This window comes from Leptodactylus fuscus, chromosome 10, assembly GCF_031893055.1.
Source record: "Leptodactylus fuscus isolate aLepFus1 chromosome 10, aLepFus1.hap2, whole genome shotgun sequence".
Lineage (NCBI taxonomy): Eukaryota > Metazoa > Chordata > Amphibia > Anura > Leptodactylidae > Leptodactylus > Leptodactylus fuscus.
The window spans coordinates 15,002,944-15,075,032 of record NC_134274.1 but is presented as its reverse complement, the minus strand read 5'-3'; positions in this window follow the sequence as shown (position 1 = coordinate 15,075,032).

Below are 72,089 nucleotides of genomic sequence, written 5' to 3'. Positions count from 1 at the left end.
ATATATGAAAGCTTTGGCGCTTTTATTCTGTGACATCAAACAATTCCCAAGCTATTTGCCACAAAAAGGATTTTATGAACTTAAAACGGCTTTTGTGCCATCAACTAAAGGTGAAAGCTCAATAAGAGGAAAAATGTATCAAGCAGATGGCTGTAACAATGTGTAGCTGTTAATTATGGAAAATTGGTTCTTTAGTAACGGTGTCAAGTTTAATAAATGTATACTTCAAGCTCAAAATATTCAGACGAACTTTTCTGATCCCATCCAAGCTAAATATAGCTCCAGTGAAGAGACAAGTAACTAAAACCTCATTACTCTCAATCACCGCCATCACGTTACACTGCAGCCATGTTTGTCTAATGATTTGTATGGAAATGCTTGCTTTTTAAGGAGGGTAGAGATGAAGGAAGGAGGAGAGGAAGGAAGGAAAGAAGAAAGGAAAAGAGGGAGGAAGGGATGAAGGAAGAAAGGAAGGGAGAGATGAAGGAAGAGAGAGAAGGAGGAAGAAAGGAAGAGAGGAAGGAAGGAGGAGAGGAAGGAAGGAGGAGAGGAAGGAAGGAGGAGAGGAAGGAAGGAAAGAAGAAAGGAAAAGGGGATGGAAGGGATGAAGGAAGAAAGGAAGGAAGGGAAAGATGAAGGAAGGGAGAGATGGAGGAAAGATGGAAGAGAGGAAGGAAGGGAGGGAGGAAGGAAGGAAAGGAAGAAGGAAAAGAGGGAGGAAGGCGTGAAGGAAGAAAGGAAGGAAGGGAGAGAAGAAGAGAAGAAGGAAGGAAGGAAGAGAGGGAGGAAGGAAGGAAAAGAGGAAGGGAGGAAGGAAGGAAGGAAGGAAGAGAGGGAGGAAGGAAGGAAGGAAGGGAGGAAGGAAGAGAGGGAGGAAGGAAAGAAGGGAGGAAGGAAGAGAGGGAGGAAGGAAAGAAGAAAGGAAAAGATGGAGGAAGGAAGGAAGAGAGGAAGGAAGAAATGGAAGGAAGGGAGAGATGAAGAGAGAGAGGAAGGAAGGAAGGAAGGAAGAGGAAGGAAGGAAGAGAGGAAGGAGGGAAGGAAGGAAGAGAGGGAGGAAGGGAAAGATGAAGGAAGGGAGAGAGCAAGGAAGGAAGGAAGAGAGGAAGGGAGAGAGGAAGGAAGGAAGGAAATAAAGATAAGAAAGGGAACAAGAAAGGGAGAGGGGAAGGAAGAAAATATGGAAACAATAGGAGAGATGAGGGAAGGAAGACAAAGAAAGGAAGTTTGATATGTAACATTTCATACTGTACCAAGAGGCAGCAAACTCATAGATAGGTAGATAGATAGATAGATAGATAGATAGATAGATAATAGATAGATAGGAGATAGATAGGCGATAGATAGATAGATAGGCGATAGATAGATAGATAGATAGATAGATAGATAGATAGATAGATAGATAGATAAAACAAAAAGCATGTGTGGTAAAGACTGAAAAAGAATAAGGGAAGAGATGGAAGGAAGAAGGAACATAGAGATAAAGAGAATGAGGTAGGCGGAAGGAAGGCAGAAAGCAAATAAGGGAAACAGTGAGGAAAGATAAAAGGGACAAAGAATGGTGGAATTAGGAGAAAAAACAAAAGGAAGAATCACGTGTGTCCATATCACCTTACATTCACTAATCCTGTATAGATGGAGGGTGGACCTCAGGATCACATCCTGTGCTGGGCCAAGGTACCACAATCTGACCCTTCACACTGACTATTGGCAAATGGAATGGGGCAAACGTTAGCTTTTCCTACTGTCCTGAAGGTTATGGAGAACATGATACATAATGCAGAAGGAAGATGGAGCAAAGTTTAAATTGGCAATTAAAAAGATAGAATGTAGCATTTTGTGCCAAGTTAAACCTTGTTATATCTATACATAATATATATGACAGTATATAATATAGAAACAGTCCCTGTGATATGTAACACATGATATGTTTGACCATTTTTATTTCTTTTTTAGATTTTTTTAATGTAACAATACTTATTAACCAAAGTGCAGAACCTCTTTTAACACTGCACCACTTGTATGGCCCCTTTAACCATAACAATACCGTGTACGGAGCTGTGGCCCCCTCTTTATAGGATCACCCGCGCCTTTTAGCTTTCGTACTACTTGCATTTAGATTTGGAATTTCAATTGTTCTCCCTAAACCATTCATCGTTCCTATTTTATTATGCCCTATAAAAGAAGTGCCGATAAATCACAAAGCTCAAATGCCAAGCCATTATTCAGTCAGCCCTCTCTGCTAATTCATGACAGTAATATTTTCATATGCAAAATCGTCGAAATTTGCATAACTTGCCCTCATTCCTATAATAAAATCTTCCCAGCCAAGCCCCCGTCCTAAATAAAAGAGGGTGATAAAGTGTCATTGTGATCTGAAATGGTTGAGCTAGAAGTTGTGGTATGTGCCTATTGTAGAGGACGATGTGATATACAGGGGTGAACGAACCATATGTGTGACTATACAAGGGCTCAGTGGGTAAGGGATCTCAGTGTCTATTAGATTGTATGTAGAGATCTGATCTACTGGTGTAGCCATGGGAGGGAAGGGTGGTATTTATTTTGCTTGTATAGCGCCATCATATACTTCATTGCTTTATATACTGCATATTGCCAACGCTGTCCCATATAGGGCTTACAATCTAAATTCCCTATCAGTATGTCTTGGAGTGCGGAAGGAAACCCATGCAAACACAAGAATAACAGGGGGCCCTAGAAGACGAGACCCACTTCCTGCTACACTGCACCAAATACTCAGCTGTGAGGGCCGTCTACTACCAAAGACTCTCTGCCCACATCCCAGACTTCATATCTGTAGATGAGAAGAGGAAACTCTACATCCTACTGGGAGAAGAAGAGGCCACTGTGAAGATCGCTGCCCAATACGTGTCCAGCTGTCACCAAACAAGAGGAAGATGAGACTCCATGGACTGTTATATTTATCCCAATACACCCACCCCACCCCCACCTCCCCATATAGCGGTCACCAACTAAGAGGAAGACGAGACTCCACGGACTGTTATATTTATCCCAATACACCCACCCCACCCCCACCTCCCCATATAGCGGTCACCAACTAAGAGGAAGACGAGACTCCACGGACTGTTATACCCCAAACAACCCCCCCCCAAAAAAACCCAACTCCCCCTCCCCCCCACTTTACTAGCTTTGGCAATGCCAAATATCTATTCGGACGTGCCAATAAAGCTTGTTTGATTTGATTTGACATACAAGCTCCTTGCAGATGATTTCCGAGTTGTGACACCACATATAACCTGTGGATAGGTGTGATGCTGTTTTTGGAAGAAATCCACCATGTTTTTCTAATCCTTGACAATGAGCAGGTCATACTTGATGGTTTGAGAGCAGTAGTTGTCTCAATGTGATATAAGCAAAAGGACAAATCCAACAGCTTGGTGGGAGTCCAGCTTTAGCTTGGGAGTCCGGCTCTCGGCACCTCACCGATCAGCTATTGGATGAGACCATTAAATCGGTCTATGTCCACATTAAAAAAAAAAAATCAAAATCAAAAATCCTTATACTTAACTAGAGATGAGTCTCATTGGACTCATCACTGGTGAGGTTGGATAAGTTTAGTGTCCCAGGTCATCTTGACTTTTTCTGTATAACGAGATGCCAACCAATTTAGTTGAATAACCCCTTTAACATAAATCATGAAAAAGTCTATTAAAAAAATCACGGATACAAGGTAACCAACGTACCTAGAAATTCGTAGGTGGAAACTTTAGAATAGCGGCATTCTTGGTTCACTAGGTGTGGGTCACCAGTCCACCATGTTGATGACGGTTGTCTACTTGTCTATGACTTTTCTTAACTTGTGACCATCACAAAACATACTTGTTAAATCTAGAATTATAATATGGGGGTAGAAATCTGACAAAAAGTTGGTCGTGTCAGTTTAATATCTCTGTATTATGTGACAGAACTTTTTTGACATATTGTAAGTTTGTGTTTCATGTAAGAGACAACTTCTCGAGTTTATGAAAATACGAACGATCAAGAACCAGTTCTGTCCTCAAGCCATTACATATGAAAGGACGCGTCCATCTTGTCAGGGGCACGGATCCTTTTGCGAGTTTGTTAATTTACCCACCTGCAGAACATGAAGCATTGATGTTAGTATCTGTGCGATGGTAAACACAAAGAATGGGGAATTGTCCATCCTCGCAACAGCATGAGCCAGATCAAATAGAGAATGAGCGTTCTGTATCAACTGCTTACAGCAGCATTATAATACACCGTATAGCAGGGCGCCAGCATGGGGCATACACAGGATCTGAAGCATTCTTGGCAAGCGTAAGCAACCATTAATGTAAAATGAAAAAAAGGTAAATATTGAGGGTAAAGGAAGACGTAGGGAAATGCGCTCTAAGATTTGGCAGATCGAAATAAAAATATGGAATGTGGAATTTGTATATATGTTAAAGGGAGTCTGTCACCTGAATCCAATAAATCAACCCAGCCCTGCAGATAGATAGTTTAGTGTCACCAGAACCAGTATATCACCCCAGCCCTGCAGATAGATAGGTTACAGTCACCAGAACCAGCATATCACCCCAGCCCTGCAGATAGATAGGTTAGTGTCACCAAAACCAGCATATCACCCCAGCCCTGCAGATAGATAGGTTAGTGTCACCAGACCCAGCATATCACCCCAGCCCTGCAGATAGATAGGTTAGTGTCACCAGACCCAGCATATCACCCCAGCCCTGCAGATAGATAGGTTAGTGTCACCAGACCCAGCATATCCCCCCAGCCCTGCAGATAGATAGGTTAGTGTCACCAGAACCAGCATATCACTCCAACCCTACAGATAGGTTAGTGTCACCTAAATCAAACAGTGCTTTTCTCTGTTCCTGAGATATTGCCTTTTAAGTCAATATGGACTATGAGATCTTTGGAGCATTGAGGGTATTTCTGTTGCTCTAAAGAAGTAAGTGGCCACAGCCTTGGTGCTTCTAAGAACTTATCTGCATATTAATAAAACAGCAATATCTTGGGAATGATTTGCAAGGGGAAAAACCATTTACTTCAAGTAACCCTAACCTATCTATCTGCAGGGCTGGGGTGATATGCTGGTTCTGGTGACACTAACCTATCTATCTGCAGGGCTGGGGTGATATGCTGGTTCTGGTGACACTAACCTATCTATCTGCAAGGCTGGGGTGATATGCTGGGTCTGGTGACACTAAGCTATCTATGTGCAGGGCTGGGGTGATATACTGGTTCTGGTGACAGTAACCTATCTATCTGCAGGGCTGGGGTGATATGCTGGGTCTGGTGACACTAACCTATCTACCTGCAGTGCTGGGGTGATATGCTGGTTCTGGTGACACTAACCTATCTATCTGCAGGGCTGGGGTGATATGCTGGTTCTGGTGACAGTAACCTATCTATCTGCAGGGCTGGGGTGATATGCTGGTTCTGGTGACAGTAACCTATCTATCTGCAGGGCTGGGGTGATATGCTGGTTCTGGTGACACTAACCTATCTATCTGCAGGGCTGGGGTGATATGCTGGTTCTGGTGACAGTAACCTATCTATCTGCCAGGCTGGGGTGATATGCTGGTTCTGGTGACCATAACCTATCTATCTGCGGGACTGAGTTGATATGCCAGGTTCTGGTGATAGACTCCCTTAACTCAGAAGGGAGACGTATAAGAGCTTCCTATATACAGGTATACCTTATTCCTTTTGAAGCTACTCTTGGAAGTGCTGGACCTCAGGATGAATGCATGGGTAATGAAGCTAAGGTTTGCTCATTGGACTCACCTCTAGGAAAGTATAAAGGTTAATTGATGTTTATTGCCAACTTCTGGGCCTTCTGTTAAAATACTTAGTAGTCCATGGATATGGGACTCAGCCGATCCCAAGAGTTTTGGAAACTTCACAATGAACCTGGGTTCTTACAAAATGGCGCCCATCTTTGCTACAAACCACATGGAATCCTCAATCCTGACTTTTGCTAAGTTCTTACAATGCCCCTGACCATAACCCATAGCTTACTGGCATCTCCATTACTTCTTAATCTACCAAAAAGTAGAGCATACTTTGCAAAAACTGGAATTATTAGGGTGGAGATCTGGCAAGTCTAAACCGATAACGCTTCTAGCACTTCTCATAGCCATGTCCATCTGGTTCTCCGTCCATGTGCTTGGAAACCACACAACACTCCCTTGGCCATTGAAGATGCAAAAGAACTGAGCTCCTGTAATTTTGCTAAACAACTACCATACATTAGAGTCGCGTTCACTGGAGTTTTCGCCTTTACAGTTTTATTGTTTATGAAATGTGTAACTCAGGAAATTACGGCAGAAAGCAATTATAACAATGAGACATCTATATCGTAAGTGGTTCTGACATTCAATTTCCAAACTGTGCTATGTCTTGAGCTTTCTCGCTGTCATCCTGAGCTGTGGTTTTCAGGAACTCTTACAGGTGAAGATGAATCATCTCCGAGTGATGAGAAATGAAGCAGGTACATCGTATCGCTGGTGCTTGTATTATGGCGTGATTTACGGGCTGACTTATTTCCCGGGTTTAGTCTTCTATGGCGGTATTATTACTGGATTTGCTTGTGATGTTTAATTCTATGATGGCGGAGTAAATATAGCATAGGGTAGATGAGACGTGTTAACACACAAACTTATCAGACATTTCCCCCTTCTTACTTTTACAAGTCTGGATCTTGCTGTCAGGCAGCCAACTGCAGAAGGAGCCTCTCCCCACTGTCTGTAGTCTTGGGCTAGGAACATTTAGAGCTACCCACAAAATTAATGGACATGTTCCAAGTTATTCTTGGTGCTCCGTTCTACAATCCTGGTCCCCATTATTTCTGGTGTTGACCATCTCTAAGTGGAAAGGCCACATAACCCCTGAGGCGTCAGAGGTTGTTGGACTGGTGACATCACTGTTAACAGTCTCTCACCAGTAGATGCCGAGGCCATTGATAGGCCTCAGTGGTCATGTGAGCTTCTCCATTTACATTTTGGTTTGGAATGAAAAACAGAGGACAAGGATCGGGACTGTACAATGGCATGCCAAGGATAGGCGAGTATCACTTTTTTGTGTTAGATCATCCCTGTCCGCTCCTGAATTTGGAATGTTTGCTCGAGAACCCCTTTAATTACAGTTTCCAATTATAACAGCAGAATTATGAGTTCTGCTCTAGACTATATGGCAGGATAGAAACTGAAGTCTATACAAAATGAATTCAAATATGTAGTGTAATGTTTCATGCGGTATAAACTATATACAGGCTATATCTATGTGTCAATGATAATATTATGGACATACCCATTAAAGGATTATCCACAACCATTGATTTTGGATTGGTATGGGTTGATCTCTAAAAATCTAAAAATGAGCTGTTTTTAATGTACTGCACCCTGTTAAATATTTACTTGGTGCCAGCAGGTGAATACAAGTGATTTTGTAATATATCTTATTTAAGACATATATTTCTCAATTTTGTAGGCAGTGTTTCTCTTTATGTAGAAGTCTATGGAGAAGGGAGGAGGAGCAAAATGGAAAAGGCACACAGATGACAGCAGCAGATAAACTGCTACAGTGTGAGTGAGAGAACGCTTCTGACTCTGCTGTATTTTTCAAGATAAGACGAATACTGTATAGAATGAGGTAATGCATCAATTTTTAGCCGCCTCCTCCCCCTTCCCTTTCCATAGACTTCTGTGTGTATGTAGATGAATTCTATGCAGATAAGATTAAAGATCAAAAGGAAAGGAGCTCCCTACCGTAATGAGTGGAAAGGGAAACAGATATCTTTAATAAGATATATTACAAAGTTTCTTATATTCACCTGTACTATTCGTTTACATACAGTTGTTTTATAACTAGATGAGCACTTTAATACATTACATGGCATTGAACTGAACAGTATATAAATACATTTAATGTTATCATCTAGTTTATAGCTTGGTAGCATGCACAAACCCAACTTGCGGTCATTGATTTGATGCAGATTTAGGTTTGGAGTCAGCCCCGAAATCCATGTTAAATGGTGGAAAAGACCCTTTAAGAGAAATCCTGATCACTGCGGGTGAGTAATAGACCTAATAGTATCACTTATTACCCACTTCCACTTTGACTGGTTTCTGGAAATCTATGTATTTATTCCAGCATAGCCCCGGGGTCATGCATATACATTTTACTTGTCAATTATGGCAGTATTCATCCGCAGATTTGCAGGGTAATGTGTGCTGAGAATTTCTTCTGTATGAAGATCTCTCCTTTGTACCTTCTCCGTTCGCCGCAGACACATTTGTCACCGTTATGTCATATTGGTAATCAAGCCATTGCCTAAGAGCACAAACTGCAATCAATGTAATTACATTCCAGGGATGTTCACAAGACGTCTTACATTGCTGGAGCTTTACTTGAAAGTGTTGAAGTGTTTTATTTCCCACAGTAGTTAGTTCCAGGTGCCTGGATTCAGAGAGCTCAAATGCTACAAGCGTTGTGTGTACTGGCGCTGATGAGTCTCCGATACTTGGCGCACACTTTGCTTCTTTATTCCTCTTCGGAGCATTATTATGTTATCTCCACAATCCCAAGGACACTACTGTTTAACACTTTCAGGGTCGGTTATTTTGTGATATCCACTTTAAGACGACGAGGGAGTCCTCATTGGAATGGATCCCTACCCTCCAGGACAAGGCAATGTCAACCTTTAAGTGGTGTCTATCATACACCACTCCCATAGGCATATCATTATGATAGAAACCAAGATAATTAAGGGTTAACAATGGTATATCGGCCCTTTGTTTTCCCGTCGCATTGATGATAGTGAGGCGCTAGTCCATCACCCCATTGTCTTACCCTATAGTTACACGACCATGGTACAAAACCAAAGGGTGCCCAATTTCATGGATCCAGATTTTGCTCCAAAGTAAGGTAGAAGTATAAGAACTTCCTATACATACATTTTCTATTCTTTTTGTAGCCATTTTTGGCTTTGGCTCAAACAATTGCATAAATAAAGGTGCGTTTCCGCAACGTGGGGCATTAGCCTAAACTTGACTGTCAAAAAATTGGTCAAGGAATAGCCCCCATTCACATACAATGTATTTAATGCAGTTTAAGAATGAATATAGGATTAAGCCCTATTCACATAACCTTGATTGTGTTTTTTTCAGATAAAACAACCTTGGTTAACAAAGGGTGTACACAAAGGTGCTCACAAATCACAACTGAACAGAAACATAGCCCCGTAATAGTAAAAATACAGGTAATGGGGTACTGGCTATTAATCCCCACTAAAGGTGTTAGCCAAGCCGATAACCTCAGCAACCCATGTCAGGAGTGTATGAGCCACCGCCCCTCATTCACAATACACCAGAGCACAGGTTATGTTAAACAGCCATCAATATGGCTCCCTATAAGGCCCTCAATATGTCCCCCCCCCCCCCCCGATACGAAGGTTCATCAGGAGAGCATACTTAGTAAAATGGTAAGCCGATCTATAGGATAATGTAGATAAAACTGCAAATCCTGGTGCCCTGAAGGTGGACACCAGTACTAGTGAGACTGGTCACTGAAGAAAGCCTGCCTTATGTAGCTTCTAAACCCCGCCCCATGACCCACCCACTCGATGACATCATCGGATGCAGTCAATCAATGCACCACCCCTCCCAGTCCTGGAGTCTTGTCTGACACCAGGCCTAGTTTACCATAGCAGCAGTGACGCTACCCCCCGTTATATGGCTTGGTACCGGTTAATAGAATAGAGAGAATCAAGATGACACTCAGCCGTATTACAAAATCCAAATGTCGTATGCCGATACAGCAAGGAGTTATAGTAAATATAAGATAATGATACGCAGATGATAACATGCAATAGTGTGAGAATCACAAAGCTATAAACATGATATCGCCCCCCCCCCCAATACAGCATAGTGAATAAATATTATGCTTATTAATAATGACAAATCAGATTGTCAATAATATATCAATCACGCTATATCATTATATACCCATGGTCATAGATGTAGCATCACAGAATAACCTCCCACAAAACACCCCCCCCCAAAAAAAAAAAAAATGATCAGACGGGGACCAAATGATATTGGATGGCCCCTAGCACAAGGGCTACAGTGGATATAGAGTAATATAAAAGAGCAATATTATACAATAGTGTATGTACCAAATAGTATAAACGTGACAAAGTATCACACATGCTATAGAGAATAATGACGAGATGCTATGCTTCTTAATAATACCTTGTCAAACCATCTCACAGCATACATATATATGATAGATGATAGATGTATTATTATAAACTAGCTCCCCACTGTAAATGGCGTATATAAAGAAAGAACAGAATACCGGGACCTAAAGATATATAACGGTCCTTATCACAAAGAGTACTTAAAGAGATCTAAATAAACAGAGTCAACGAGACAGAGTCATTCAATGCACGCGGCTTTAAGCACCGAGACTGGAATATCCATCTTGTCTCATGTTGCAACATAATCGATTGGTTCACCGGTTCCAGACCCTGGAATTTGAGACATTTAGGGTTACCCCCATGATACCCCCAGACGTGATTGCAAAGTGTTTTGTCCTCTTGATGTGTAACATACTCCACTGATCCAAAATTCTGTGTCTAAACTCCCTTTTATTCTTGCCGATATGGTTAAGGGGACAGATACAACCAACAGCACACACTACGCCAGTGGTACGTCATTTAAAGGTTCCTGTAAGGACTCTCTTCTCAAACCATGTACGCCCCCTTTGAATGGATGCAAGATGGCTGTGGGTTAAAATGTCCCTCAGATTTTTACCCCTGTGATAAGTCACAGACGGGTAGTGACATACCAAATCCTTCACATCTGGGTCCATGGTTAAAATATTCCAATAGGGTCTTAGGATATCCATAACCCCCTTGGTCCCCCTGGTCAAAGTTAGCTGCCATACGTTTAATTTCCCTCAAAAGATGAACCAGGTATACCCGTGTGCAGAACCTCCCTTCAAGATCTTTAGCTTTGTTATGGAAATCCCCAAGGTCCGAGCAATTTCTATGTACCCTCATAAACTGTCCATTGGGGAATCCCAATGGGTGGTAACTGTCCCATTTCAGTAGGCCATTTGTGGCCGTCTCCTTCCAATATCACAAAGTTTCCAAATCACCATGAACATTTATGGTGATATGGAGATCCAAAAATGTAATTGAGTGTGGAGCAATCGATGCCGTAAACTGCATGTTAATGTCATTCTGATTACGAGCCCCCACAAAGTCCCAGTGTTCATCACTAGGGCCGGTCCATGGAATCATGACATCATCTATGTACCTTACCCATTATGAGATGCATCCGGTCCACCTATCAAACTCTTCCAAGAAGACCAGGCACTCCTCCCACCAGCCTAAAAAAAAGTGCCCGTCAAAAAAGAAAAATACCTTGTTAGAATAGTAGAATTGTAATAGTTCCATCACAAACTCATTGTGGGAAGCCAGTTAGACTGTCCTAGATTGTAAAAATTTTTTGTAAACGCCTTTAACCCTACTTAACTGCACCATCTGAATTCACCTTTAGACTTTGTTTAGGGGGTTACAGAAGAATCTGCACATTGACAAACACCAGGACAAGTTAGGCCATTGTCTAATAACAGATTCTAGGACATTCCTTAGCATAGCAATCGTCTAGTAACAGATTGTAGGATGGACAAAGCATAGCAACAGATTCAAGGCCACGGTCTAGTAACAGATATGAACACTATATGGAATGTCCTTTGTTTCTCTCTGAAGAGACCGCAGACTATAATACCACAGCCATTTTTGTGTGTCCAAACTAATTCGCCATTTGTTCCTAACAATTTGGAATTTTCAGGTCGAATCCGGTTTATTACAAACGATTCTCCCATCTCTAGTGATGGCATTGAATTTGTTAAGCAGTGTCTTAGAATCTGTTATTTGACAATGGCCTGGAATCTGTTACTAGCAGAGGGATGACGCTTCATTCTTTCCCCGATCCACAGAGTGCCCCATAAATGTCGGAGCAGCCATCTTTCCTGGGCAGCATTCCAAGACATTGGACATCTTCGGTATTCAGCAGATATAAGCCTTGTTACATAGGGAAGTGTTCATTTCTATCGGATTATTTTTCCAGCTAGAAGCTCCCATCGTCTCCTACAACTCTTTGATATCCCCTTATGGGAAATAGCCGCCCTTTAGAAATCAGCTGAGGTATATCGTGTCCTGACACAAGTCTGATATTTAGACAAATCTCTTTAATCTGTACTTGTGCAAGAAAGTTGGAAACAAGCACGAAGTCGGCGATCATAAATATTCTGCGGCGTTCCCGCCTGTATCGGGCGCCGCAGAGTGGATTTCGTTTTATCTCTCCTCTATTATGGGACTATTTTTTTTCCTCCGACAATTGTCTGCATCCAATAATGTTTGCTCTTGGCTCGCAGCATTGTTGTGTGTTTAATACTCCGCTCCTCCATCTTGAGGTGAAACTGATTAATGGAAAGGGACTGAGAAAGAGATCTGTTGAGAAGGGATGGCAGATTCTTCAGCTCGTGAAATAAGAGCCTTCCCATTCTTTACTGTAAAAGTCGGCGAAAGTGAGAAGAAGAGTAGCTTTGTTACTTAGTTATAAGTGACACCATATAATAGCTTTCCTTCCCTATCACAAATTGCATCTTTGGAGTTACAGAGCCATGTTTTATCCTTCAGAATGGGAAGTAATAGCAGAAGGTAATACGTTCTCCTTAAAGGTCGGAACTTTTGCGGATGGCGATGCATCTGATTTGTTATTTTCTATACGTTTAGGGCTCAGAATATACGGTACTGTCCAAAAGCTTAAGGCAGGTATGGAAAAAGTGCCGTAAAGGGGCACCTGTTTTCACAGATCTGCCATACATTACATGTATAATGGTCATGTGAATAATACCCATTCACTGACAAAGAATTTAAAATCCGTGACGTACGTCCAAAAAGTGGATGTCATACGGCCATCAATCCCTATCGTGTGAATGTAGCCTTAGAGGGGTTGTCCGGGATAAAATGATAATGTAACTCTAAACTAAACACCCTCCCCCCACCTAAATTCTAACTTACTTAAAAAAAATGCATATTTGCCCAGATTGCCCCAGGCACATTTTATAATTTCCAGTGAAGTTGCCTTTCCCTGTTTCTTGAAATGAAACTGTCACGGAGCAAAGGTATACGTCTTCCTCCGGATGGTCTTTTGAATCAACACGGACGCAAGAGGTCGGGAGACAACAGCAATTTATTGTAATCCACAAAGTTAGTAGCCGGCGGCGGTCACATCAACCGTAATAACAATAAGTCCACAGAAGTCACAATCCAATGATAGCTTTGGCTCCTTGGTCCTGTAACTAAATCCTGGCTCTCTACAGAGCTGTGCACAGGCCGGCTAACACATACTAACTGCTAACTACAACTATATACTAAGACTGTTACACCTATATCTGTGGGTGGGAAGGGCTGAGTCACAGATCCAAGGAGAGCAGACTCCCTGTCTACTATGGACAATGCACCGTCCAACATCTTCATGGGGACACAATCAGATTATCTCCACTCATTGTCCTCACTGGTCCTCACTAGTTAGATGTATCTGCATACAATGTGCTAACACACTAGACCCTAATCAGCCAACTACACATTGATGTATATAACAGGTTAGAGAATACATTCCACATGAAATATATATTACACATTGCCTATAGTATAGACTCTAACCATCCCGTGACAACCCCTCCCCCTCTCAAAACATGTGCATGACACAATTGGCCTACACAGGTAAATTGGGGAATGCACATCAGTCTCTATAGCTCATATGTCCTCCTGCCGGGATAACCCATCTGCGTTCTGGTGTTGGTTCCCTCGGCGGTACTGAATGGTAAAGTTGTAGGGTTGAAGGGCTGGCATCTGGCAGAAAATCCGGTCGATCCATGTTGGCGTCTCTCTGAGCTTGGCTTCGGGTCACTGCTCCCACAAAGTGGCACTGTAGATTTCCAACATCGTTGCCTAACAGAACATCGGCCGGCAGCCCGCTCATCACACCAATTGTGCATCGTTTTGGTCCATAACCATAGTCGAGTTCCACGGTAGCTTTAGGAATACGTTTCCGAGTACCCCCTGCCAACTCGATAGAAAGGCCAGGGCCCTCCTCTAGGGCCTCGGGTCGCACAACTCGGGGGTCCGCTACCGTTAGGAAAGCTCCCGAGTCCCGGAATCCAACAACTGTTCGGCCATCCAGTAGGACCTCCTGCAAGTGCTTCCGCTGAAGGTTTGCGGGATGTGTGGCGGAAGGCTGAATCCCATAGACCCCTGGAGGTGGAACAGATGGGTCATTCATGGGGTCATCTGGAAATGGGGCCACACTTTCTGTCCTAGGGGTGGTTCCCAGGTAGTGAATAGGCCGGGATGCCACGGTGGCCCGTGCCCCGATGTTAACAGGGCAGCTAGCTTGCAAATGTCCAGGCCGCCCGCACCCAAAACATCTGCGCTCTAGCGTTCTTCCAGTAGGTCGTTTTCTAGGGACAGGGTTGTTCATAGCTGGAGGCCGATGGGCTGGGGCAGGGTTAGAGGGGGAATTGTAATCCTGAGGCCGGGCACGAAAGGTGGGTGGCTGGATGAAGGGTGTCTGGCGGACTGTGGTAGTTTTCCGCTCCTCTGCAAACAACCTCTTCCACTGCGGCTTGATGGTCAGGCCCTCATCTGCAAGAGAAGCAGCTTGCTCCACTGTGGCTGGGTTCCGTTCCAGCACCCACTCACGGATCTCAGCGGGGCACTGGGAAAAGAACTGTTCCTTAAGTATGACTTGGAGGATCTTATCGACTGTGACAGCCTCCTCTCCTTCTAGCCAGCACTTGCATGCTTGCTTCAACTTGTGGGCGAACATGTGGAAGGAGCTTCCCCCATTGTAAGACAAAGAGCGGAACTGAACTCGGTAGGTCTCTGGAGTGACTGCATAATACTTCTGCACCGCTCTTTTAATGGCCTCATAGTCCCGCTGATCACTAGGGTCCATGGCTCTGAGAGCTTCTGCAGCCCCATCTCGTAGGTGCCCCACCAGATACCGGACCCAATCCTTCTCTGGGACTTCCATCAGGTGGCACTGGTGTTCGAAGTCCTGAAAATATCCATCAACATCCCCAGCCGCTTCATCAAAGGTCTTGAAGTGTTTATGGGAGACATATGGTGGTTCTCTCACTGTTGGGCTGGGGGTCGACGTTTGATTATAATTCCGCGTAGTTATTTCAGCCATTCGCATTTCATGCGCCATTCTTTCCTTTTCATGCACCATTCTCTGTTCCTCCTTCTCCGTTTCCTGAGCCCTCTGTAATGCTCTACTCCTTTGCTCTGCAGTTGCTCCTAGCCCCAGCACTGCCAATTCCTCCTCATACAAAACAACCCATCTGCTCTTTTGGGTCTGTACCTGCCGCTCCCATATCTCTACAGTCTCCTGGGGGCAGCCCTCCTCATGGTCGCTTTGCAGGGTCATCTCCTCCAGTGCCTCGATCAGTTGCTCTTTCGTTCTTCCCTGGTAACTCAGGTTTAGTTCCCGGGCCCTTACTTGTAGACTTGCCATAGTCCAGTTCCTGTATTCTGAGGTTGTGGCTCCATTAATCGCTGGGCTGCTGTAGTCCATCTCGCTGTCCTCTGTTGATCCCACCGCTGCCAACCAGTTGTCACGGAGCAAAGGTATACGTCTTCCTCCGGATGGTCTTTTGAATCAACACGGACGCAAGAGGTCGGGAGACAACAGCAATTTATTGTAATCCACAAAGTTAGTAGCCGGCGGCGGTCACATCAACCGTAATAACAATAAGTCCACAGAAGTCACAATCCAATGATAGCTTTGGCTCCTTGGTCCTGTAACTAAATCCTGGCTCTCTACAGAGCTGTGCACAGGCCGGCTAACACATACTAACTGCTAACTACAACTATATACTAAGACTGTTACACCTATATCTGTGGGTGGGAAGGGCTGAGTCACAGATCCTTCCCCCCTCACCTATACCAAGGAGAGCAGACTCCCTGTCTACTATGGACAATGCACCGTCCAACATCTTCATGGGGACACAATCAGATTATCTCCACTCATTGTCCTCACTGGTCCTCACTAGTTAGATGTATCTGCATACAATGTGCTAACACACTAGACCCGAATCAGCCAACTACACATTGATGTATATAACAGGTTAGAGAATACATTCCACATGAAATATATATTACACATTGCCTATAGTATAGACTCTAACCATCCCGTGACAGAAACGTTACCAATACTACGCACCCCCTCACGCCATTATACATATCTGTCTTCAAGTCCTTTTATTCTTGGCATAAAACATCACTTCCATCATTTCTACTGGCACCTGCACAATAGAGCTAGAGTACACTTGCAGACGTGAAGAGGAGAAGGATTGGTCTCTCACGCATGCGCAATAGAGCAGGAGTGCACTTGTAGATGTGAAGAGAAGGATTGGTCTCTCACGCATACGTAAAAGAGCGGGAGTGCACTTGTAGATGTGAAGAGAAGGATTGGTCTCTCACGCATGCGCAATAGAGCAGGAGTGCACTTGTAGATGTGAAGAGAAGGATTGGTCTCCCACGCATGCGCAATAGAGAAGGAGTGCACCTGTAAATATGAAGAGAAGGCTTGGTCTCCCACGCATGCGCGGGATTGCCGGCAGTGGTGCTCTATTGTGCAGGCGCCAGCTGAACATGAGAGAAGAAGGAGCTGGCGGCACAGAAAAAAAGTGATCTCCAGGACAGGAAGATGGGTAAGTATGATGGAGTGGGGGGCAGGCTGAGTTAGGTAGGAAGGGCTAGTAGTCCATGGGCTAGCTAGGGAAACAGGGATGCAGTGTCAGAGAGGGAGGGAGAGGGGGATGTGAGTGAAGAGCCACGCATAATAGGATAAGAGAGCAGGAAACTACACCTTGTAAACAAATGCAGAGGATACCAGGAGCTCCCGGAGAAACCAAGAAATCACTCAAAACACAGCTAAAGATATTTGGGTGCACTTACTAACCCATTAATATCACTAACATACCTTAAAAAAGGTTTTTTTCCCAGAAAACCCCTTTAACGTATCAGGTGAGTGTATTTTTGAAGTCCGTGTTTTATTTATCCCAATGGAATTAGAAAAGTAAAGCTAAACGCCCATGACGGTCTTAGTCCACAAGGTCCAACTGATTTTTTTTTCCAAACCCGCACAAAAGAAATTTCCATGTGCGATTTGCCTCAAATTACTAGCGTTTAATATATAATAAATGTGCAAATACAAATGACAATTCAAGGCTGAGTTGCTGTACAAACACGAAAAGCGGAAAATAATATTACTAAACAAATTTGTTTCAATGCACGGCATGTCGAATAATAATTGGAGTTTAGCTCATCCTTCTGGAACTACCGGAGCACTTTGTAATTCAAAGCATAAACAAACAAACAAACATACATACATACGTCTCGAGGAAGAAGGAAGGAGAAAAGATCCCACCTGTTTGGTATTTGTAGAGTTTACGACTCTAAACAGATATAATTCTTGAAGACGGCAGCTCCGGGAGTCTCTTTTTGCTCTCGTTTCAGTCGTCGCCATAAATCACCCCCCACCCCATGTCTCCCAATAAATATTTACATGTATATCTGCAAGTCAAAAAAATATTGTAGGTGCAATCGAATCTGATGGAAGCAGCCATGCTGAATCAAAGAGAACGAAATTGCTTGAAAAATGTTACACTTGTGGAGCCCAGGGTAGAAATTTGGTTATTTGTCTTAAAAGAGAAAGCATTACTTTTGGGAAAGGAACAAATGCATTATAAATCAGATAACGGAAGGAAGGAAATTATTTCTGAAGCAGAGGCTATGATAAGCACAAGCTTCAGATTTCTGTCTTGTTATGATTTAGAGGAAAAATGATATTCTACAATAAAGTTAGCTTTCGGAGACCTTCAGGGCTTAAAAACGCGGAGAACAAATCAGCCGAAATACGTATCGTTGGGTTGTATCTCGCTGGTGTCCTAGAGGAATTCCACCCGAAATGTTAAATGGGGTTGTTCAGGGTTAGGAAGAACATAAACAGCGCCAGATTTCATGGGTTTTATCAAGTCTATGCACTTTAGTGGAGGTGGGTGAGTTGCAATACCGCACGTGACCTGTGTAAAGGGGTGGCGCTGTGGTTGGAATTTATCCAGTGAACTATTTAAAGAGCTCATAGGTAATGCACGTTAATGAATCAAATTTAGTGTTGAACGAACAATTAAAATTTAGAGGTATTCACATCATATAAACACTGTTGCCTTTCAGTGCTGGGGCCCTGGATTCGAATCCGACCAAGGACAACATCTGCATTAAGTTTGTATGTCTCCTTCTTGTGTGGGTTTCCAGTTTCCTCCTGTATGCCAAAAATATATTAATAGGTAAATTGGCTGCCTGTAATACAATTGACCCATGTGGGTGTTGGTGGATGGTTGTCTGTATTGCAGTGACTAAGTCCCCTAATCCACAACACTCCCAGTTCTTTGAGTCCCCATGTTTCCTTCCCACATGCCAACAATATACTGATACGAAAATTGCCTTCCTGTAAAACAATCGACCCTTGTGGGTGTTGGGGATGGTTGCTTCTATGGCAGCCACTAACTCCCATACACCACAATCCTGTTTATACTCAATAATAAAACTGTATACATCAAGCTCCTTTGCTCCCCCTAGTGGCAGCTACAGGCTGTTAGAATTGTATAATAGAGATGAGCGAACAGTGTTCTATCGAACACATGTTCGATCGGATATCAGGGTGTTCGCCATGTTCGAATCGAATCGAACACCACGTGGTAAAGTGCGCCAAAATTCGATTCCCCTCCCACCTTCCCTGGCGCCTTTTTTGCACCAATAACAGCGCAGGGGAGGTGGGACAGGAACTACGACACTGGGGGCATTGAAAAAAATTGGAAAAAGTCATTGGCTGCCGAAATCAGGTGACCTCCATTTTAGACGAATAGTGGATTTCAAATCCGGGTCATATGAGAATGTGAACTTTGTGACTATGAGACAGGGATAGCTGTACAGGCAGGGATAGCTAGGGATAACCTTTATTTAGGGGGGAATGTTATTAAAAATAACTTTTTGGGGCTCTATCGGGTGTGTAATTGTGATTTTTGTGAGATAAACTTTTTCCCATAGGGATGCATTGGCCAGCGCTGATTGGCCGAATTCCGTACTCTGGCCAATCAGTGCTGGCCAATGCATTCTATTAGCTTGATGAAGCAGAGTGTGCACAAGGGTTCAAGCGCACCCTCGGCTCTGATGTAGGAGAGCCGAGGGTGCACTTGAACCCTTGTGCACCCTCAGCTCTGCTACATCAGAGCCGAGGGTGCGCTTGAACCCTTGTGCACACTCTGCTTCATCAAGCTAATAGAATGCATTGGCCAGCGCTGATTGGCCAATGTATTCTATTAGCCTGATGAAGTAGAGCTGAATGTGTGTGCTAAGCACACACATTCAGCTCTACTTCATCGGGCTAATAGAATGCATTGGCCAGCGCTGATTGGCCAGAGTACGGAACTCGACCAATCAGCGCTGGCTCTGCTGGAGGAGGCGGAGTCTAAGATCGCTCCACACCAGTCTCCATTCAGGTCCGACCTTAGACTCCGCCTCCTCCGGCAGAGCCAGCGCTGATTGGCCGAAGGCTGGCCAATGCATTCCTATGCGAATGCAGAGACTTAGCAGTGCTGAGTCAGTTTTGCTCAACTACACATCTGATGCACACTCGGCACTGCTACATCAGATGTAGCAATCTGATGTAGCAGAGCCGAGGGTGCACTAGAACCCCTGTGCAAACTCAGTTCACGCTAATAGAATGCATTGGCCAGCGCTGATTGGCCAATGCATTCTATTAGCCCGATGAAGTAGAGCTGAATGTGTGTGCTAAGCACACACATTCAGCACTGCTTCATCACGCCAATACAATGCATTAGCCAGTGCTGATTGGCCAGAGTACGGAATTCGGCCAATCAGCGCTGGCTCTGCTGGAGGAGGCGGAGTCTAAGATCGCTCCACACCAGTCTCCATTCAGGTCCGACCTTAGACTCCGCCTCCTCCAGCAGAGCCAGCGCTGATTGGCCGAATTCCGTACTCTGGCCAATCAGCACTGGCTAATGCATTGTATTGGCGTGATGAAGCAGTGCTGAATGTGTGTGCTTAGCACACACATTCAGCTCTACTTCATCGGGCTAATAGAATGCATTGGCCAATCAGCACTGGCCAATGCATTTCTATGGGGAAAAGTTAGCTTGCGAAAATCGCAAACTGACAGGGATTTCCATGAAATAAAGTGACTTTTATGCCCCCAGACATGCTTCCCCTGCTGTCCCAGTGTCATTCCAGGGTGTTGGTATCATTTCCTGGGGTGTCATAGTGGACTTGGTGACCCTCCAGACACGAATTTGGGTTTCCCCCTTAACGAGTTTATGTTCCCCATAGACTATAATGGGGTTCGAAACCCATTCGAACACTCGAACAGTGAGCGGCTGTTCGAATCGAATTTCGAACCTCGAACATTTTAGTGTTCGCTCATCTCTATTGTATAATTTACCTTCTTGTCTATGTACAGGATGATACAAATGATGAAAATTGATATCAGAAATATTTAATATTTATGCAATTTTGTTTCTAATTCTATCTGTATGTATCCACTACAAGAGGCATGACTATATTTAATATAAATTGTTATAATTAGTGATAATATCATTATGTAGCATTATTGTTAGAGTTAATTACTCATAAATTATATCGACAAGAGGCTAACAACTCATGGCTGGAGTTGTCTAATACTACATGTAGCTTCTATAGAATAACTATTCATCTCGCTTTTTACTTTTATCTTACGATTCTCTGGAGCTCCCTGAAGACTCCTCTGTTTGTACAGTTGCAGCCAAGGTGCTCACATCAGAAAACTTATTAATTAATGAAATTACATGAAAGCTTTTTGGCAATCTTCTGTGTCTCCTCGACCCTGTGATGTGCCAAGAGCTTCTGTTTACCAGAGGAAAATTGGCTCTTTGTAATATGTGCTTGTATAATATGTGCTTGTGTAATATGTGCTTATATTATACTCAGCTGCCTGATCATATAGGACTAGAAACACAGTAAAGAAGCCATCCAGTAAAAAATAAGTCCCCTCCATTATAAATGGTCATGTGTGTAGTGTTACTGAATAATATTCTAATAAAAGTAATATGATGTTACTGAGATCATAATTGTGAAGTTATGTGCTCCCCTACTGAGTACTCTGCTCCTGTTTCCTGTATGAACAATAAGTCACTCTCACAATACTCTTCTGTAGGAGTCATATAGAGTCTCTATTAGACTTGCATCAGGAGTTTGATTCCCTATTCATACAGGAAGCACTGTGTGCAACAAAATGGCAGAGAGCAGGCTAGTACTCGGGAAGGGAGCACTTAACCTGACAATGAAACTGTCTGTAACACTTTATATAGATGCCATTTTCAAACAAGGGGGTGCTTTTTTTTAATGGAGGGCTTTTTCAACATTTGTTTTTATGTATGAAGTATAGTACAAACAACAGAGAAAATGCTTTAAAAATAACCCCATGGTTCGAAAAGTGTTTTTTTTTGGAGTTTTTTTTTAAATCAAATGTAAATTGTATCCCCAGGACAGGTAAGAAGTGTCTGAGCTGTGTAGGTTTGACTGCTGACACAAATGGGGATCCCTCATCTCCCTGTTTGAATGGAGTGGTGGCCGAGCATGCTTGTTGCTCCTCTACACCCCAGCTGGGCGACTTGGGACCCAGATTCTGATCATCAGCCAAATGTGTCCATTGGCTACACAGCAGGCAGTGTCCTTTGTATGATGCTTAGGCCTGCACATGCTCTGGCCTGGTGCCATGTGGGCATGCTGGATGGGAATATCTCCTATATAATGAAGTTTTCCCAAGTCTTTTAGGACTTCTTCCCTTCTTCTTTGCGCAGCTCCACTGTGAATCTGCTGCAAGGAGGATTACACCAGTTGACTTAACTGGGCAAGTGTCTTTGTGCAGCCTTAATGTGAACAGGCGGCAACAATGGTTCACCAGTAACTTGCTGGGGGACTGCACCTGAGTATAGGCTACAATCTAAGCTGCCAGGGGTTAAATGTCACCCTTGGTCAGAAACACAAAGGGCTCTGCAACAGCTTTGGAGCTACAATATTATTGGACAGAACTAACAGGCTATTCAGTTCCCTACATGCAGTACCCAGGAATCCTAACTAGAATACCTGAACTGGCAACCTGGCATTAACAGGAACCTAGCCCTGACCTCCTGTCTCAAAAGTAATAGTCAAAATGTGAGCACCCGGCGGGCGTCGGCTCACACCATATAAAGGCAAGTCCCCGCCCACAGGGCAGTGGCCATAACTTCACTGGGCATGCTCAGTAGGGAGAGAATGGGACTTAGTCTCAGAGCGTCTCCAAAAAGTCCGAGCATGCTCAGTAGGCCAAATGCTGGACTTAGACTCCACAAACCTCACCGTCCGACGCCAAGCGCCAGAAGGAAAACCTGCAGGACCCCATCCCATACCTCCCAACCGTCCCGATTTCCGTGGGACATTCACAATTTGGGTGACATGTCGCGCGGTCCCGGTTGGAGGGAGGTATGTCCCGATTTAATTTCAGATCTGCGTCCAGAGGACGCAGATCTGAGTTGAACACATACGCGGCTGAAGGAAGGAGGAAGGAGCTGACACAGGTCAGCTCCTTCCTTCGCCGCTGCCGCCAGCTACTGGCTTGTAGACGCGATGTGATGACGTCACATCGCATCTACAACTGTGTCAGCGAGAGAAAGAGAGGCGCACAGAGAGCGGCAAGGAGGAGAAGGTAAGTGTAATGTGGAACGTGAAACTGGGGGCAGATGGAGAGGACGGCATGACACTGGGGGCAGAGATGTGGGGACATGAATCTGGGGGCAGAGATGTGGAGACATGAATCTGGGGGCAGAGATGTGGAGACATGAATCTGGGGGCAGAGATGTGGAGACATGAATCTGGGGGCAGAGATGTGGAGACATGAATCTGGGGGCAGAGATGTGGAGACATGAATCTGGGGGCAGAGATGGGGGACATGAATCTGGGGGCAGAGATGGAGGGACATGAATCTGGGGGCAGAGATGGGGGACATGAATCTGGGGGCAGAGATGGGGGACATGAATCTGGGGGCAGAGATGGGGGACATGAATCTGGGGGCAGAGATGGGGGACATGAATCTGGGGGCAGAGATGGAGGGGACATGAATCTGGGTGCAGAGATGGAGGGGACATGAATCTGGGGGAAGAGATGGAGGGGACATGAATCTGGGGGCAGAGATGGAGGACAGGAATCTGGGGGTAGAGATGGAGGGACATGAATCTGGGGGCAGAGATGGATGGGGGACATGAATCTGGGGGAAGAGATGGGGGGACATGAATCTGGGGGCAGAGATGGAAAGGACAAATCTGGGGGCAGAGATGGAGGGGACATGAATCTGGGGGCAGAGATGGGGGGACATGAATCTGGGGGCAGATGAAGGGTGTATATGAAACTGGGGGAGAGATAGAGGGGGGACATATAATTTACGCAGGGCCGCCGATAGGGCAGTACTACTGGTACTGGCGTCAGGGGCCCGGCCAAATTGAAAAATGGGGGGGCCCGGTTTTGGCCCGCCACCTGGCACCCGTAGCAGTCATTGTGTATGTCCTATTTCAACTCAGATCTGCATCCAGAGGACGCAGATCTGAGTTGAAGACATACGCGGCTGAAGCAAGGTGCTGACACAGGTCAGCTTCTCGCTTTGCCGCTGCGCACCTCTCTCCATGACACATATGCAGCTGAAGCGAGGAGCTGACATGTGTCAGCTCCTCGCTTCGCCGCCGCCGCTGCTACTGGCTTGTAGACGCGATGTGATCACATCGCGTCTAAAAGCCAGTAGCCGGCGGCAGCGGCGAAGCGAGGAGCTGACACAGGTCAGCTCCTCGCTTCAGCCATCGCGTCTACAAGCCAGTAGCCGGCGGCGAAGAGAGGAGCTGACACAGGTCAGCTCCTTGCTTCGCCGCTGCGCGACTCTCTCGCTGTCACATATGCGGCTGAAGCGAGGAGCTGACCTGTGTCAGCTCCTCGCTTCGCCGCCTCCACTACTGGCTTGTAGACGCGATGTGATGACGTCACATCGCGTCTATAACTGTGCCCCAGTGAGAGAGAGGCGCGCAGAGAGCTGCGAGGGAACGAAGGAGAAGGTAAGTCAGTCAGTGTAATGTGGAACGTGAAACTGGGGGCAGAGAGAGGACGGCATGACACTGGGGGAAGAGATGGAGAGGACGGCATGACAATGGGGGCAGAGATGGAGGGGACATGAATATGGGGGCAGAGATGGAGAGGACGACATGACAATGGGGGCAGAGATGGAGGGACATGAATATGGGGGCAGAGATGGAGGGGACATGAATATGGGGGCAGAGATGGAGGGGACATGAATATGGGGGCAGAGATGGAGGGCATGAATATTGGGGTAGAGATGGAGGGGACATGAAACTGGGGGCAGAGATGGAGGGGGGGAACATGAAACTGGGGGCAGAAATGGATGGGCGGACATGAATCTGGGGGCAGAGATTGGGTGGGAGACATGAAACTGGGTGCAGATGAAGGGTGTATATGAAGCTGGGGGAGAGATAGAGGGGGGACATATAATGTACGGGTGACTGTAGGAGGATTATACTGTGTGCGGGCACATGAAAAATTAATGAGAATGGGTGGAGTCAACATAACGGTGGGTGGGGCTAAATTTTGTCCCTCTTTTGGTTCTTCAACAGTTGGGAGGTATGGGTACAGGGGGCCCCAAAATTCCTGATGGCGGCCCTGAATTTACGGGTGACTGTAGGAGGATTATACTGTGTGCGGGCACATGAAAAATTAACGTGGGCGGAGTCAACACAAAAGTGGGCAGGGCTAAATTTACATTTTGTCCCTCTTTCAGTTCTTCAAAAGTTGGGAGGTATGCCATCCTAACACTAGGCTACATATTAGATCATGTTTTTTGTATCTTTTTTAGTAGATTAGTAGATTAGTGTTTAAAGGATGCAAAAAGTGGATGCAATCACCACCCATTCACAAAGATCAATGCAAAATAAGGCAGAGCTGTTACTTTTCATTTATTTTCTATATAGTATACCATACTTTTACGTCCATCAGAAACACAGACATAAATGGTGCATCCATTTCTATGTAAACAAATGGTCATCCATTTGCGTCTGTGGTTTACATCTGTAATGCAACGAGTCTGCTAAACAGATGTAAAAAATGCGATGAGCACAGGCCCTTCAATGGCTGCTGAGCATTGAGAACCTGCTCTTGACTTCTGCTATTGCCGGCTGTACTCAAGCATGTTAACTTCATCCATCCCGAAAAGACCTCAGTAAAGTAGTGGGGACAATGAAACCTGCAGGCGTGTGCGTACTTCACCAGAATAATTGTGACCCAGCTGCCCTGACAATCCCAGGTGGTGCCAAGAGGGCAGTCGCCATACACATATACCTAATACACAATGCTGGGTAGAGACGTCAGACAGTCTTATGCACACGACGAATCTAATGGCCGCTAACAACTGACGTACATATCCGCTTGTCATCTATAAAGTAATATTCTCATGACGTTTTTCTAACAGACTATCCAAATATAGGTCATGTTTAGAGATGAGCGAACACTAAAATGTTCGAGGTTCGAAATTCGATTCGAACAGCCGCTCACTGTTCGAGTGTTCGAATGGGTTTCGAACCCCATTATAGTCTATGGGGAACATAAACTCGTTAAGGGGGAAAACCAAATTCGTGTCTGGAGGGTCACCAAGTCCACTATGACACCCCAGGAAATGATACCAACACCCTGGAATGACACTGGGACAGCAGGGGAAGCATGTCTGGGGGCATAAAAGTCACTTTATTTCATGGAAATCCCTGTCAGTTTGCGATTTTCGCAAGCTAACTTTTCCCCATAGAAATGCATTGGCCAGTGCTGATTGGCCAGAGTACGGAACTCGACCAATCAGCGCTGGCTCTGCTGGAGGAGGCGGAGTCTAAGATAGCTCCACACCAGTCTCCATTCAGGTCCGACCTTAGACTCCGCCTCCTCCGGCAGAGCCAGCGCTGATTGGCCGAAGGCTGGCCAATGCATTCCTATGCGAATGCAGACTTAGCAGTGCTGAGTCAGTTTTGCTCAACTACACATCTGATGCACACTCGGCACTGCTACATCAGATGTAGCAATCTGATGTAGCAGAGCCGAGGGTGCACTAGAACCCCTGTGCAAACTCAGTTCACGCTAATAGAATGCATTGGCCAGCGCTGATTGGCCAATGCATTCTATTAGCCCGATGAAGTAGAGCTGAATGTGTGTGCTTAGCACACACATTCAGCTCTACTTCATCAGGCTAATAGAATACATTGGCCAATCAGCGCTGGCCAATGCATTCTATTAGCTTGATGAAGCAGAGTGTGCACAAGGGTTCAAGTGCACCCTCGGCTCTCCTACATCAGAGCCGAGGGTGCGCTTGAACCCTTGTGCAGCCTCGGCTCTGCTACATCAGAGCCGAGGGTGCGCTTGAACCCTTGTGCACACTCTGCTTCATCAAGCTAATAGAATGCATTGGCCAGCACTGATTGGCCAGAGTACGGAATTCGGCCAATCAGCGCTGGCCAATGCATCCCTATGGGAAAAAGTTTATCTCACAAAAATCACAATTACACACCCGATAGAGCCCCAAAAAGTTATTTTTAATAACATTTCCCCCTAAATAAAGGTTATCCCTAGCTATCCCTGCCTGTACAGCTATCCCTGTCTCATAGTCACAAAGTTCACATTCTCATATGACCCGGATTTGAAATCCACTATTCGTCTAAAATGGAGGTCACCTGATTTCGGCAGCCAATGACTTTTTCCAATTTTTTTCAATGCCCCCGGTGTCGTAGTTCCTGTCCCACCTCCCCTGCGCTGTTATTGGTGCAAAAAAGGCGCCAGGGAAGGTGGGAGGGGAATCGAATTTTGGCGCACTTTACCACGTGGTGTTCGATTCGATTCGAACATGGCGAACACCCTGATATCCGATCGAACATGTGTTCGATAGAACACTGTTCGCTCATCTCTAGTCATGTTCTATTATTGTCCGTTTTCATGGATCCCTCCATAAACTGTAACGTCCATCGTTTGACATCTGGTAAAAATGGCTATCAAAAACAGACATGTGAATAGCCACATTGAAATCAATGTGTTGCAAAATCAACAATTTTTCACTGTCACGTGGATAAGCCTTTAAGGACTTTGAGTTATTTTTGTTGATATTTTTACTTTTGCTCTTCAGGATATTTTCCCGTCACCTTAAAGTTCCGAAACTTCAGCATTTGCATCCAGCCGATCCCCGTGACACGGCAATATTTAGATGGAACACTAGTGTTTAGCTGAGAACCTTTTGCAATGAAAACTCCAGTCGAGATAACCACAGTGTTCCTAAGAAGTCAAATTAAATCAATGGCTGGAGGCGAGTCTGGAGATATATCTGCTGTCAGCTCCTCCATTCCACTATTATATGGGAGTCTTTCGGCTTTTGCTCTAAGGGACAAACTTCTTTTATATGAGTCACAAAGGTGTTATCATTGCTAAATATATTAACAGGAGAGGAAAATAATGATGCTTCTTAGGAAATAGACAAATATGGCTTTTCTTACCGAGCACGATATATATATATCTATGTAGAGAGCAGCAGTTTTAGTTTGGATATTTCAGGGGCATTGACTAACTTTTTGCATTTAATATGTACTCAAAAATTTTGTCGGAGGATTTTTGTGGATTTGTTTAGATAGAAATATATAAGTAATATGAAAGGCCGGCCAAAGAAGATGGGTAACAGGACAATGGAAGAATTGTCGAAGATCAGTAAGAGGACAATGGAAGACGGGGGGGATTTTCTGGCGTAGATGGGTGTCTAGCTGGTGCTCAGTTAGTGCAAGGCTCTTTCTTCCACCATAGATGCCCCATATTCCCCGTTCTGCAAAAGCAGGAGAACGTCGAGGCGAGTTGGCTCGACCTAACATATTTATTATAAGTAATTGGCATGAGTTATACACCAGTTCATGACTGGCCAAGATGTCCGTTTTGGAGTGCACTTGAATTATTAAGAGGTCAAAATCACTTGATAATTCAGGTGCAGATAGCCCCAGATGGGGCCTTTGGTAAGACACCGGTGTGCCCGAATTCTGGCACAAAAAAATTGTACATTGAGCTACATTTATCAAGTATTTTAGCCAGTTGCATGAAAAATGGTGCTGCTTATCAGAAAGTGGTGGTGCTTTAAATGGCATACCGTGCACCAAAAAGAGCCAAGACAGATTACAGTCTAATACATTTATCAAACAGCATTAAATACTCGGTGGAGTTTGCACCGAAACAGCAATATTAGTTTTGATGTGTTCTTAGAGGACATTTTCGTGTGGATGAGGCAGGTTAATTGATTGTCCTAGGTAGTTCATTCCAGAGAACTGGTGCAGCTCAAGAAAAGTCTTGGCAATGGGAGCCAGAGTTATGGGTTACAGACAATGTTAATCTTAGATCATTGGCAGATTGGAGAACATGAGCGGAGTGATATACAAGGATGAGGAAATCGGTGTAGGGATGTGTAGTACTGCGGAGAACTTCATGGATGAGCTGGTGGTTGGGAAACCACAAACTGGAGGTATATGTATGGTGTTTGGATGGGAAGTTGAGCCTGGATGCTACATTTGGACTAGATTGGGGAACGGAATGGAGAACACACTAGTTGGGACTTACAGAAATCAATATGGGATAGGAATCAGGATGACAGTGAGGGCTTTAGATTCCCTGGTATGCAGAACCAAGAAAGGACACAAAATGGTCACCACAATGTAGTAAACAAACAATTGTCTAAAACCTCTCTGTATGCTGAAGAATTATCATTGCCCTTTAGTAGAATACAACCTTATATTGTTATGGGTGACACTACTCATGGTGATCTTGGACTCATGTGCAGCTGCTCACCTAATAGAAGAAAGTAACCAATGTACAGATCTTGTACTAAGACGCATCCCAGTGTGTTGTAAGTGATACAACTGAGGATAGGAGATTTTTATGTACCATGAGCTGCCACTTGTTAAGAGAGACAGCCGAGCAGAGCACTTAATAGGAAATCCCCTTTAAATGTCTGCTGTGTTTACGTCTATTGATCTTCTGTAATGCTGTGACAGGTTGACCAGATAGTGATGGGGAGCACGACCACAGAATACAATATGTGTCGCCCTGCTGGATCTGGATGTCATTTATACCTGCTCCGATTAAAAGAGCTGGACATGTATCGCACATCGGCTGCAAAATAACCAATAACTAAAGCAAATATACCACTTTCATCAATATCATCCTCTTGGCTCCAGTATAAAGAGTGTGGTGCTAGTCTGTGAGCACATCGAGGGAATTTATTAAAGGGAGTTATTCGGGATTAAAAAACATGGCTGAATTCTTCTGCTTAGGAAGTGACATCACATCTGGTGATCTCGTATTAATGCTACAGCACAGTCCCATTCCGCCTTGGTCTCTACCCCACTGATCTGCAGATTACCACCTATTTTATGGATAGGGGTTAGATGCACTGGAAGAAAAACCCCTTTAACAGCACTAGAGGGGGATTGAACACATGCCAGGTTCACCTGCAGTCTAGAACCGACCACTGAAGCTCTCAGGAGCAGGACGGTGTGTGATGAGCTTTTCAATCCCTCTCCTAACAGAGGATTCGGCCGTGGGACTGTCCACTGATTTTGGCACACCATCATAGAGGACAATGGCTTCACCTCATATAATAGCTGTGAGCTTTGACATTTGGTTTGATAAAAAGTCGATCTCCTGAATTCCTGAAGCTCCTTCATTGACACGTGGTGGGTCTAGGTAAGGTTTACAAATTCTGCCCCATTTTGCGCCATGTCTAGGTAATATCTGTGTCCGACCTCATTCTTCTTAAGGTGGCCATACCAGCCAACCAACCATCTAATGTATATGGGGTCCCAACTCTGCCCCATAATCTAATAATATCCTATAACATTTTATGATTGAACTATCCCTTTAACAAGATATAAGCATATCTTACCATATATATAGTCAGGTCAATGTATCCAAATATCTACAAATTGGCTCTGTCTATTTTTTTGTATTTGAGGGTCTGGTAGTATACAGATGGCATCATCCATTTGCTACATTACCATAGACCAACAATGTCCTTGTATATGTAAAGCCATTACAAGCCTTCTACCCCGCAGAGCCCTTGCTTCGGTCTGAAAGTCTGTATTTGTCAACACTTTTCCTAAAAACGTCTTTTTCTTGCTTCTCTCTTGCCTTGGTTTCCTCCACTCATGAATACAGATTGTTTATGCCCCAAAGGCAACAGAAACAAATTACTTTAGCATCATCTGAAAGGCAAAATACAAGGGTGGCAGATTTGATTAAATGGAAATAAAAAATTTTAACTCCTTCACTGTTAAAATTTTTTAAAAAAATATTGTTTCAATTATTCGTTCTGATATTATTTGACGGATGAATGTCACAAAAATCAAGGCACTCCATATATTGTGGAGAGCTACCTAGTCAAGCTACTTGTAGTTTAAGGGGATTTTTCATCTCCCTCTCTCATCAGTTTGTCTAATCTTTTCTATTCACTTTTAACTTCCTGTATTCTTCAACAAGCTGCTGGGCACAGGAGACTGTGATGTACCTCAGTAGATATAGACATTGCCTTTACCATGAGAGATTATCTATTATAATCAAATAATATGCACAGTAAATGTATATTACATTGCACAGGTTTGGAGAGAAAATTCTTATGCATGCTGCGAGGACCGACAATGGACTTGCAGTAAACTTAATGACATCCCTGTGTTCAGGGTTGAACCTGGGCTTTCTGCCGCCTGAAGCGGCGTCAGAAAGCCGCCCCCCCCCGAGGAGGGGCGGAGCTGAGGGGGGTGGGGGTCGCAAGAAAGGGGCGTGGCCGAGCGGAAGGGGTCGGTCGGGTGGAAAGGGGGCGTGGCAAGCGGAGCAAGCGGCGTTCGCAAGCAGAGAACAGGCAGGGAGAGGACCTGCTCTCTGCCTGCGTGTGAGGGGCGGCCACTGGAGCAGCGCTGCGTCCAGCAGGGCCACCCCAATACACCCCGTGTTGGGCTGCAGACACGGTGACGCTAAGCCAGTCCAGGACAGCTTGTCCTGGACTGGCTTAGGTCAGCAAAGATGCCGCCCTCCCGAGGCCCTGGCATAGCGTTGCCTGAAGCGGTCGCTTCAGGTCGCCTCATGGGAGGTGCGGCGCTGCCTGTGTTTACATAAAGCGATAACAGTGTTACGACTCTGTGTACTGATTTAAAAAAAATAGTTTTTTAACCATGGAACCGCTATACTGCATATCACTGCAGTGAGGTCAAGCTGCAGTACTGCACTAGTGTGCACAGGGGCAACACACATACAGCAGTTGACTTCACTGGCGAGTGTGCTTGTGCAGCATTCAATGTGGACTGGCTGCAAGGGGAAATTCACTCCAGTTAACTTCCCTGTGTGTGTACAGGTTGAATGTAGATTAGGTGCAATAGCCGTGCACCAGTAAGGCTACTGGGAAGACTGCACCACAGTTTAGGCCGCAGCCAGGGATTAACGACACCCTTGGTCAGAAACACAAACAAGGACTCCTACACCAACTGGGAGTGACTATGGAGGTAGACAGAACAGAAAGGCTAACTGCAAACCTTACCTGCCGCCAGGTGCCACAGGCTGGAACAACGTCCGCTGCTCCCAAGCCCTAGTGTGGATCTGGTGGTTCAGGATTTACAGGTACTAGCTAAACGGTCCCCAGATAGGCAGAGGTAACCCCACACAGAGGCCTAACACTGACCACCTGCCTAAAACTGGAACCTAGCCCTGCGCTGTCATTCCCCAGTTTGGGTTTTAAGTGTGAGCGCCGGGTGGCGGAAACTCAAACTATTTAAAGGGAAGTCCCCGCCCAGCAGGGCGGTGCCCATGAGCTCCCCGGGCTTGCTCCATGTGGTCAAAACAGGACTTAGCTTCTGAGCAGCTCCACAAAGTCTGAGCATGCTCAGTAGGGTGAAAACTGGGCATATCCTCCAGTCATTTCACTGTCCGACGACGAGGGCGAGGGCTGGACCGGCCTGCAGGTGGCGCTGTGCGCCTGAAGCCAAACCTGCGGGACCCCATCCTAACAAACAGATAGATAAAGTATCTCAGGACCCAAGAGCAGTAGATAATATCTCTGAAAGCAAACAAAATCCCAAGAACTCAGCCCCAGTCCCTCCAGAGAGCAATGAGTCACATTATCTGACCTGAGATCAGATAACAGGCCCAGTACCTTGAAAACATTGTGTAAACAGTGGGAGGAATAACTTCACATAACGGTTAAATAAAACAGCATTTCTAAAGTATTTTTTTAAAGAAACCTAGCAGTTTAGATTGGATCCTTGAGATGGAAATACTCCTTTAAGCAGAGCTATCTAAGTGTTTGCAGAGTAGCATGGTATTTCTGGTCCACCTTGTGGAATATCGCCATCGCCTCAACTGTATGATGCAGTTTATTTAGATACAGGATTTCATAGATTAACAAGAAATAGAGAAGTGTAGCTATAGGATCAGACTATTCTGAGAATATTCAAATGAACCCGTGTCCTATTTTTACATCTGTGAGCACTTTGGTAAACGTACATAACAATGAGCTTAGGAGGGAGCAGAAAATCAACCGGCACCAAAAATAGTTTCCTTCAGATGAATAAGAAGACACTTGTCAGCAGAAGAGCGAAACATCTGTGGGGTGATTGGGCCTCGTCTTTAGCACTTGGGTAACAATAAGTCAGCGTTGCTTCCATTTAACTGAGTGCAGACGAGATTACCAGCCATTGTCTGACGGATCTCTAATTAATTGCAGATTCCCTTTACAGTCTTTGCATTATCAAGCAGAATGTCGCGTACAGAAAGACTCGCACCCATTCACTGCCAAGCCGTTCTTGTAGTTACGTGTCCAATGGTCCAGCGACTGCTTATAGCTTGTCAGGTCTCTTCAAGAAAACGCATCAATTTTACAAGCTGTATATGGAAAATTGAATTTCTGTTTTGTATTCCGCACTTTCCAAAAATTGTAAATTTTTTGAGTCGTATGATTTTTTTTTTTTTTTTGTGGTGCAAAATTCTAAAGGTACCATTTAGTGTTCTGTACAATACACAAAAAAAAAAAAAATCAGAATGGGGTGGGATAAGAGAAAAATGCAATTGTGTAATTTTTTTACATATTTTTTTTTATAGGTTTTAAGCTAAGGCTCCACATAGTGGGCCACACCAAAAAAGCGCTGTGGGAAAACCGCAGTGTCAACATGGATATAATATTATACTTATAGGAAAACCGCCGGAATTTCTCTAAGTATAATTGACATGCGATGATTTCCAAAACCGAAATGTGAATCCCATCCACTTTGACATGTTTGTAAAATGCTGCTGTTTTTTTTTCCCAAGTCAATGGGAGGCTTTTTTTTTCGAAATTCCACACCAAATTCCTCAGGGTGAATGGACCCTAACGGGTGGAGGTCCAGGGGTGGTGTGGGAAAAAAATAAACACTTATTGTCACCTTTCCTTATGTCTTGGGAACTCCATTGTAGTATCTGGTCTTCCAGACTCCTCTAGGACATCAGTGGCTCCTGGGGACCACTGAAGCCTGTGACTAGACTGTCTGATGTCACATGGGACTCGCTGATGTCATGATGCTTTGATACAAGTCTCAAACAGCCTCAGAGTATAATAGCACTTTGGTCTGGACAAAACATGTTAGGTCCCAAACAAAATTTATGAGTGACCTGGAGAAAGTGTGCGGAGACCAGTTGTGTGGCATCATCACGCACATGTACAATATGAGTCTAAAGCTGGGAGTTGTCACCTCAACTGTGGAAAACATCTTTTGTGGTACCAGTACCAAAGAAACCCAACCCCATGGGTTACAATGGCTACAATGACTACCGACCTGTAGCACTGACATCCCACCTGATGAAAGTCCTACAGAGACTGGTCCTGACACACCTACGCCCCCTAGTGAGCTCCGCTCTGGACCCCCTCCAGTTTGCCTATCGGCCGGGCATTGGGGTAGATGACGCCATCATCCACCTTCTTCACAGAGCTCTCTCTCACCTGGAGAAACCCGGGAACACTGTGAGAATAATATTCTTTGATTTCTCCAGTGCGTTCAACACCATTCAGCCAGGGCTACTGAAGGAGAAGCTGAACCTTGGTGGAGTGGACCATCACCTGTCCAACTGGATACTAGACTACCTGACAAACCGCCCTCAGTATTTGAGAGCCCAGGACTGTGTGTCTGACACTGTGATCTGTAGTACGGGGGCACCGCAAGGTACAGTTCTTGCCCCATTTCTCTTCACACTGTACACTGCTGACTTTAGGCACAACTCATCCAGCTGTTACTTACAGAAGTACTCAGATGACTCTGCTATAGTAGGCCTTATCACTGATGGCGACAATAGGGAATACAGAGACTTAAACCAGGATTTTGTAGGATGGTGCCAGCGGAATCACCTCAGGATTAATGCTGGGAAGACCAAAGAGATGGTGGTGGACTTTAGCAAACGGAGAAGTGCTCCGACCCCGGGGGAGATCCAAGGGACATGTATTGAGATAGTCAGAACCTATAAGTACCTGGGTGCGCTCCTCAATAATAAACTAGACTGGGCTGATCACCTGGAGGCGCTGCACAGAAAGGGCCATGGCAGACTCTACCTGCTCAGGAGGCTGAGGGGCTTCGGAGTCCAGGGGACACTTCTTAGGGCCTTCTTCAACTCTGTGGTTGCCTCAGCAATCTTTTTCGGTGTGGCCTGCTGGGGGAGCAGTATACCAACCAGGGACAGAAATAGACTTGACAGGCTGATCAGAAGGGCCAGCTCTGTCCTGGGGAGCCCCCTGGACCCAGTACATGTGGTGGGTGACAGAAGGATACTATCTGTGGTGACCTCCATGCGGATGAACAACTCCCACCCCATGTATGAGACCTTGATGGCACTTGGCAGCACTGTAAGTGACCGTCTGCTTCACCCCAAGTGTGAGAAGGAGCTATCGCAGGTCCTTCCTTCCAACCGCAACCAGGCTGTATAATCTACATCAGACCAAGCGAAGATCACTCCACACAGAGAACTAATGATTATGACTATGAAGTCTTCCTTCTTTCTTCTTCTGTTCCTTAGCTGCTATGGACTACTAGTATATCTTCTCTTCTCAGCATATGTGTGTCTACTTCCATAATATATTACTGTGTATTATCCTGTATCTGTATTACTATGCTGCTGTAACATGCTGAAATTTCCCCAATGTGGGATATATTAAAGGATTATCTTATCTTATCTTATCTTATGAAACGAATCTCAGGACTTTCATCCATCATTATAAAAGGGCATTTGGACTCCTTTGTACAGTAGGGCCACGACTGCAATCGGCACCCTAAATTCAGATAGTAGAGGATAGCCATCTTGTGGTTATCACATCCCAAAGTCTATCTACTGAGGTTGTATCAAATTAAAGGAGAACGTGTTAAAGTCAAATAAAATTGTACAATGAATGTGAATGGCCGGCCAGGCGGGATCAATAGTATACAGTCTGTTTAACCATACCCTTTAATGTGATAACTCACTGACGTTTTATTGACTTGGTTGTTTAAGGAATAATTGAACAAGATTGGCCGGATTTCAGGTCTCTGGTGATTCACGTTGTTTTAACTTAACGATTTTGAGTCTTCCAGACCTAACCTGCGTAATACATTGTCCCCAAGAACAAGATCTGGACTGGTCAATGCTGACCTCACAAACACAAACTGAGCCTCCGGTATACGACAGGGAATTGCTGATGCCTTTTATTTATTCTAAATCTGTACTGTAGTGATGCCGCCTGTTCGAGGTCTTGCAATATAGGCTTTAATGCATTTATTTAACCAAGGGGTCCTAATGGGAGGAGAGGTAAGAGGTATCGAGTTGTACTTTATGTTTTTCATGTTGTTCTGGTGCATTAAAAACTGCACCATGGGAATAAAGCCTTAAAGATGATCTATTAGCTAACTATGTGTTTATAATAGTGATGAGGAACTGGTTTGTTACAAATTTTCCAAAAATTTTGGTTTGGCTAAACATGAGATTTTTGAGGTTAACCACCAACAAAACATTATTGTACTCTGGGGTTTCCTCAGACCCTAGAGTATAATAGTGGGACCATATGGGAGGTACAGAATAAACACTTATGCTCACCTTCCCTTACCTCTTCTGGACTACCCCGTAGGGTCCAGTGTATTCTCTTGGGCATCTTCCAACCTCCTTGGTGATATCAGTGGCCCCAGGGGACCCCTGAAGCCTATGATTGGAGCATCAACCTCATGGGTCATTTGCATCGAAACGTCATGATATCGACTTGCCAACATCACCCAGGAGGTGCATGGCAGAGAACACTGGACAAGCAAGGGAGCACAAGAGAGGCGATATTCACATCAATACTGTTCAGCACCTCTCTATAATGACCTATATGGTTCTGCTTCTAAATAAGTCAGGGACAGTCTTTATGTGCTGTCTTTGGTAGTTATGATAGCAGACTAGCCCAATAACTCAGAGAAAACGGAAAAATAGAGATAGTCCCTGTAAAAGGAAGAACAGATAAAAATGCAGAACATAAGTCATAGAATGGCTGAAATATCCTAAAAAGTCATTGGAAAGGTTAGGGACGACTTTAGAGCAATTCTAACACAATTACAATAATTTCATATTCCCTCTGATTGTTTTCATTTTAACTCAGTTTCCCTCCATTCCCATTACAGGACCCCGGCCCTACATGATAATATCCCTTCATGTCATCTCATTTGATTCTTATCGTAGAACAGATTTTATGACTCTTTTTCCCACTTTCTCCAAACACCCTTGCGAATAGTTTAAGAAGTGCTCTCATGACAGACCGTTAGTATTCCCCGTACGTAGAAACAAGAAATAAAATAAACCTCTGCATCCCGAGGACATGTAATGTAATGACTTAAATAGATAGACCCTTCTCTAAACAGTTAATAGATCTGCTACAACCACAAAATTGATGTCCTTTGATAATGAATGTGCTTTAAAAAAATCTATAGCTTTTAATCCCCATGGTTTCTGTGTAATAGATAAAAAGCTACAGAAGGTCAAAGAGTCTCATAAGAATAAAGTTATCCACCAAAACTTCCCCGAATATTTCGTTATACAACATCATCAACCATGGACTAAATCCACGAACAAGTGTTAACCCTTTTATATCCAAGTTCAGTGCAATTCATGAATTTTTGGAATTAAGAGGTATTTTGGAGTTGGGAAGGAAATTTTTACCCCATATGGCGTCAACCTAGTAGTCTTTTTTTGCCTCTCGGATCACCTCTGTAGGATTGTAAGTTGATGGGATGAGTGATGTGCTGACACATATGGAAATAGAAGGGAGCTGTTATACGAAGCTGGGAAGACGTTTCACAGCTGTAGGGAAAAGTACTAAACTTCCACGATCTCATTAACACTCCTCTGTTTGGGTGATAAGGGCATGTTTGCTAATAACAGCTAATTAGCAAGTGCTTTACTTCTATATTATAAGAGCTATTGCCGTGTTTTGTGCCTGCAGACAAACCCTTTAACTCCCAGTCAAATAAAAGGCTATTTTATTAAGAATATCAATATCTATGCCCCTTCCTTTCCTATTTGCATCCATCAATCCCTTCAGGGCAGCCAGCTCACAGCTGCCATGCCTACTACCCAAGCTGTGGCTGGGCCTGTTTCTGCCTCATTCTCCAGTCTGGAGCTGAGGTGGGGTATTATAACCTAACTCTGACACTCACTGCCTGTGATTTTGTTGCTTTTCTGGCTCTATATTCTCAGAACTTATCTGCTGATTCTCTGGTTTCTGATTTTATCCTGGATATCCTATCGATTGCTGATTTGAGTTTATCCGTGACCTCTTAGACTGAACCCTGCTGGTATTTTTGGATATTCCATACTCTCCTGGTTCTGATCCCAGTTTGTGAGATCACATGACCATAACAAATTTTGTATTCAAACAGTGAAGATACCCATTGAATCACAGCATATACGAGATCCTAAAATGAAGAGGAACTGATACAGAATGTTGTTACGGTTCTGTGTGTATATATAACAATAATAATGAACACAACCCGAACCGCTAAGCTGCAGAGCACTGCAGTCCAAAAGCTCAGATGGGCAGCCATATGTCTGAATATGAACCACCAGTTAAACTGCACTGGTAGTGATGTTGCGCGGCACCAATGTGAACAGGCTGCAACAGACTCTCTCCAGTTAACTTCCCTGTGAGAGCGTGCCTATGTATTGCAGTTGAGTGAAGTCAAATGCAGCCTTGTTAGAAGCACCTGCTAATTACAGCAGGGGACCCAGGCCCTAGCATATGCTTCACTCTGCTGCACTAACAAGACTGCCAGGGGTTAACTTCACTCCTGGTCAGTCACACAACAAACTCCTTAACCGGCAAGGAGCTATACAGCAGTTAGACAAGGAATAGTCTACTGGTTCCTAATGGCAGAGCCAAGGAATTCTAACTTGGTCCCTACTCAGCTACTGCAATTGACTGGAACCTAGTCCTAACCTCCTGTCTCAACGTATTACTAGGCAAAGTGTGAGCACCGAGTGGGCGTCGGCTCACACTATATAAAGGCTAGTCCCCGCCCAACAGGGGCAGTGGCATGACGTCACCGATCATGCTCAGTATGGAAAAAATGGGACTTAGCCTCTGAGCGGCCCCAAAATGTCTGAGCATGCTCAGTGGGCCGAAAGTTGGACTTCGACTCCAGACACCTCACTGCACAACGCTGAGGGCGAGGTTTGGATTGGCCCGCAGGTGGCGCTATGCTCTGGACGGGAAGCCTGTGAGACCCAATCCTAACAAATGTTTATAGGAAAACTGCATAACTTTTCATTTTATAATGAATCCGTATGTGCTTTTTGACCAAAGAGACCTATAAACAATTTGCTTTCATTACTTACATAGTGATGGTTGGATTTTGATTGGTTTCCATAGAAACTATCATTGTTCTTACCTGCACCAGTTTTAGTGCACCCCGGATTAATAACAACATATCAGTTTTTTTTTAATTAGTATTGGCTATAAAAGTATACGAAGAAGACCTACCACGTATATAAAGAGAAAGCACCAGCCAGGCTAGGGTTTTATTAGCAGCCAATTCGGGATTGTGAAGCTTGTATATTAGCACAATACATTGGCTGTGTTCCATTTATGCTCCATTATGCATAATATGATTATGTTGTATGTATCTGCAAAGCAAGAAAGTATCGCAGGTTCGGATAGACTCAGCAAATCCATCTTTACTACAGCGGGATAGCGCCTCCAGCATCCTATAATCCTTGCTTTGAAGATTCCAGTGGTTACAGGAAGAAAAAAAGGCAATGAAATTAAAAGAAAAATATGTTAAGACCTGCGTGAAAAGTACGCCACAGTTAATTTATCCTCGCTACACTGATCGTGGTAATATTCTGCGCTGTAAAAAATAAGGATTACAGTGACATTACGAGGTTGGTGCTCGTTCATCAGCATGGAATATACAAGGGGAGCATGTACTGTATAATTATTACCAGCGGGATAACATGGGTCGTAGTTACCGATTCCGCGCTAGAGATGAGAAGAGTTTTCCAAAAAGTTTAAGTTCACCAGCCACAAATCATTATGTTACTACCGTATGTGGTCTCTACACCACAGTGTATAATAAGTAGAGGGTCAAAATATGGAAAAATCTCAAACACTGATACTTAATTTTCCTGTATCTGGTTCTCTCTTATGGCCGCCTGAGCGATGTGACTAGTGCCGAGTCTCCATTAAGACCCAATCAAATGAGGGCCTCATATCAACGTCATGAGGTCTTTCGGTCCAACGTCATGAGGTCTTTCGGTCCAACGTCATGAGGTCTTTCGGTCCAACGTCATGAGGTCTTTCGGTCCAACGTCATGAGGTCTTTCGGTCCAACGTCATGAGGTCTTTCGGTCCAACGTCATGAGGTCTTTCGGTCCATAGGATAGTAGGATGAGTAAGGCCATGTAGCAGACATGACTAGTTGAGGACTAAATGGGCACAATATTGTAAAAGGGATCTCTGGCTATAATGTGAAATCTACAAGCATAAGTGATATAGGCCCACCATAGACGACTTCCTGCTGCACCAGCAGTCTACCCAACTTGACTGATTCGCACCATACAATTGCATATAACATACCTTTGGATCCAGGTCTTCCCTGCTTATCATACGCTTTGGTCTGAAGATATCTCAATCTGAAGTTCAACCCAAAAGTCTTGAGTTTAGCCAAAATTGATGGAATATATACAATGAACCTGGTTAGTTGCAAACCAGTTTGCTCATCTCTAGTTGTTAATGTGATCTGCCCCTGCACCGATCTGCTCTTCTCTGCACAATGTACAAAGCCTGAAGGTTATGGCTCCATACACTATGCAATGGCCGAGCTTCACTATTACAGAAAATATCCAGTGGGAAGAATATGCAAATCTGTCTTCCATGATGTAATTAGGAAGTCATCATGGAAGACAGATTTGCATATTCTTCCCACGGTCCCTTGCAAAGTGGAGTGCTAAAGGATTAATAAGTCTCCACACACCTATATGGTGGTCTCTCCCTAAGGAGTGATGATATTTCCAGAAAATATCCCGGTTAGAGATGAGCGAATACGGTAGTTTCGAATACCACGCTCCCATAGGGATGAATGGGAGCGGCCGGCGCGCAGGGGGTTAAGCGGCCGGATGCCAGCTGCGTCCATTCGTTCTTATGGGAGGGTGGTATTCAAAACTGCCATTTCAAATAGTATTCGCTCATCTCTAATCCCGGTCATCTGAACTGCAGATGCAATTCAATAGCACAGCCAATCCATGACACAGTGCAAGGAGCCATCTGGATCTGGTTCTTTAGAGAACAGCTCATTGGGGGTGGGAGTTGGATTCCCCCAATCTTAAATAAATGATCTACCTTAAAGGAAGGGTCGTTCATTTTTAGTCAATACTATGCAGTTGAGAAGTTTAAAACTTGGTCCAATCTTGACGTTGTCCATGTGATACGATTTACTTCGACTGCCTTGTTACTTATTTTTCTAAACGTACTTTATAAAATTCCCATAAAAATATTCTAAACCTTGGTACAACTCCTTTGATATCCTATAAATGCCAACATTAAGGGACTACAGAACGCCCAGAATGGCTAACTCTATTGTACAAGTTCCATAATAGGAGAAGAGAACCAGCCATCAATCTTGCATTGCGTCGAGCTATTTCTACCACGAATGCCGCCCAGTTCCTATAGAAAACTCTTTATTTACCGAGTGTGAAAGGACAGATAAGGGAAACATTGGATTGAGCGAAGCGGCCGACAGGAAATATTGAATCACTTAGATTTTAAAGCCGTCCTTTACTACAATTCTCATAACCCATCATAATAACAAGGCTGCTGTTCTCCATAAATCTGAGGTTTGTCTCCTGGGAAGAATTAGAGGAGACTACGGACTTGGCACAATGTAGTGTAGAAACTTCGTTAACTCCTTGGCTGCCACCGAATTCTCATAATCTCAAAAATAACGTGTCAAGATCAATACCCTCCAAGTCTTCTCACTGCTCTAAATGCCAAGTACCTGTTTACGGTCTCAGTCTGAAATACTTTTGGCTGACAGTCGCCTGCGAAAGACACCGAAATTTACTGTCATATAAAAAGTAAAAAAAAAAACAAAAAAAAACTGACAAGAGTGTGACAGACGGATCAGACGCAGAGCTGAGGAAGCAGAAATCTTCTTTCCGAGGAGGCCTCGTGTTTGACCAGCTTCAAACCATTATTCATCTTCTAAAATGTTTGGGAATGACCCGTCGGGCAGCGCTGGGGGGATAAAGCGTCTGAAGACAGACGGAAACTTTATTTGTTAAATATGGCACTAGCAATATTGATCGAGAGGAGATGTGTGACATTACAGGGCCCGGGTTTATGGGGAAGCATTGCTGAGTATAGTCCTTCAGGTGAGGATAGGCTTTACGATGTGGACTATGAAAATCTGAGACAATTTAAAGAGGACCTTTCATGAACCCCACTAAATGTAACTCTTTGCATTCTTCAATAGTCTACGCTCCACTGTTTCGGGTGAAGTTGCAATTTTTTCTCTAGCCCCCCGCCATTCCTGAGAAGTCATTTCAGTGATTTACCTCCTATTTATAATGCACAATTTAGATGCACTAGTAATGCATAGGCAATAAAATAAGTCCTTCTGTATAGGACATCCCATCAATATTTGGTGTGACCTTGGCCCTTTGCCTTCCATCAGTTCTTTTTGGTACTTAGACAGTTTTTGGCAGGTAGGTTGTTTCTGCCATCTTGGAGAGGAGAACTAAGCACATATCGTATGGATAGTGCTAGCTCCAATCCATCTCTGTCTACAGTGTTGGCCAAAAGTATTGGCCCCCCTGCAATTCTGTCAGATAATACTCAGTTTCTTCCAGAAAATGATTACAAGCACAAACTCTTTGGTAATATCTTCATTTATTTTGCTTGCAATGAAAAAACACAAAAGAGAATGAAAAAAAAGTCACATCATTGCTCATTTTACACAAAACTCAAAAAATGGGCCGGACAAAAGTATTGGCCCCCTCAGCCTAATACTTGGTAGCACTACCTTTAGACACAATAACTGCGCACAACCGCTTTCGGTAACCATCAATGAGTTTCTTACAAGGCTCTGCTGGAATTTTAGACCATTCTTCTTTGGCAAACTGCTCCAGGTCCCCCCTGAGATGTGAAGGGGGCCTTCTCCAAACTGCCATCAAGAGATCTCTCCTCCCCCATAGGTGTTCTATGGGATTCAGGGCTGGACTCATTGCTGCCACTTTACAAGTCTCCAGTGCTTTCTCTCACCACCATTTTCTAGTGCTGACCTGAAGTGTGTTTTGGGTCATTGTCCTGCTGGAAGACCCCTGACCTCTGAGGGAGACCCAGCTTTCTCACACTGGGCCCTACATTATGCTGCAAAAGTTGTTGATAGTCTTCAGACTTCATAATGCCATGCACACGGTCAAGCAGTCCAGTGCCAGAGGCAGCAAAGCAACCCCAAAACATCAAGGACCCTCCGCCATGTCTGACTGTAGGGGGTGTCTTCTTTTCTTTGAAGGCCTCTTTTTTTTCCTGTAAACTCCATGTTGATGCCTTTTCCTACTTTTGTCTCATATGACCAGAAAACATTCTTCCAAAACGTTTCTGGTTTTCTCAGGTCAGTTTTGGCAAACTCCAGCTTGGCTTTTTTTATGTCTCTGGGTAAGAAGTGGGGTCTTCCTGGGTCTCCTACCATACAGTCCCTCCTCATTCAGACGCTGACGCTGGATAGTACAGGGTGACACTGTTGTACCCTCGGACTGCAGGGAAGCTTGGACTTGTTTGGATGTTAGTCGAGGTTCTTTATCCACCATCCGCACAATCTTGTGTTGAAATCTCTCATCAATTTTTCTTTTCCGACATCATCTAGGGAGGTTAGCCACAGTGCCATGGGCTTTACACTTCTTGATGACACTGCGCACGGTAGACACAGGAACGTTCAGGTCTTTGGAGATGGACTTGTAGCCTTGAGATTGCTCATGCTTCCTCACAATTTTGCTTCTCAAGTCCTCAGACAGTTCTTTGGTCTTCTTTCTTTTCTCCATGCTCAATGTGGTACACACAAGGACACAAGACAGAGGTTGAGTCAACTTTAATCCATTTCAACTAACTGCAAGTGTGTTTTAGTTATTGCCACCACCTGTTAGGTGCCTCAGGTAAGTAACAGGTGCTGTTAATTACACAAAATAGAGAAGCATCACATGATGACAGTGCCAATACTTTTGTCCACCCCCTTTTTTATGTTTTTGCTGTGGAATTATATCCAATTTGGCTTTTTGACAATTCTTTTTGTGGGTTTCCATTGAAGACAAATTAAATGAAGATAATAATACCAAAGAATTTGTGCTTGCAATCATTTTCTGGAAGAAAATGAGTATTATATGACAGAATTTCAAGGGTGCCAATACTTTTGGCCAACACTGTATATGTCATCAGACTGGATGATATTGAGATGAGGGCTATATTTGAGGGCCATATCACCACTTCCAGAACTCCTCCTCCAAAGGGCAAAGGTCCCACCAATCATTGATGGGGTTTACATTTCACTATTAACCCTTCTATTTCTGAAAGTAGTATCCAACCCACCTGCCTAAAACATTTGCAAAGCACAGTACACATATGTATACAATTAACATTCTGATGATGCATTCTTTTAGCTGCTCGTACTACCTAGGTGGTTCCTGAGCCCCGGAGCCCATTTGTCTCAACCACATTTCCATATTCCCATGGACCCCCTCAAAGCCATTCCTTTTGTGCAATATTGCAGATTTATTCTGAATATCATTTAACTGTTGTATCCTTTCAGCAAATTCCATAAAAATGCGGGATATGATTACAGATTATGAACAAAGACGACAGGTAACTTTATTACACTTCCCCGTTCCCTTACTTTTATTTAACTTTATATGAAGCAAGGCTTATCTCATCTGTTCTGCCGAAAGTTTTCTTAATTATCCCGCTCCTTTGTGTATCGAATGGTGTTTTGAATTACCACAGTTAACGGCAAGACGTCTTCCTTTGTCAATATAGCCGAACATTAAACTTCTGCATTAAAATCCTAATCATAACAAGAAAATTGTGAAAATGAGGAGAAGCCCAGCACTTTCCGTTCCCAATAGACGGAAGGTAATGCGGTTAGAGCAAACGCAACAACACAGTATAAATTCATTCCTGATAGGTGTTTTACTTTGTGCTAATGAGGAGAACAAGCCCTGAATATAATGCGGATATTCTCAGCGTGGGCGGCTCCTATACTGCTCAACCAGTGATTTTACTTTTAGAAAATTGCTGTAAAAATTTTCTGTTTTCCATTAAAAAATTGGGACGTGATCAAGTGGTCTTGGTTGTAAATTGTCTAAGGAACTTTCATGTTGGCATCCTTGTCTGTGTCAGGACCAGAAAAATGGAAAAATAGTGGGGCAGATTTTCCATTAATAAAGGTCCCAACTGGTGCATTGAGCAAGGCTTCGGTCTTCATAAGTCAGCCGCACATCCCCGCCCCAGAAGGGAAACCTACACTAGTTTAGGACTTAGATTTCCATCACAACTCACACCAGAAAACTGGCATGGGTTAGGAAGAATATATTGTGCCAAGGCCTCCTCTTCCCTGTATTTGATCCCTTCCACCACAATTGGTAACAGGTGACCAATGTGGAATGGAACAGGGAACGTTCCGCATGTTTGGTGCCTTGTGTGCCACAATATCATCCTTCTAAAACTGGTGCAATGGGTTTGATGAATCTCCCTCAGTCTGTCTTTTGATCATCCTGAGGGACCAGATTGACTATTAAGGGGTCCATTGGGTGTCCATTATTTTTGTTGTCTGTTTTTGCAGAATTTTTTCATCTTGGATGTCTGACCTACTCTGCGCTGGATGGATAAGTAGCCTTAGATTTTCTACGTAACACCGAATAAGAAAAAACATGCCCGTTTTCTGCCAAAACAGAGCCTCACATATCCACAGGTTCTGACTGATATTGCAGCTCAGCTTCATTATATTGGGCTGAGGTGCAATACCACATACAACCTGAGGATGGATGTGGTGCTATTTTATGAAGAACGAAGTCATATTATTTGAGTGTAGCTAATTAAAACTATATTAATATAGATTCTGAAAGTAGATTGAATGGTTATTACTAGAGATGAGCGAACACTAAAATGTCCAAGGTTCGAAATCCAATTCGAACAGCCGCACACTGTTCGGCTGTTCGAACGGATTTCGAACCCCATTATAGTCTATGGGGGAAAATGCTCATTTCAGGGGTATGCAAAATTCGATTAAATTATACTTAATAAGTCCCCTTTAAAGTCTTCTCCCGGCGCAGCGCCCCCGCGGCGTCTTCCGGCTGGAATTCACTCTACCTAGGCATTGGGGCCTAGGCAGAGCCGACTGCGCATGCGCGGTTGGCTCTGCCCGGCCTGACGCCTGAACAGAGCCGAGTGCGCATGCGAGGGCATGCCCGCGCATGCGCAGTCCGCTCTGCCTAGGCCGGATGCCTAGGCAGAGTATATTCCAGCCGGAAGACTTTAGGAGAAGACTTCTAAAGGTAAGAGAAGAACCAGCGTTGATTGGCAGAATGTATAGCATTCTGCCAATCAACGCTGGTTCTGCATTGAACCTTAAACTTCGAACAGCTAGTAGTGTTCGATTGAGTACAAGTATTTCGAGTACCGTAGTATTCGATCGAACACCTACTCGATCGAACACTACTCGCTCATCTCTAGTTGTTACTCAAGGGTTGTACAGAATCAGAACAACACGGTTGCTTTCTTCCAAAAAGAGCACTACACCTGTCCAAAGGTTCTATATACTAATGTAGGTTAGGATAGGAATGCCTCTAAGACTAATTCATTCCTAAATTACTTAAAAATAGCTCAACCATGCTCTGGAGAAAAATTGTGAATACTATTAGTCTCAGCATTTCTGAAAACATAGCAGTTAGACTCATTCAGAGATAGACTCATCCCCTAAACTTATTCATCCCCAAGTTCCTAAAACACAGCTGAACGGGACCCTAAAAAGTAATTGACAATGTATTAAGTCTTAGAATTTCTAAAAGTCCAGTGTTAGAGGTGTGGTGTTTGCTGTGGCACCTTTAAGACTGCAAATTCCCCATTAAGAAATGTGCTTTAATTTATGGGCCAGTCCAGGTCTTTATAATCTCCTCCATTTCTCTCCTCCATGCCAGCTATTGGTTTCACCCTGGTTTTGGCTCCCATCCCTGTTGCCCTGTTGCTTCCTGTGTTTCTCTGTCTCTAACCTTTGGACTGTATACCTGGACTTCACTTTGGATTATGACGCTTCTGAACTTATCCTCTCTGGCATTTTGACGTCTGTTTCGCTGTGGAAGAAGTCCATGATGAGGGTCAGAAGTGGTGCAATGTCTCATTAGGAATAGAGATGAGCGAGTAGTATTCGATCGAGTAGGTATTCGATCGAATATTACGGTATTCGATACCACTCGCTATTCGAATGGAAAAGTTTGATGCAGAACCAGCATTGATTGGCCGAATGCTATACAGTCGGCCAATCAACGCTGGTTCTTCTCCTACCTTTAGGAGTCTTCTCCGCGCAGCTTCCCCACGGCGTCTTCCGGCTCTGAATTCACTCTGCCAGGCATCGGGCCTGGGCAGAGCCGACTGCGCATGCCCGCACTACATTTTCTTGTAGTGTGGGCATGCGCAGTCGGCTCTGCCCAGGCCCGATGCCTGGCAGAGTGAATTCAGAGCCGGAAGATGCCGCGGGGACACTGCACGGAGAAGACTTCTCGGAGGATCCAGCCCAACCCTCACTCGTGGACTTAGTAAGTGTAATTTGATCGAATGTTGCCTACCCCTGAAACGAGCATTTTCCCCCCATTGACTATAATAGGATTCGATATTCGATGCCAGTAGTCAAATATTGAGCGCCTACTCGAAACGAATATCGAATATTGAACATTTTACTGTTCGCTCATCTCTAATTAGGAACAGACGTTACACGGTCTTCTTTGACCATGCATGCCCTGCTAAGAATTCTGGGATTAATCTTTGCATTTCTGAAAACCCAGCCATTAGACTCAGAGATAGATGCCCCTTAGACCAATTCACCTCTAAGTTCCAGAAAAACACCTTTACAGGACACTACAACGAAGATCTAATAATGTAAGTGCTCCAAAGAGAACATCTTGTACATAAACATTGATAGGAACACATAAGTGGTGACAGATGTTCCTTAAGACAAATTTGTAAAATTCCTAACGTTCAGACACCTAACTTCTAAATCTCCCCACGCACTTCTCTACACCCCTGAAGGAAGGGAATCTTATTTGTTCATCAATGCATTTTTAATTATTTGGAGTTAATATTTTACATTTTTACCTAAAAGATAAAGCTTTTTTGCATTAACGTTCGTGATTTATTTAGACTGCACTCTCGTAGGTTGAAACCTGGAGAAGGATCATATTTCCCATCATTCTGGGAAACACAACTCTGCTAATTGCCTGCACAATGGCAAGATTTCAGAACAAGTGGCCCTTGTGTCCTTTATAGCAAATGAGAGGTTTCGTTCAATTACATGGACTTTTAAGAAGCATATAAATAGTAACAGAGTATTTGTCTTTATTGAACGTTTATCTCTACCGAGAGACCTCAACATTTATATCCAAGATCAGATTGTATCTGTCATGTTTAATTGATGAATAGTTGTTGTACTTTGGTATACAGTGCTGGGCAAAGGTTTTAGATGTGTGGAAAAAATGCAGCAAATTAAGAATATATTAAAGATATTAGTGTAACTAGTTTTGTTATGTACAGTATCAGTATCTATTTATACTTGGTGTGACCTTTGCCCTTTCCCTTCCATCAATTCTTCTCGGTATTTGTAGACAGTTTAGAAGGAACTCAGTGGGAAGGTGTTCCTGCCATCTTGGAGAACTAAGCTCAAGTGCCTGGATGGAGGAAGGTGCCTTAAAGCATACCAGAGTTGTCATGAAAAGTTTAAATATGTGCAGGGTCTTGCTGGGCCATCTATTCTATGACTGTATAAGCTGAGGCTGTGGGCGTGTACAGTAAGGTGCAGTTTGCCCCCTCCCCATCCATTACTACTACTACTGGTTTTACATGAACTTCTGCAAGGAGCAACTGTACAATAACAAACATATAGCTGAATAAAGCCCAAGTGAACATAATATAGGAGATCCAAGAACACAGGACTGCAAATACAGGGCAAATATATGCAACCTAGTGGATAAAACACAAGGAAAAAAAAATCTGTGAGCACAATGAACAAAGCTGCTTGCTGATTGTGAATAATATTCCACCTGTAATCGCAAAAGCATGGAAGCACATAGACAACTTTTTGTACATTGTAAGATATGAGATTTGCTGGATACTCAATCTCTTGCACACAGTTTGCAAACATGTCTGTGCAGGCTGTGAGGAAAATGAACCCGTCCCCTCTTCATTTACTGTGTGAAGAGAGAAAAGGACAACTCTTTACAGTCACTGAGATAAGCAAGACAGAATGGAATGTATCTAGGGACAGACTTCCTTAGTAACAGTAAATTAGCTAGAAGGGAGACAACTAGTGGCAGGAACTTTAAAGAGGTTTTTCAGGCAGAAAGCAGCAATATTTTTAATTAAAGTGGTCCAGAGCCACATGCTCTATGAAATGAGACTGTGTTGCCTGAATAGTTAGCAATCCTTTACATAATAATTGGGAGGTGCAGAAGATTGGCTGAAGGCAGGTTACCGGGTACACGTTTTAAGAAGCAGCCAGGAAGAACACGCCATAAGGGCAGAGGATTTGGGCAGGATGCATGAAATATGGAATGCTGGTGGGCAGAGGTGAGGATGCCATGGCTGCAGTCATCTGACTCTATCTCATGAAATTATTCAACGTGGAATTTTGGACCCTAAATGTGTGTGGTGTAAATATGTAAACATTCACTTTAAATATTACTAAGATGGACCAATTTTACCCTTAATCCTCATTTTATTGATTTCTAAGAAAACAAAACAGTGTTACAGTTCTGTGTATATATATATATATATATATATATATATATATATAAATAATAATGAACACAACCAGAACCGCTAAGCTGCAGAGCACTGTAGCAAGGTCCACAAGCCCAGATGGGCAGCCGTATGTCTGAATATGAAACACTAGTTAAACTGCACTGGCAGTGATGTTGTACGGCACCAATGTGAACAGGCTGCAACAGACTCTCTCCAGTTAACTTCACTGGGAGAGCGTGCCTATGTATAGCAGTTGAGTGAAGTCAAATGAAGCTTTGCCAGAAGCACCTGCTAATTACAGCAGGAGAACCAGGCCCTAGCATATGCTTCACTCTGCTTCAAAAACAAGACTGCCAGGGGTTAACTTCACTCCTGGTCAGTCACACAACAAACTCCTAAACCTGCAAGGAGCTACACAGCAGTTAGACAAGGAATAGGCTTACTGATTCCAAACGGCAGAGCCAAGGAATACTAACTTGGTCCCTACTCAGCCCTGCAATTGACTGGAACCTGGCCCTAACCTCCTGTCTCAAAGTATTTCTAGTCAAAGTGTGAGCACCGGGTGGGCGTCAGCTCACACTATTTAAAGGCTAGTCCCCACCCAACAGGGGCAGTGGCATGACATCACCGATCATGCTCAGTATGGCCAAAATGGGACTTAGCCTCTGAGCGGCTCCAAAATGTCTGAGCAGGCTCAGTGGGCCGAAAGCTGGAATTAGACTCCAGACACCTCACTGCACAATGCCAAGGGCGAGGTTTGTATTGGCCCGCAGGTGGCGCTATGCGCTGGACGGGAAGCCTGCGGGACCCCATCATAAAGGTTCATGAAAAGCTTACAATGACTTCAAATAATATTACGCAAAATCCATATATTATAGAGATGTAAGCACATAAAGAGAGTTTCAGGGAAAATTGCAGCAGTGCAACACAAAAATAGAAAAAAAAAATTGAATACAGCATTGAGAATTAGTGTATTAACCCAGCCATCGGTGTTAAACATGGGCAGATTTCATCACCACCAGGACGCTTTCTTGTTGGTCCTATGGAGGATGCTCGGGTGATGTGCATGCTGAGTGTGGACACGGCTCACTGGGAAATAAAAGCAGATTTCATAAAGCAATGATTTAATATTAAAGGGATTCACAAGTAGTCTGTTCTTCGCTCAATACCAGTCTGGCTGTAAGCAGTGGTGTTATCTATCAAGGCAGGCTTGTTTCCAGAACCAGAATCCAGGGAATTATTGTAAGAATAAAAATAACCTGAAAGCCTTCTAATACTTGCCAAATAACTGCATATCAGCCTCTCCGCCTCCTCCCTACTTTATACTGATGTAGATGTGACACATTGTTATGTGGTGCCGGCTCTGATCTTTACAGCATCGTGTAGCGCCATAGTCTAGTGCTCAGACTAGAAAAGTAGCTCATTGCCTGTCCTACAGCTCTCATGACTTAGGCTATGTTCAGACTTTACATTTCTGCAAAGTGGAAACTTCAATGACAACAACATTTTTTTTCTTAAATGTGGTTTTCAATGTTGCCGACTTCTCATTGTAGTCAATGGCAAAAGAGCACAGAAAAAAAGATCAACAACACAAAAGAACCTAAAAATGACAGAAAATATGATCCATAGTTGAACAGCAGATGGAAAAGTCAAGATCTACCTTCAACATTTGATCATGGGGAAGTCATGGTAAGATCATACACTGGCTGAGACTGTGACCTAAATCAATAATCCTCCATGAAGATCAATCCTGAGAGTGTCTTGGTGAACAACAGCCCCGAATTTCCTGAGACTAATTATTTTTGACATTCTAGACTCTGTCCCAACATATATGGGTGGCATATTTTTTTTAAAATTGGATTTTGTATATTAGGTTATGGTTATATTAATTGCTCCTCCTTTCTTGTGCATGTCTTCTTCTCGGCTAAGACCAGGATAACATGCATGATGCAATCTGGAGTCAAAAATTGTCTGGCCTGTAGAAGAGCAGCCAAGACCAAGGAAGACATGAGTCATTAATTGGGTTTTCGAAATTGGGGCTTGATCTATGGGGTCTAGTCTAGAAATTATGGATTTTTTTTTGTTGGGACTGAATATTTGGATCTGGAGTATGGTCTAAGGCAGGGGTGCCCAATACGTCGATCGCGATCTACTGGTCGATCGCAAAGGACGTATGGGTCGATCACTGGATGCAGGGATCCCCGGTGTCTGCTTGTTCACAGTGCAGGCTGAGAGTCCACTCTCAGCCTGCGCTGTGAACAAGCACTCCGGACACTTGCAGGCCGGGCAGCAGCAGCTCCGGGGGATGACACGCTCCCTCCTCTTAGGGATGGAGGGAGCCAGGGTGCTGCTTCTTCACAGCGCAGGCTGAGACTCATCTCCGGTCACTGGCAGGCAGGGCTGCCACAGCCCCAGCTTGCCAGTGTCCAGAGATAACACTCAGCCTGCGCTGTGAACAAACAGACACCGGGGATCCCTGGGCGGCTACAGAACGCCGCTATCTCCTGCTCTCACGCTCCGCCTGACTCCGCCCACATGCCCAGCCCCGCCCACAGACACACTATAAGGTCTGAATTATGGGGTAATGGGAAACATTTGACACCATCTTTCACTCCACCAAATACAACTGTGCATCTCTGGTCTTAAAGAGAGTGAGAGCTGCAAGATATTTATTTTTGCCATGTGAGTTGTAAACTTGGCTCGCAGTACCAGCTATATACCTACCTATGAAGTCTACAGCCCTTCCTATCTCATCCTCTTCTGTTCCCATAATTGATGACCTCTGAACCTAAGAAGAGATAATATATAACACCTAAGAACTGTAAATGTCTACAGTCTCAGGTTCTTCCTTTGTAAAACTTCCTATCTCAGAACAACTGAAGATCTTGAGGTTGAAGACCTGTCTTGGTGCACATGCCGTAGATGCCTTCACATGTAGATGTGACACATATTGTTATGTGGTGCCGGCCCTGATAGTGGAAAAGTAAAGACAGAAGCTTAAAAAATTTGTTGGAACTCTTGTTTTTTTTTAATTAAAATTAATTACACTTTATTAAACTGTCAATGTAGGGAAAGCATTGACATTCTTCAAAAAATTGCATCTATGAGAGATCTTGTTGAATTGGACTCTTTACGAGGTTGGAGACCACTTACCAAAGCTACTTATCCTATCATTCTTGCAGTGACTTCACATCATGGTCTCTTTCAGTCTCGTAGAACAAACTTTAGTACAAATAGATATTCTCATCCGATGAACGAAAACTTTTTGCATTTTTCTCTTTTTGACACGTTCATTGAATGCTCTACCGTATATTTAATTCTCCACCATGTTATTAAATCTTTTGTATGTTCTTGATGTAGAAGACTCAGCTTTATAGACAGGAGTTGACGGTTCTATTTTTTCTTTTCAAAACAATTAGCGATTACAAGAGCCTGGCATAAATAAATACCGTCCTAAGGTTTTCACTGGGATTTGAGTCATTTATGTGAATCATCTCTATTATACCAGTGCACCTCATTGTGAAGAGGACGCCGCCATCCGGGAAAACAACACCTCAAAACTATCATTTAGAAGTTAAATTACTGCCTACGGACTAAATCTCTAAGTATATGTGTTGGACAGTTTTGTGTACTCAAAGTTTAAAGGGCTGTCCCAACTCTCGAGAACAGTTATCCAGCTATTTAGATTATAACTAGAGATGAGCGAACACTAAAATGTCCGAGGTTCGAAATCCGATTCGAACAGCCGCACACTGTTCGGCTGTTCGAACGGATTTCGAACCTCATTATAGTCTATGGGAGGAAATGCTCATTTCAGGGGTACGCAAAATTCGATAAAATTATACTTTCCAAGTCCACAAGTGACGGTCGGGCTAGATTCCCCTTGAAGTCTTCTCCCGGCGCAGTGCCCCCACAGCGTCTTCCAGCTGGAATTCACTGTGCCCAGCCCGACGCCTGAGCAGAGCCGACTGCACATGCGAGGGCATGCCCGCGCATTCGCAGTCGGCTCTGCCTAGGCCGGATGCCTAGGCAGAGTGAATTCCACCCGGAAGAAGACGCGGGGACGCTGCACAGAAAAGACTTCGGAAAGGTAAGAGAAGAACCAGCGTTGATTGGCAGAATGTATAGCATTCTGCCAATCAACGCTGGTTCTGCATCGAACCTTAAACTTCGAACAGCTAGTAGTGTTCGATCGAGTACGAGTATTTCGAATACCGTAGTATTCGATCGAACACCTACTTGATCGAACACTACTCGCTCATCTCTAATTATAAGTTTTAGACCCGATGCAGTAGAGTTTGGTGTCAAAAGGGGCTTGCAATGCTCTGTCCAAGTCCAATACTGCTTTGTAAAATCAGAACAGAATGGATCATAACCCGCCCCCCCATTTCAATCAACAAGGGACGGAAGGCTCTGGGATGATACTTGGATATTATCCAAGTGCATTTCACTATAGATCCCATTTGGCCTGCACACTTGGTCCTGTGCATGAGGCCCACAAACGATGGATCTCTCTGTACTTCTTCCATAACAGATGGAGAGCAGGGGGAGAGGCCATGTCTAAAGTTTAGGGAGGTACTATTTGGATAATAGCCTATCGTCATGGAGGGGTGGACATATAAGACCTAGGTAGGAGCCAATAGATGATACATATTCCCTAGTCCCATCAACAGGAGCCATATCAATGCAAAGAATAAACCACTCTATCATATAGCTTTTCCTTGCTGGAATGAATAATGATCAAAGACTTATTCTTTTATTTCTGGTGGTCAAATGTGTATTTATCTTTTGATGCCAGGTTGTAAATGGAGGATTTAGTAGGTTTGTAGTACAGTAAACATATGGCATCTGGTGATCAATGAAAAAGTCAGGTCGTGATTGTTGGGTTCCATTTAGAAGAACCAGTTGGCCTGACCATTGTAGCTTTGTAACTCTAAAAGTAACAATGAACTGCAACATAGTGACTCCACGTCCTGGAGCTCCAATGCGAACGTGAGATTTATCTTTCATGGGATTAATCCTCATTATGGTCTATTCGTGCATCATCATGTGAACCCTAATGGTCTGGGTTTCACTTTGCTTCATTCTGTGATCTACTAGTAGTGGTGGGATGTTCTTTCTTCCCAAGGTTCCGTAAAGTCCTCTTATTTTCCATACTTTGCTGCAGCATAGCAGGAGTTAATTCTCTGAGTTCTGTTGCTAATTAGGTTTTCTCAGGAGTTCCTTAGCTCGGTTATAAATCTCAGTCACATCTTCCACTGCCTGAAGACAGATGCATTTTCCTTGCAGGTTTTGTTATCTAATGTTTGTGACTTTCTAGCTGTATAATTCTTGTTTCTGACCTCGACTTCACTACTGTCTGCTTCTATTCCTACTTGTAACACGTTGTTATTCGCTGTTTTGACCTTGTCTTTATTCTGGACTATGCTCCCCCTATATGATCTGGACATTTGCTGACTACTTGGTGCTGTCTTTGACTCCCTTCTGACTTTGGCGCTGCTGCCTCCCATCCGAGCCTACTACATGTAGATTGTAAGCCCCCATATGTAAGCCTGCGGGCAGGGTCCTATTTCCTTCTTTTATCAGGTTAGTTATCTCCTTAATTTTGTGTTTATTGTACGTGATGTTATATTTGTACTCTATAGGTAAACTCCTTCACAAATATACATCACCATAGAATTAATAATACCAAATGATACTAAATAAATAACAACAATAGGAGTCTGGTCAGAACTTTCGCGCAGCATGCGGGAGTTGCTGACCTTCTCCTGAAATGGACCACGTCCTATCTTCTTCTAGTGCAGGGGTGATGCTGGGCCTGTTAGAACCTATATCTTCTCTACTTCCGATTGTTCACCGCTGGCTATTCGGTCCATATTAATAGTTATCTCTTCTCTGCTGTGTTCCATGTGTCTCCGGCTTTGATCTCCTGGTTCTGTTCCTGACTCTGCTGTTGCCTCCTGACGCTGTACTCCGTTCTGTCCTGTTAACGACCTCAGCTTGCCTAGAGACTACTGCTTCTTGATCACAACTTGGATCACCCCTTTGTACTGTGCTGACCTCATGTTGACGACTTGGATTGCACGACTACTCTTTTGGTGTACTGCTGCCATTTTCTGGCCCCCACCATCTGCTGCCTTCTGCTTCTTCAGATCTTCATCTCACCTCTGGAAGCCTTCTGATAAGTGATTTCAGTTTCTGGGTTCGCTGTGTATCCGTCGCACTCTGACCTTTACCCACCCTGCCCGACGGTAACTTTCAAGGCCATCCCACCATCAAGGGCTCTAGTGAACATCTCTAGAAGGTTTGTTTGGTTCAGCTTGGAGTGCGCAGGATGCTCAGCACAGTTGTGTGCCATTTGATCAGTGTGTCTGGTGCTGAGACTCCCTATTTTGCTCGGTGCTGCATCTGTTTCCTAACAAATAATACTCCACAACCTGCCCCAAGACCAGATCCCTGTATAGGGGTGAAAAATTGGAATCCAGGAAATACATTAAAGCCATACTCTTGTTTAGCTGGTGCAAATAAGCTTGATACTAAGTGTCATACACCCTTAGGAATCCAGACTGGAAAATCTTGGTCCAGATTCCCTTGTCAAAACTCAGTCCAGGGACACAGACTACCTGCAACAAAGTGACCTATGGGGCCAAGAGTCCATACCTGCCCACAGCTCTAGTGTCCCATACTTTATACTGTACTGGCATACTATGATGCAGAGTTCATGTCTCTGGCCTGAACTGGGGACAGGAAACTGGCTGATTTAGACTGGATTCCTTCATGTGCATGGGGCCTTAGAGGGTCTACCTCATACCACTAATGTAAGACTCTTCTCTTTACCATATAAGCAGACACAAGTATTATAGTACATGATAGAGTGTGCTTCGACAGTCTACCTCCTACTACTGCGCTGAAACAGTTATCGGACTCGAGCTTCTTTGCCACATAATTGTTACGGTTCTGTGTGTATATATAAAATAATAATGAACACAACCAGAACCGCTAAGTTGCAGAGCACTGCAGCGAGGTCCACAAGCCCAGATGGGCAGCCGTACGTCTGAATATGAACCACCAGTTAAACTGCACTGGCAGTGATGTTGCGCGGCACCAATGTGAACAGGCTGCAACAGACTCTCTCCAGTTAACTTCACTGGGAGTGCGTGCCTATGTATAGCAGTTGAGTGAAGTCAAATGAAGCCTTGCAAGAAGGTTCTGCTAATTACAGGAGGGGAACCAGGCCCTAGCATGAGCTTCACTCTGCTGCACAAACTAGACTGCCAGGGGTTAACTTCACTCCTGGTCAGTCACACAACAAACTCCTTAACCTGCGAGGAGCTACACAGCAGTTAGACAAGGAATAGGCTTACTGATTCCCAACGGCAGAGCCAAGGAATACTAACTTGGTCCCTACTCAGCACCTGCAATTGACTGGAACCTGGCCCTAACCTCCTGTCTCAACATATTACTAAGCAAAGTGTGAGCACCGGGTGGGCGTTGGCTCACACTATTTAAAGGCTAGTCCCCGCCCAACAGGGGCGGTGGCATGACATCACCGATCATGCTCAGTATGGCCAAAATGGGACTTAGCCTCTGAGCGGACCCAAAATGTCTGAGCATGCTCAGTAGGGAAAGAATGGCACTTAGCCTCTGGGCGGCTCCAAAATGCTCAGTGGGTCAAAAGCTGGACTTAGACTCCAGACACCTTACTGCACAACGCCAAGGGCGAGGTTTGGATTGGCCTGCAGGTGGCGCTATGCGTTGGACGGGAAGCCTGCGGGACCCAATCCTAACAATAATAAAGAAGTATTATAGTATATAGTACATGTGGAAGGCACTCTTGCAAATTTGCATTGGTTCCCTGAAACTTAAATCCTAACCACAGCAAACCCTTATCCTTTACGTCTGCCTACTCCTCCACCACCACTAGAAATTATTACTGACCGTATAATAAATTCAACATTTAATGTACCTAAAGTTTCACAATTCTCAAAGCAACCCTATTTTGTCTCTTTATGCACCCTAAGGGAATTTCTTTGGCAGCGATAACTACAGCAACACCGGCGTCTTCCATAGTGTGACACATTTTGAATCATAAAAAAAAATAAAATAAAATAAAAAATTCAAAGGGAATGTCGCGTAGTGTAGGTTCACCGTGGTTTCATTACATGGGGTTACTAAAAGATCAGAATTATGTAGGGGGAACAGCATTTGTAATCGCATCACATTGCCCTGGCACAGCCGGCGAAACTTTCCCGGCAGCTTGTCGTTGGGAAGTATCCACGCTTTAAAGCTTTGACCTTTCATTACATCACTCAAAACTGGAATGAAAGTTTTTCCCTAGAGGCGAAACAGCTATGCATGAAGGTGAGTGTATTAATCTCGATGAACAGTCATTCCCTATGGGTGACAAGTGGCATCTGCCCAACCAGCCCATTAAAATTCAGCTTTTTTTCTAAATTTTGTTGAGGATTCGAATATTTATAGAGACAAATCTGCTGAAAAATAGACCAACACAACATCAAGATTTGTTATTCTGTTCCTTAATATTCTTTAAAGGACCCATAGGAAGAATAACTTAATGGTAACAATCAAAGGAAATATTAGGTTCCGAGGCAAAAAAAAATGGCGTACAATAAAAAATTAACAAAAAGTGTTAATAAATTTTGAAAACGATACCCAAGGCTTTCAATGTAAATCATTTGTGTTAATAATCCGCTCCTGATCTGCCTTATTAATTAGGTTGTATCACATCATTTTAATGGCTGATAGGATTTTCTCATTTATATTGGAGGAGAGATTGATTTAAGCGTAGCCATTATTCGGGGTGATAAAATAAATGTCACACGGGTGGCATAAAACTGCCGCAATTTTATGTGATCAGATTGTTATACTGTATCCGAGAGGGCTTGTCTAGAAAGAACTAAAACTTTCCAGAGGTATCTTATGGTATCACAATTAGTATATAGCATATGGATTGTTGGACACAGGACACTGATGCTACTCTATGTCCCCATCAGCATTACCTATAGAGGACATGTCTCCTCCATGAAATTTACAACTAGTCAGGCTCATTAAGATTTTCCCAAAATAGTCGGTTTGACTGATCTCAAAATTTTTGGAGTTCGTCACCCACAAAGTAAAAAAAAATTCTAATACTCAACGTTCCCTACCTCTCCTGGGAATCCAGTCTTCTTTCCCTGCTCCTGTCTTGTAGTCTCTTTCGCCATCTTCTCCATCATCATGCGCCATCTTAGGGGTCACATGGGGTGTTCCAACCTCACGATGCCTGGACCCAAAACGTCATGACATCTGTGTGCCTCTTGTCACCATTGAGGTCCAATCTCAGGCTACAACGGTGACTCTGGGGCACATGATGTCAGATAAAATTTCGAGAGAGGCTTTAAGAGTTTGTGGATGAAGACAGGATGCTGGGAAAGAAGACTAAGTGAGAAATGGTGTCATTTTTTTAAATTTTGTGCACACCTCCCTGGGTCTTGGTTCTTAGTCCTCTTTTTGGACCAAACAAGAAATATATGGGAGAACCTCATGAATATTCACGATATGTATCTTAAGAGGTTTGTCCAACACTAAAAGTGATCCTCCATTTTTCTTCTAAGGTTCTTTTGCCTCAGTATATGTGCAGCTATTACTTAATAGCCATTTTCCTTCATTGGAGGTTTAGTAATATCTAGTTTAAGATTATTCTGCCTTTGCTTTATTAGAAATCAACTCTTCGTGCACTGGCTTCCTGGTGAGACTGTGATATACTTGTGTATCTACACATCAGCCAATCACAGGAGGCAAAGAGGGAGGCGGAGAGAGAGAGAGGCGGGAGAGGGCGAGAACAGCAATCTGGACCAATGATGAGGTAAGAGGTGTGTCTTGGATCCACTCAGACTCCTCGTAGGCGTGTAGCTAAGCTTCAGTACAGATCACAGCTCTACCTTAATGATTTTTAGTTGATGAAAAGCCACAAAAGAGAAAGTTGAGAAAAATAAATTGCGGATAAACATCCCCTTTAGGTATAAATTTACATATAATTTTTTTAGCTGCTGAGTGGATCAGATCAGAGTATAATAATATTGCTTGCAGTTCATGGGTGAGGAACCCTTAAAGTTTCAGGTCAGACCTGAAACTTTTTGAAAATTTGGGTTGAACCTTGTTCGATCTGAACCAATTTGCTCATATCTATATGGAAATATAAACATATGAGTAAAAGTCCCTCTACACTGTCTACCAATAAGTATTTGGACACCTGTGGTAGAATAGAAAAACATTTATTCCTATCCAATAGTTGGTAGACCCCAGCAGACGCTTCCTTACGGATGGTATTGATCGACACAAAACTCCGGGGTGCCTGGTGAAACTCCTGCTGTATGTGAGCCATCGGTTGGGTGCAGTTTCTCTGGCCAGCACTCATCGGTCTCTATCTCTATCTCCCAGTTTCGGGGGTCTGCCGACTCGGGGCACTTTCCGACAATCACCGTTCACCTTCCACTTCATAATCACATAGGCCACTGTTGATTTTGGGTAATTCAGTTCACTGGCTATGTCCCTTAAGGATCGACCATTTCTGTGGTCCCCACAATTACCCCTTTCTTGAAATTGGACAACTCTGCACTTGGTGGCATCTTGCATGCGACTAATGCCAATGCTGTTTCCGAACAGCGGAAGGCGTGACGTACCTCACAACCACAGATATCTTCACTTGCATGGGTGTCCAAACACTTATTGGTAGACATTGTATGTATCTATAGGAGAAGTACACATTTCTATGAAGCTTGGGTAACTATGTGACAAAATGACAGCTCAACAGCTGTTAAATGGCTGCTGTTTGGCAACTTTGTTACTTCCTAGACCAAACTACAAGAAGAGGTTATGTAAAAGTGACAAACATGGGAAGAAAATGGCACACACAGATAGACGATCATATATTTAGTCCAACCTGATTTTTGAGGCCAGATGTTCTTTGTACACGATTTGTCACCACTTGTCTGTGTACTATGATTATCGCTCCCCACACATCTACTCCCAGTCCTATTCACCAGAATAAGGAACAGTATAATTAACACATTTTAGTGCTGATTAGTAGACACCAGTCACATAAATACTATTATCATTGATGTACTTGTTAATGAGGCAGGCATGTAGCTCCAGACGACCAGACTATAATTAGTCTACTTTTCCAGTAATTACTGTCCATTTAGAATAGTATTCACAAATTCCATTAAAAAAGAACCAGTCTCCACCGGCACAAAGGTAAGACATGGGAGAGATGGGTAATGAAGAGGTAAAATCAGATTCAGAAAAATTGTGTATACCACGATCTCGCACCATCACGGTCTTCTCATAGAGCCATCAAATTTTACTCCACCATCCAGAATGGTTTGGTCAAGTTTGGAAGTCTGGATCTCATAGTTAAATATCATCATAAAGAGCTGTAGCTCTATTGCCATTTAAGGCTGAGGCCCCTCGTTGCGAAAACGCAGCTTTTTTTGTTGCAGAACCAAAACCAGGAGTGGATTTGGAAGGAGGAAGAAGTATAAGAACTTCCTAAATACTTCCCATTCCTTTTGTAGCCATTTTTGGCTTTGGCTTCAAAAAACGCAACAAAAAAAGTTGCGTTTCTGCAACGTTGGGCCTTAGCCTTGAGTTTTCCACATTAACATAGCCATATTTAAATTTGTAGCCTTATAAATATGAAACATTGTTGCATATAGAAGTAGTTTAAACTTTTTTGAACTTTGTAAAGATTTCCTCTAACCATCTTAGTGGTGACATCTTTTGTCTTTATAGGTTGCCAGTAGATATGACTAGGAATACAGGAACCTTCTACGATCTGGCCCTTGTTAAACCCAGCTATGGTTCCCTTATTGTGGCCCCTTAGACATAGTGTTCCTGCCTGATAACCTGTTCATGATAAGGATACCATGGTTGGGTTTGTGAACATGCATTGAGAAGATTTTCTATGATTAATAATCTCGATGGTATACTGGTATATAGAGATGTCTATCTGCCAGGACATTGTACTGTATGTTTAAAGAATATTGTTCCAAGCTACAATGAACTAGCATATAGAGCTATATACAATATCTATATACTAGTACAGTATACTTGTAAAGCGGAGATAAACTGAGGCTTTAAGTCAGAGAAAATCCTCCCACAAAATGTGCTTTCTTCTTAATGGCAGCCCTGACCACACTAAAGCGGATCTTCTTTCTGATTTACTTTGTCTTGAAGTCCTTTGTAAACCCTTCTTGTCTGTGTTCTGGTATACTGAGATACATTTGTGTAGGACACAGTAGAAGGTTTATAATACACTACCTGTCACTGTCAGAAAGGCGAAATATCATAAATCTTTTTGTATGAACGGACCTGAAATCAAATTTATGTAACCAATGATGCCAGTCTAGTTTTGTGTACTCACAAGGTAGTACGGTACCACAGTCAACTTTATATAGGGTTTTTAGTAAAGAAATATTCTTAGATTATTATGGTGGGCTCTCCCCAAGGAGAGTCCTCCTAACCATGTCTAAGCCTCTGACCTCTACCAGGTTAGTCTTCTCTACGCCGGGCTGACGAGATGCAATAACATCGAAACGGCCGTCCTCGGTTGAGAGACTATACCTGGTAATAATCCCAGCATCATTGCAAAACAAAGGCCTCTTGGAAGGTCGAGCATGATGTTAAAGGGAGCAGCCTTTATTGGGCCATATCACTGAGATTCTGTCTTCCTAATTACATCAGAGAAGACAGGCTTGCACATTCCAGTGAGCGCCCTCTATTGGTTTGCAACACTGAGGCACCTGACTTCCTAATTACATCATGGAAGACATATTTGCATATTCTTCCCATAGATTATTCATGTAATTGACCTAGGAGCAGTTACATGTGCCATCATTGCTGTTGAGTTTGGATACAATACAGAATACACACAATACTACAACAATGGTTTGTAGATTTTTTTACTTGGGTAGTCGCCCAAACAGAAATACCCAAAAATGATCACTAAGTCTTTAAATAGATGCAGTGTTGTGTGTGTGTGTGTGAGTGTGTGTGTACAGCGGCATGTTACTTGTAATGATAGTCGCTGCAGTGTGACAATTTGACACCTTGCATCTCAATGTGTGAATTCCTCTCCTACTCTCTGCTCACTGCAGTTTGCTAGTTTTCCATAAAAATCACTCACCTTCTGCATTTATCCTCTGGAGTAATGAAAGCGGCTATTAAAATACCCTGTTCAAGGAGGAACGTGACGAAGAGGTGAAAAAACTGTAGAAATGTTATTACTAAGCAATGGTGGAAAGTGACACCATCGCTCAATGTTAAAGTCATTAGGATAAACTTGGATTTTACTGACTAAGAAACCCCGATCCCATCCCGCTCCAGTCTGTGCATGTATAAATGACAAAAATTCTCATGTTTCATAATATTTTCAGAGCAGTGATAGATCAGCACAGACAGTAAAATCTATACATTTAATAGGATAATATTTTCTAATATATTACAAAGTGCGCTGTCCCTGTGAGTATTCGGATGGAGCCCCCAACCTGAGGCCAAACAGCCTAGTTCAAGAGCAGCAGGCCCTCAAGTCAGGGTAATGTAATGGTACTTTGAAGATGAACAATTCCCAAATGGTTACATTAAGTTCTCCAACAGTACAGTTTATAGGTATATATAAAATATCAGTCTGCGGAAACCAATGTTTACCACGTTTTCCAAATCCATCCTATCCTGTTTGTCAAAGTGGGGGCATATCGACATACAATAGCTATTCAACCTCTTCCGAACCTCCATATATATTGGATAGTTAAACATGGTGCTTGTTCGGGAGCTCAGTTCCATATGTGTTGTTCCATTACTAAGGCTCCCAGGCCTGCAATAGGACTATTACTACTGAGTTCTGCCTACAGTGATAGTACTATTGCCAGAATCCTGGTGTAGTTTGCTATTCTACCACCAGTGGCTGCTGTTTCTAACTCTGAACTATTGTGTTGTACTTCCACTCCTCGCCACGGGAGGCAGCTGTGTTTATTCTAGGAATTGATTTTAACATAGATGACCGATCTGTAACGTGAAGCCATCTTGTTTTCTGTTTGGACCTATTTATAGCCATGAGGCAGTACAGCCTTTGCTCGAGTATTATGACTTGTTTCCAGTCTCCTGCTCCTCAGAACTATCTTAGGGTGCATTCACACGTAGTAACGTGCCGCGTAACCTGGCACGTATACGCCGTGTGAGATTTTGAGCGCCGTATACGCTCCCATTGATTTCAATGGGAGCCTGGATCGTATACGCCGCGTTATTTTGCGAGTATATGAGACTAACTCCCTTTGAAATCAATGGGAGCGTATACGGCGCTCAAAATCTCACACGGCGTATACGTGCCAGGTCATGCGGCACGTTACTCCGTGTGAATGCACCCTTACAGAGACTGTTTCTACAACTTTTTGATCTACACTTAAAGCAGCACCCCAGACTACTACTCCTCAATACCTATCTGCTCCTGGCTTATTCCATCTGGCCACCGGATTCTAGCCATCTATACCGGTAACATAACAACTATATTACTGTATTACAGGTACCCCCTAATATGTTGATGATGGGTTGTTCCGCTGGGTTGGAAACCTAAGGAATCAGTTGTAGAAGGATCCCAACAACAAGTGTTCAATTTCTCTGCAGCACCTCCACAGGTGAAATGAAGCATTACAACAATCTCTATCAAATCACAGTACTGTCCATGTAATACATAAATATGCTGAGTCCTCCAAAGTAAAAGACCTTCATTGTCGCTGCCTATAAAAAAGCCACTTGGAATTATGTTATATGAAATTTCCACCCCCTCGTGACTCAATGGCCAACATTACCTGGAATGAGGAGGAATCTTTCTTGACTAAATCACATTAAGTGGATTAGAGAGAAATAAGATGATTCCTAAATGTTCTAAGCTGTAACATTTTAAAGCGGATTATTGTAAATATCACATAATGTTTCCCAATTGTGCAGGACGGGAGAATTGATTTTCATAATATTTCTGCTGGTGTTCAAGAACAATAATATGTTTCTCTGTGAGCCGGTAAAGTCCAAAACCCATCCTTCATCCTACAGATTAAGGAATGATTGTTCTCATTGTGACACAATATTAAATCATTTTTTTCGCCAGAGCCGCATGGCTGTGCATTTCAATACACCAGGCTCCAGTAATTGTATTCTCTAAAAACAATCTGAGACCATTATTGATATTCAGAGACATTTGGACTGGATATTAATAAGCAAAAAGGAAAAAATACACATTTGAAATCAAAATAATGGACCAAACAGTATCATTGCCATATTGGAGTTGAACTGAGGTTATTGCTATGTTCCTATTGGCTACCAAGCTAGTTAAAGGGATTGTCTGGGTCAAAAAAAAAATCCAAAACATTTTCAAACAGTATATTATAAGTAGGTATGGGCAAATCTCATGAGATTCATCCTGTGAACCTTTGGAAGGTTCACAAACCAATTTTGTTTCGGTCCAAATATAAAGTACAAATATTATATTCTGGGTTCTCTTTGAACCCCACAGTATAATAATCTGAAGTCCACGGAAGTCGTGTAAACATAATAAACAGTCACCTTCCCTTTCTGGGTATCTTCTTTCCTCTTCCTTCCTCTGAGGTCCATCGGGGGGGGGGGGGACGGTGGCTCCATCATGACACTTATCCCACCATAATTTTGGTAGAGGGTGTGGAAATGGCTAAGGGAGGTTTCTCCTTTTGGATCTGCCGTTTCCCTCGACCTCCTCTACATCTCTGTGTTTGGATTTTCTTTTGGTAGACACTCTTCTTGTAGTGAAAAATTGAGTTATGGTCATTGTGGTGGTAATGGGTGGGATTAGGGTCACGGACGAGATGTGAGTCGGAAGGGGCAGTGGATTGGCCCGAGATTCCACCAGACCTAGAGGAGTGGTCTGTAAAGTGGGGGCATGGTAGGGCTAAAAAAGAATCAACTGAGGGGTTGGTGGAGCCAGTGGGGATGCTGGATAAAGTACACAGGGATGGATGAGAAGTGACCATAGTAGATACAGTTTGATGGATGGGACTGACGGGAAGTTGCGTTGCCGCTAGAATGAGTTTGCTAGGAGAGGATGTGTCTATAGTATCATGTAAAGAGTCTTCACGTGTAGAGAGTTGGGATATTGGTACATCAATGGCACTAGGTAGTAAAGAGGATAGATGATGTTCTAATGTATATTAGAGGCTTTACGGCTCTAACATGCGGACAGAAAAGTACTTCACAATCTATTTTCATGTCCGCATGACTTGTGTAGAAAGCACACGGACCCCGTTATAGTCTATGGGGTCCATGTGCTTTCACTGCTCAGCACTTCTCAATGCTTTTGGTATTCTGTTCAGGGTGTACCCATGCAGACTCTCTGAATGGATTACCATACGCAGATGTGAACCAGGTCTTATAAGTGCCAGGAAATTGACCTCCATACAAAACCTTTGATCCCAAAGAACAACCACTGAATGTTGAAAGAACCAAAGAGAGGTGAGGGAAGGTGAATGTATCAATTTTACACACCTCCTCCCAGTTTTTGCTTGTTGTACTGTCTGGTATGAAGAGACCTCAGAGTTTAATAATGATTCATGAGTGGCGAACCCCCCAAAATCTTGGATTTAGTCAAATTTGTAATTGACCCAACTTGGTATGAACCAGGTTAGTCATCTCTAATTATTAGGGGAGATTCCCCATTTGCAACTTTTTTCTAGTTGCTAAGTACAAAGAGTTCTTCTTGTTCTGGGTGACCCAACACATCTGGGATTATACTAAGTAACCATCGATTTCGATGGGAGACGTAACTCTACTTTTTGCCGATAGTTTTCCAATCAACTATAAGAGATTGTTGGAAGTCCCAGAAGATACTTGCTGTGATAAGCTTATGGTGAGGGGATCCTTACAGAAAGGATTATCTCAGTCTATATACCCTTCAAGGTAACAAGTAGTTGTTCTCTCTGCTACTAACCACCCCATGAATGGTTTAGAAGACATTTCAATTTTGTATTTTATTTAGATGACCTATGACATTTGCCAACACAAATATAATATTATGGACACCTTCCATCTTGTCTTGAAATTCAAGGAGTGTTACTATGACATCAGACGACACACAATTTGTTACACTGTAGTCTGTAGTAGTAGTAGTAGTCCATGGAAACACAATGACTTGTGTTGGAGCTGTATACTCAAACATATACAATATTTTTAAGCAGAACGCTTCAATTCTATTTCATTTTATGCAGCGGAACAATAAAAAATGCTATCAATGGTGGACATAGACTTCAATATGTAATTTGTGTTGCTCTGTATTCCCCAAAAGAGTATACAGCAAGAAGGACGAGTTTAATAAAGGCACCAAACAAATGTTATCTTGACAATTTCTCCTTGAAATTAAATTTTCATTTAAATGCTATGAACTGAAAGATGCAATAGACACTTGGAAACCACCATTCTTGAGAGAGCGGAAACTAATTGAGCAGCAAATGATATCTTCCAGATGGTACGTATACCATGTGAATCCAACAAATTATAAATATCCTCAGGTGTTTTCAGGAATCATTCCAAAATCAAATTTATCTACTGAACCATGGAACACTTTGGAGATTCTAGCAAATCATATTCTACCAAAGATTTGCAAGGATAATTTGATTAGTTTAGTATTTTTAAGCACTGAAGATGCCGAGATACATGAGCTGACTATGGATAAATGTCTCCGATTGTCATATCAGAAGGCGGATAAGATAAGGGATTAATGCTTCATATCAGAAAGACGAGGGTCAAGGACAGAATTTAAGAATTGAGATGAGTTATAAGTAGGGTTGAGCCGATCTTGACTTTTCAGGATCGATTTTAAAATCCGATTTCCAATCATTTTTCATTTGAACCCGATCTCGATCCCAATTTCGATCCCAATGTAAGTCAATAGGATTTTTTTTATTAATCGGAGATCGGATTTTAAAAGCAATCCTATTCACTGTACAGCATGGAATCTAACAATTGTTAGAATCCACGCTGTGTAGTGAATCACTAAAGTAGCCAGAGGATTTATTTTTAATCCTCTGGCTACTTAATCCCCCCTGGTGTCCACTTACCTGCAGAGATGGCTGGTCCTGTGCCCCATGCCTTCATTCTTCGCCTCGCTGCTGCTCCACTCTGCTTTTCTTCCTTTGCTGCCCCCTCCCTACCAGGTTAGGAGAGTGTGGGCGGGTACTGGGAGGGGAGACATCATGTCTCCCCGCCCCGTACCCACCCACACTCTCCTAAGCCACAAGCCCCGCCTACCTAGCGCTTTAAACACTAACCTGGGAGGCGGGGCAGCGAGGCAAGAAGAAGGAGGGCACCGGAGCAGCCATCTCTAGAGGTAAGTAGCTGCTAGAGATGTTTAGTTTAGCATCCCATTTGAATGAATGGAGGCAGCCGGCGCACAGGGGGTTAAGGCTGTGTGTCGGCTGCTTCCATTCATTCCTATGGAACTGCAGCGGAGCCTTCACACTGAATATACAGCGTATACTCAATGTGAAGGCTAAGCAAAGCATTGTGGGAAAAATCACCAATCTCGATCCCACATAAAAAGATCGTGTTCGGAATTCCGATGGCGATCGTGAAATTTTCTCAATCGCCGATCGGAATCCAATCTTTTCCAAACACGATCGCTCAACCCTAGTTATAAGCATGGGAGAGACAGCTAAGCATTCAAGATCCTGAAGACAAAGTATAGGACTGATCTCGTAAACTAATAGAAAACTTGAGCATTTCACGTTCTAAACCTAAACCAAATGGCGAGTTTACGGATAAAAGGGCATAATTATTTCATTCCGTTTTAATTAAACCACAGGGCCTTTTACTGAAAAAAAAAGACATCGAAGCTTCTGGCTAAGTAGATGGCATTCAATGAAAATGGTAATTACGCTATCTAGTAAAGCCATTTAGGGGGCCGTGTTTATTGGGCTAACCTTTTTATGTGCCCACCGGCCATACATTTTACTTTTGCAAAAGAATAACTTAATTAAAAGAGATGTTCGCTGACGGAGTTTGTTTAGGAGCCGCGACCAGGAGTTGATATCACGCTGTGTATTCTTTATATAGCTCATTACTTATAGGCAATATTGTTACAATGTCTATGTAGATTGGATTCTTTAATCAGCGAAGATTACGTTATTGTAGCAAGGAAGTTCTCTCTCATCGGAAGGTCATGGTATAGGAAGGGTTCCGAAGAACGATGTATCGTGAGGGTTTGTTTACAGTGTATATTTTTCAGATTTGACTACATTTTCAATCCTAGTAAGGTGAAGTTTATCATAATGCTCCATACACTGATGTATACAAGTATAGACTAAAGAAGAGCATAGGAGAAGTCTCATTCGTGAAAATATCAGATTAGGATGTGCACAGATGTATCCCCTTTATCTGTCCTCTTGGCTGGATATGTCCACATGTGCATCACAAGTTGAGTAGCTTTTCTAAACATGGTTTTGTCATAAAGTGCTATGTAAAGTATCCTGTGTGTCTACAAGTGACCGAAATTGGAGGTCAGTTAAAGGGGTTAAAGCATTCTTGTTCATTTCCTCCATTGCTTAATAGCTTATATACACCCTATTCTGCAGAACCCCATTTAATACATGTGTGGAGGGCAGCTGGAGAGGCTGGAACTCTAGTTCCTCTATCTCCCCTGCAGCCATTAGCTGACGTCAGCATATCCCCTTGCAGATCCATTGAGTAGAACGGTCAATCATGTGATCGAGAGTTGGAGTGTCGGCAGAGGAATAAGAGGGGGCATTCACACTACATATACTGAAGCTTATTCTGAACGTAAAACACGTTCAGAATAAGCGGCGTATAAAGCACCGGCACTTCCCATTCACTTCAATGGGACTGCTCATAGTGAAAGAAGCAGCCCATTCATTTCTATGGGGAGCGCTCGTATGCCGGCTCCCATAGAAATGAATGGAGCTGCTTTATACGCCGCTTATTCTGAACGTGTTTTACGTTCAGAATAAGCTTCAGTATATATAGTGTGAATGCCCCCTAAGTGCTGCAATGCAGACACTTCCAGTTTGGCCATGACTGATGATTTTGGCCAGATTTGCTGGTTTGTTTAAGGACATGGGATGTCATCAAAAGAGAAGAAATCAGAATCTTGAGGTTCATGTAACATACAGAGGAATTTGGGACTTCTTATTTACTAGGACATGATCATTCAACTCCTAAAAGAGTTTAATTCCTAACCAACTCCTTCAAGACTCCGCTTTCTCTCAAATCACCTTCAATACAATTTCATGAGATTCGAGCAGAACCATTGACAGGTTGTATTTCACGTTTGCAACCTCTGGGTGGCCACAAATAGAAGGTAGAAAATACAGTAAAGTTTAACTTCACACCTGATACATTAACAATCTGTGGGATATACAACTATTTCAATGGTTTTTGTTGCCTTACGTGATAACACTGAATATCAAACTGCAAAAAAATAAGTTCAACGTAACTCACTAATACATATAGGATATTTATATTGTGAGAAAATATTGCAAAATTACATATATCTTGTGAACTGCTCATCTGTTACAGTTCTGTGTATATGTTTAAAAATAATATTTTTAAACAACAGACCCGCTAGTCTGCAAGGCACTGCAGTGAGGTCCACAGGCGTAGACGGTCGGCTGTAAGGTCTGAACAGTGTGCTACCAGTTTAACTACACTGGCAGTCATGTGGTGCGGTACACAATGTGAACAAGCTGCACCAACACCCTGCCAGTTAACCTCACTGGACAGGTGCACAGTACAGCTGAAACAGCAAGGCTGCCAAGGGTTAAACTTCACCCCAGGTCAGCAACAAAACATGCTCCTGCAACAGCTAGGAGCTACTAAGTGAGGAGACAGTTAAATGGCTACTAATTCCTACTGGCAAGGCCAAGGAATCCTACCTAGATCCCTAGAGACTGCTCCTACCATTAACCATCAAGGTACTTAGTCAAAGTGTGAGCACCGGGCGGGCGTTGGCTCACACCATACAAAGGCTAGTCCCCGCCCAACAGGGCGGTGGCCATGATGTCACCGATCATCCTCAGTATGGGCAAAATGGGACTTAGCCTCTGAGCGGCTCCAAAATGTCTGAGCATGCTCAGTGGGCTGAAAGCTGGACTTAGACTCCAGACACTTCACTGCACAATGCCAAGTGTTGGACTGGCCCGCAGGTGGCGCTATGCGCTGAATGGGAAGCCTGTGGGACCCCATCCTAACATTATCTTAAGCCACTCATCAGGAAACGTTAAAGATAATAAAGTCGACATCTGTTTGTCAGATGCCACTAAAATCATTCTCTTATGTTCTTATCATGTATATAGCCAATGTTAGGGTAAAATCCATGGTGGACATGCGCTACTTTTGGCAAAGTCCCACTGAGAGCTCAGCAGCGTAAACAATGAGAGCAAGAATATATATAAGAATATATAAAAAATTCAAAGAATGACAAAATGTTGCGAAAATCAGTTACATTCTTTATGTGTTAAATTTCCATCCGCCCCTCGTTCACTGCTAAGTGCATCGCTGAATGGCCATATGCTATTAAACTTTATGAACCTCCAGATTAATTGCTTTTGCCCCAATGTTTCATTACGGCACCGTTGTCATGGAAACACCTAAGTTAACCCTATGCCACCTGCTATGAGCTTCGGAGCACGCATCTGTTATAATGAAGAAAGTTACAGCGCAGTGTTCGGAATAACAACCAGCATATTATCCGCACAGATTGCCCAAAACCATGGACTTAGTAAATGGCTCTGTGGTTAGTTGTGTAACAGAAGGGACATTGTGAAGCTCCACTGAGGGATGGACGGATGTGAAAGATTGAAAAGAAAAACAAGATTTTATCTGGAATTCCTGGAATTCTGATGAGGAATATGCCAAGTTCTCTTTGATGGAAAAAAGAAAATTTGCTCTAGCTCCACCTTTTGGAAGCTTGTTCTCTATAGATAAATTCTTGTTTTTCTAAGAAACCCATGTTCCTACAGATGCTTAATCTGTGTACATAATGGATGAGTGTAACCTGCCGTCACCTTAGCACCACATTCTCCTATAGGTGGGAAATCTCAAATATCAAGAAGTTGAGAAAACTTATCACAGCTTGAGAAGGAATTTTTCCCTCTGAAATGGAGCAATTGCCTGAGCCTCATGGGTTTTTTGCCTTTCCCTGGATCAACACTGTAGGGGATTGTAGGGTTATAGGTTGGACTTGATGGACTGATGTCTTCATCCAACCTC